Source organism: Stomoxys calcitrans, chromosome 3 (assembly GCF_963082655.1).
Source record: "Stomoxys calcitrans chromosome 3, idStoCalc2.1, whole genome shotgun sequence".
Classification (NCBI taxonomy): Eukaryota; Metazoa; Arthropoda; class Insecta; order Diptera; family Muscidae; genus Stomoxys; species Stomoxys calcitrans.
In genome coordinates this window covers 162,263,837-162,335,925 of record NC_081554.1, presented here as the reverse complement: position 1 = coordinate 162,335,925, position 72,089 = coordinate 162,263,837, and the positions used below count along the sequence as shown (strand labels likewise).

General features: G+C 36.6%; 2 protein-coding genes across 2 annotated transcripts; both read left to right on the top strand.

The window, feature by feature from the left end:
* The first annotated feature begins 30,659 nt into the window (after nucleotides 1-30,659).
* Nucleotides 30,660-66,905, top strand: LOC106083538 (ELAV-like protein 2). Its single transcript, XM_059364948.1, has 10 exons — nucleotides 30,660-31,297; nucleotides 46,042-46,190; nucleotides 46,286-46,446; nucleotides 48,468-48,808; nucleotides 52,422-52,525; nucleotides 52,998-53,151; nucleotides 57,795-57,812; nucleotides 58,108-58,381; nucleotides 58,447-58,624; nucleotides 65,482-66,905. The coding sequence occupies exons 4-10, from the start codon at nucleotides 48,499-48,501 to the stop codon at nucleotides 65,641-65,643; spliced, it is 1,200 nt and encodes a 399-aa protein (XP_059220931.1). The 5' UTR covers nucleotides 30,660-31,297; nucleotides 46,042-46,190; nucleotides 46,286-46,446; nucleotides 48,468-48,498; the 3' UTR covers nucleotides 65,644-66,905.
* LOC106083523 (uncharacterized protein DDB_G0271670) lies at nucleotides 65,842-66,693 on the top strand. The gene is made up of 2 exons (XM_059365663.1): nucleotides 65,842-66,127; nucleotides 66,254-66,693. Exons 1-2 carry the CDS (start codon nucleotides 65,842-65,844, stop codon nucleotides 66,691-66,693), a joined length of 726 nt encoding a protein of 241 aa, XP_059221646.1.
* Nucleotides 66,906-72,089: the final 5,184 nt, after the last annotated feature.

Here is a 72,089-nt window from a genome sequence, read left to right as displayed (position 1 = left end):
TTTTATTTCTTCCCAGGGAGTAGGTGGTTTACTTAACAACTTAGTTGACAATTGACAATGTACCATAATTTTTCATTGGGGAAAATTGTAAAATCCTACTGGCGAAAAAACAGTCTTTACTCCTTTGTTTATGTTGTATTTTAACGCACGAAATACGAGTACTTTACAACTCCTTCGTGTATATACGGGCTGGAGTTTTCGTTTTCATGTTGTTTATTCTGTTGTTGTTTTTGCTGTTTTTTTTTTGTTTTATGCTATTCCTTGCAGAGCCACGAGCTCTCAGAGTTCAATGGTCTTTTGACACAAATGAAGATGTCAAGTTAAGCATACCAAGTACCAGCACTACCAACAGCAGTAGCAGCAGCAGCACCACCACCACTAGTAAAATCATCATCATCACCATCATTGCAAGGAACTCCATATCAATGCATATATACAACATTGTTATAATATCGACTAGAGTTGCCACAGAAAACATTTTCTGCCAACTTCCTTAAAAATTTTTTTATTCAATTTTGTTTGAATTATGACCAGCTTAGAACAGCTTTTTTAAGATATGTTTTTTTTTATTTTATTTTCAATGGCATACAGTGGAAGAATGAAATTAGCGACATAAATTGGACAAATGAACTTAATCCAATAAAAATTTCTTTTCATATAAAGTCTTGTTTTGGGATAAAATTGGCTTGCCGGAAGTTGGCAATTTCATATCATATAAAATCGCGATGGGCGTAACGAATCAAAAATAGCCGCAAATTACAAGTTTCGTAAAAGTTGAGGTCTGATTAAAAAATAATCGTTATTTTCATATTTCGCGAGTTACGAATGTTCGATTTTCGCATTTTTTTATACCCTCCGCCATAGGATGGGGTTATACTAATTTCGTCATTCCATTTGTAACAACTCGAAATATGCGTTTAAGATCCCATAAAGCACATATTTTCTTGATCGTCATGACATTTTCAGTCGATCTAGCCATGTCCGTCCGTCTGTCGAAAGCACGCTAACTTTCGAAGAAGTAAAGCTAGGCGCTTAAAATTTTGCACAAATATTCGTTATTAGTAAAGGTCGGTTGGGATTGTAGATGGCCCAAATCGGACCATGTTTTGATATAGCTGCCATATAAATCGATCTTGCTTCTAGAGTTTTTGAGCATCTAGAGCGTGCAATTCTTATCCAACTGTGCCAAGATGGTCTAAATCGGTTGATAACCTTATATAGCTGCCATATGAACCTACTTGGGGCTTCTAAAGGGCTCAATTCTTAACCGATTTGGCCCCGAGCTGCCCTTAAAATGATTTGCTGTAGAAAAAAAATATTACAATTATTCAAAACACAAAATTTTGTAAAACTTTTTAAAATGATAAAATTTTATATTTATAATATTTTACAGAGAGAAAATTTTTTTCAGACCTGGACCACCTCAAAATTAATTTTCTTAAATTCAAAATTTTTATGAAATTTTTTTACCAAAACTAATTTTAATGACAAAACTTCATCACAGTTTTTCCAAAAGACAAAATTGTAATAATTCAGCATAACATTCTTATCAGCCCAGGCCCCAAAATTTCATTTAAATTTTTCCTAAAGACAAAATTTTTCTAAAAATTACATTTTAATGTTTTTTTTAAGACTATATTTCAGTGATATATTTTCTAAAGACAAACTTTTGCCCCGCCAACCTCGAAATTTTTTTATAAAGCCCAAATTGCAATAAAATGTATTGCGTCTGGTCAATGCATTTTGAGACACTACATTTAATTTTTTTTTATTATACTTTTCTGTCCCAAATAGAAATAACAGGTAAATGCGTGCTGAGTTCGGCCGGGCCGAATCTTATATACCCTCCACCATGGCATCTCTTCTTAGCCCCAAAAAGATATAAGAAAAAATTTACTCTGCTATTAGAGCGAAATCAAGATATGGTCCGGTTTAGACCACAATAAAATTATATGTTGGAGACCTGTGTAAAATGTCAGCAATAAGAATTGCGCCCGTTGGGGCCTCAAGAAGTAAAATAGAGAGATCGATTTATATGGGAGTTGTATAAGGCTATAGACCGATTCACACCATAATAAACACGTATGTTGATAGTCATGAGAGGATCCGTCGTACAAAATTTTAGGCAAATCGGATAATAATTGCGACCTCTAGAAGCTCAAGAAGTCAAGATCCCAGATCGGTTTATATGGCAGCTATATCATGTTATGAACCGATTTGAACCATATTTGACACAGTTGTTGGATATCATAACAAAATACGTCGTGCAAAATTTCATTCCAATCGGATAAGAATTGCGCACTTTAGAGGCTCAAGTAGTAAAGACCCAAGATCGGTTTATATGGCAGCTATATCAAAACATGGACCGATTTAATCCATACTAAGCCCACTTGTTGGAAGTGATACCGAAACACGTGCAAAAATTCAGTCAAATCGGACCAGAATTGCGCCCTCTAGAGACTCAAGAAGTCAAGATCCAAGATCGGTTTATATGGCAGTTATATCAAAACATGGATCGATATGGCCCATTTACAATCCCAACCGATCTACACTAATAACAAGTATTTGTGCAAAATTTCAAGCGGCTAGCTTTACTCCTTCGAAAGTTAGCGTGCTTTCGACAGACAGTTGGACGGACAGACGGACGGACATGGTTAGATCGACATAAAATGTCGCGACGATCAAGAATATATATACTTTATGGGGTCTCAGACGAATATTTCGAGTAATTACAAACAGAATGACGAAATTAGTATACCCCCATTCTATGGTGGAGGGTATAAAAACAAAATGAAAAATCACAAAATAAAATTTTTTCTATGTAAAGATTAAACTTGAAAGATTTTTTTTTCTAAATGCAAAATTTCAATGAAGTATGTCTAAAGGCAAAATGTTGCTTAGGCCCGGGCATTCTCGAAATTATTTTTTCTAAAAGAAAAATTTTGATAAATTTCATTAACAACTTTTCAAACAAAAACATTTTTCTAAAATTGTTTCTATAGACAATTTTTAATAAAAATGTTTAGAGACAAAATTTTAACCATTGCGCTTGACCCACAACTACCTTGTCCAAATTGTATGAAATTTCATATATTCATAATCTAGAGCGTTTATGTTGAAGTAGTTATTTTTTATAATTTCTTTAACGACAATTTTTTTTATGAATATTTGTAAACATTTTTGGAAAAATAAAAAATCTTCTTTTTATTTTTTGATATTCTATAACCATTTACGAAAAAAGGTGGATTTAATTATATTGACATAAAACAGCGCCTGCTGACTTATCGCCGTAAATTTATTTTTTTAATACAGAAACCATCAAATGCAACAAGACACTAAAATGGATTCCAGAAATCTCACTCCGAAAAGTTTTGAAATTTTTTTTGGATATATTTGAATGTACAAAATTGCCAAATTTCAACAAGCCAATTTCCGCCCAAAAAATTACCTTACCTCATAAAGTTCAGAGGACAACAAAGTGGTCTAATGAAGGTGGTCTCACGCGAACAGCTGAAAACAGCTGGCCAGTTTGACGGTATTAAAATGTCGAGTTGGCATGTCCCGCAATGACGCTGAACGACTGGGTTTGAATCCAGGCGAGAGCATCAAAAAAAATTTTCAGCCGTGCAAAACAATTGGGTCATTGTTTTGCACGTTCTTTTTGTTTGAGTTTCTCTCGCTGCCATTTAAACGGCACACGTACACAAACGAGGGCAAGTTTCTTTGGTTATGTTGAGAACAATGCCAATTTTGAAATGACATCTTGATTACGAGATGGCGGATTGCTCCATATGATATGTGGTTGTTAAACAAATGGGACCACCTTTATTTGTTTCGCCATCGGAGAAGAAATAAGCGGCATCATTTAAGCAGAACGTAGATGGCTCGTCGTAAAAATTGGTCAAAATTTATTTTTTTAAATATTTAACATTTATTGCTCCTGAATTTTTTTAATTCTTGGCGTAAAATGTTATGGAAATAAAAGTCATTTGAAACCATTTGACCGACACAAACAATAACCTGTTGAAATCATAAAACTAGTGTGAGAGGAAATTGAAAGAGCGCTGGTTCGCCAAAACTATCATTATAAACCTATGATATTCGCAAAGACAAGAACATTTTGAAGGCTTTGAAAGATTAGGATCGGCCTGGAAATAGTGTGTTGGCAAGCCGTACAAAATTCAGCTCTGACTTTAACCACATGTCACCGCCGATGGGCAAATGCAATAGCGACCACAATTAAAAAAAAGGTTTGAGGTATCTTTACCAATTTCACAGTAACAGAAAAATTTTTGTGGGGTGGTCCCCTCCAAAATAAAATCCTGGCTACGTCCCTGGTGAGTTGTATTTAGCATCCCGATATCCGAACAGAATATGGCTTTGAACGGGCACTATTTAGATATATTTAGCTGCCATATAGACCAATCTGCCATAAACGGCACCTTTGTTACCCGATTTGGCTTATATTAGATTTCTCGGCATGTAAGCCAAATATCCAAATCGCTTCATATTTGGATATGGATATAGTCGAGTTTTACTACTAAATTTTACCATGAACATTCCATTAAGGAACAGGAAATACTTCATACTCATATCAATGAGTGCAGTCCGATGAATGTTTTAGCTCAATATTAAGGGGCCTCCTTTTTTATGCCGAGTTCGAACGGCGTGCCCCATAGTGACACCATTTGGTAGAGAAGTTTTAACATGACAGGATACATACAAATGAAGCCACCATTAGTAAGGGGATAACCACCGCTAAAAATTTTTCTAAAATTAGCTCCGGGATTTTAATCCAGGCCCTCGGCGTCATAGGCAGACATGCTAATCCCTGCGCCACGGTGAGTGACTTCCTAATAGGGTTATAACAAAACAGAAAAATGTGGATATGCAAAGTTTGTGAAGGCCGAGCTTAAAAGGTTTTTACTTGTTTTTATTTAATTTTTTATTTATTTATTTTTTAATTTATTTATTTTTTTATTTATTTATTTTTTTATTTATTTATTTTTTTATTTATTTATTTTTTTTATTTATTTAATTTTTTATTTATTTATTTTTTTATTTTTTATTTTCTTTTAATATTTTTTTATCTTTTTTAATATTTTTTTTTTTTAATATTTTTTTTTAATATTTTTTTTTAATATTTTTTTAATATTTTTTTAATATTTTTTTTTTTTTTTTTTAATATTTTTTTTAATATTTTTTTTTTAATTTTTTTTTTTAATTTTTTTTTTATTTTTTTTTTAATTTTTTTTTTTAATTTTTTTTTTATTTTTTTTTTAATTTTTTAATATTTTTTTATTTTTTTTTAATATTTTTTAATATATATTTTTATTTTTGTTTTAATATTTTTTTATGTTTTTAATATTTTTTTATTTTTTTAATATTTTTTGAATATTTTTTATTTTTTTTAATATTTTTTTAAATTTTTTTTTAATATTTTTTTAAATTTTTTTTAATATTTTTTTAAATTTTTTTTTTAATATTTTTTTAAATTTTTTTTTATTTATTTTTAATATATTTTTTTTAATATATATTATATATATATTTATATATATATTTTTTTTAATATTTTTTTTTATATATTTTTATATTTTTTAATATTTTTTTATTTTTTTTTAATATTTTTTTATTTTTTTTAATATTTTTTGAATATTTTTTATGTTTTTTAATATTTTTTTTTTAAATTTTTTTTTAATATATTTTTATTTATATATATTTTTTTTAATATTTTTTTTAATATTTTTTTTTTTAATATTTTTTTATTTTTTTTTTAATATATTTTTATTTTTTTTTTTAATATATTTTTATTTTTTTTTTTAATATATTTTTATTTTTTTTTTTTAATATATTTTTATTTTTTTTTAATATATTTTTATTTTTTTTAATATTTTTTTATTTTTTTTTTAATATATTTTTATTTTTTTTAATATATTTTTATTTTTTTTTAACATTTTTTTTAATTTTTTTTAATATTTTTTATTTTTTAAAAATTTTTAATTTTTTTTAATATTTTTTAATATTTTTTATTTTTTTTTTTTAATATATTTTTATTTTTTTTTTAATATATTTTTATTTTTTTTTTAATATATTTTTATTTTTTTTAATATATTTTTATTTTTTTTAATATTTTTTTATTTTTTTTTTAATATATTTTTATTTTTTTTAATATATTTTTATTTTTTTTTTACATTTTTTTTAATTTTTTTTAATATTTTTTATTTTTTAAAAATTTTTAATTTTTTTTAATATTTTTTAATATTTTTTATTTTTTTTTTAATATTTTTTTTTTATTCTTTATATGTTTTTATTTTTTTTATTCTTTATATGTTTTTTTTTATTCTGTTTCAGTTTTTATAGATTTTTATTTATTATATTTGTTATACCCTCCACCATAGGATGGGGGTATACTAATTTCGTCATTCTGTTTGTAACTACTCGAAATATTCGTCTGAGACCCCATAAAGTATATATATTCTTGATCGTCGTGACATTTTATGTCGATCTAGCCATGTCCGTCCATCCGTTCGTCTGTCTGTTGAAAGCACGCTAACTTCCGAAGGAGTAAAGCTAGCCGCTTGAAATTTTGCACAAATACTTCTTATTAGTGTAGGTCGGTTGGTATTGTAAACGGGCCATATCGGTCCATGTTTTGATATAGCTGCCATATAAACCGATCTTGGGTCTTGACTTCTTGAGCCTGTAGAGTGCGCAATTCTTATTCGATTGGAATGCAATTTTGCACGACGTGTTTTGTTATGATATCCTACAACTGTGCCAAGTATGGTTCAAATCGGTTCATAACCTGATATAGCTGCCATATAAACCGATCTTGGGTCTTGAATTTTTGAGCCTCTAGAGGTCGCAATTCTTATCCGATTGGAATGAAATTTTGCACGACCTGTTTTGTTATGATGTCCAACAACTGTGCCAAGTATGGTTCAAATCGGTCCATCACCTGATATAGCTGCCATATAAACCTTTCTTGGGTCTTGACTTCTTGAGCCTCTAGAGTGCGCAATTCTTATCCGATTGGAATTAAATTTTGCACGACGTGTTTTGTTATGATATCCAACAACTGTGCCAAGTATGGTTCAAATCGGTCCATAACCTGATATAGCTGCCATATAAACCGATCTTGGGTCTTGACTTCTTGAGCTTCTAGTTTTTTATTTAACTTTTTTTTTGTTTTTATTTATTTTTTCTTTTCTTACACCTTTTTTATTTTTCTTTTAATTTTTTATTATTTTTATTATTATTTATATTATTTACTATTATTTAGTATTATTTTTTTTTTGGAACAGTACGGCAACCCTAATTCACACAAATATCTTTTATACTCATACACACCCATGAAATCTTTGAAATCCTTTGGCTTGTGCTACCATAAGCTGTTGATGGTTGTTAAATAAGAAAATGCTTTTGTTTGCATGGATGGCATGGAGCCTCCGCAGAAGAAATTATTAAAAATAAATTGTGTTAGGTTAGTAAATGTTTGTTTTGATTCTCATGAGCTTAGGGTTATCTCTCTTGTTTTCTTGCTCTTGATTTAACGTCAAATAACAGCAAGAGAATATATTTTGCTGCACAATTGGTTTGGCAATGGGAGAGGAGAGCGGCTTGTGATGTCTTTGTGGGAGAGCAAACAAAACGCCGCTAACCTACCACAATGTAATTTTTGTTCTACATTGAAACTGCATTTCCCTTGCTTATAGGATTTTTCTATGATAGGTATATACTGAGAAGTCGGCATTTAATTTTGTTTGTTAAAAGTTTAATTGAATTTGGAGTGATTGAGTTCTATATGCAATATTTCGGTACCATAATTTTCTCAGGTATTGTCCCTCCCTTATTACAGGTAACTTAATGTAGACCTCTGTCCAGAGCTTCCATCCAATTCAGACCTCTACGTGTAAGCAGAAGGTACAGGTAGTGGCGGGGTACTGCTAGCCCATATCTCCCTTTTCGAGAAAAAGGTCTTCTAGCTCGGTCTGAAATCTATTGTTTTTGTTGTTGTAGCCATATTTTCATGTGTAGATGGCGATTCTCGTCAATCTCCTGCTGGTGAGCAAGCTCGTTCCGCTCCGAGGAACTGATCGCCGCGGGATTGAAAGGCGTCAATAACTCGCCTTGTTATATCGAGCATCATAGGCACTCAGTATTTGGGTAAGAGCCGGTGCCGCCTGGCCTCTGACGGAGACTCTCCGCTCGATACCGCTGAATGTCCGCGACTGCCGCTATTACTTGCAGCCCGGTATCTCGCAGCTAAGCTTTTTATGACAGCAATCAACACCGCACATATTGGAGCTCAATGTTCCAGCCTGTGTGGTGCTCACAGCTATTCAGTTCCAGGCTTGAAATCTATCCTAGCCCAGAGCTGCGTTTTCGAGAAAACGGTGTCTAGCTCGGTGTGCCGATCCCTTGAACCCAAACGGATTCAAATGAAAGCTATGCTATTTTCGAGTATAGTAAGAATAGGCCATCATCATGTACCTATGGCCACCTAACCCTTTAATAACACCCAATCGAATATTAAAACCGATCATGGCAATATGGGACTGAAATTCAAGGTGTTTTAGAGAAGAGTACGAGTCTACCATCCATATTTGTGGCAATAGTTGGGAAATTCATTAAAAACTTTGTTACAAAATGTGAGATTCAAATAAAAAATATTTGGGAGCTAAGTACGAATTTGTCTTTCAAATTTTGGGTAAAGCTTCAGCCAGCCGACTTACGCCCAAAATGGACATAATGGACCGATTATAGTAATAAGGGTCTGAAAGATAAGGTATTTGCCCAAGATTAAAAGTCTGTCTTCAGTTGGGGGAGTCTTTGAGGAGCTTCCCTCCATTGGAAACCCCTTCCAAGCAGGCGTGTAAACTTATCATGGGTAGCAATGCAGAGCCACCTTTGGGGTAGAGGATGAAAATTGGGTCCAAGTGTCAGGGAAACATTCATATACTAAAATTACCTACGGGTTCGAATGAAAGCCATTTAACTCTTGAGCCCTAAAAACCTAGCTTAATTTCTGGTTTAGGTTAGGTTGGGTTAGGTTAAGTAGCAGACAGCCTTCAGACTCACTTAGACGTTTTCGTCCATTGTGATACCACAGGAACAGAACAAGAAAGAAGAAGAAGATCGCTTTAAAAAGCCCAATAACTTTCGAATGTTCACATCCGCTAAATCAGACAGGTTCTCAATGAGAAAATGAGAAATGAGCATTTCCGATTTAACTTTTTTCAAAATATTTCACACATAAAATAAATTAATTTTAATCTCAGATCTATTTTTCAAAATATTACACCTTGTGGTTAAGTTGGTTGTTTGAGCCTAAAACTATACCACATTATATGTACCTTTCATAGATTGATATGGGCTCACTTCCTCTCATTGCATTGATTGTACTCGCAATTTGTCCTTTCCATATAATATTTTAATTGGGAAAAATTGCACTTCCCCCCAACACACAAACTCCCATTCACCCGTTACATTAAAGCCGCCACAACAGCCTTACAATACAAAATATAATTCTCTTTACGTGTTCGTTTGTTTTATAGTGTTGGGCATAGCCTTACAAACAACAAAATCTCTAATAAAGACCTAAAACATCAGGACTGTAGAGCCAGCAAGCCATACATAGACATAGTACTCTACCCACCCAGAATGGTGTATTCGTTTGTTTCCTGATATCCTGCAAATCCTCTTACTGCATGTGCAGTAAACAGCGTTATGTGTGTGTGTGTCTGAGCTAGGGAGAGCCGGCGGTATGAGACAAGAGGAATTTGAATGTATGGGTTCATAGCTTCTGTAGTGGAATATATTGCAGCTTTGCTAGAAACGCAATCATTTAGTTCTTGCACTCTCCGGCAGCAAGTTGTGTTTTTTCAATTCTCTACGTATTTTATCAAAAAAATCAAATCACTTAGATTTCAGATACACCAAATAGAACAGAAAAGAACCACATATATATATATATATAGTTAGTTCATCATTAATACATATATCTTCTGAAAATCTGTGTTTGTTTGTTCAACAAGAAGAGAAAAAAGGAATCAAATAAAAGATAAAGATCAATTTATTTGAGTGAGATTTGTGCAAAAAGGAAGGAAGAAAATTAAAAAGCCAACATAGTGAAACGTAGTTTAAAAGTGTCATTGCATTTGTCAAACAATCAATTAATTTGGTTATAAATTTAACTAAAGTGTACGCGTGTGTGAGTTGGAAGAAAGGTGAATAATGTAAAAACGAAAATTACTGCATACTTTAAGGATGCTCAATAAAAAATACTTTAGCTAATTAAAAAAGTTGAAGTGGGAGATAATAAATTTTAAAGCCTACTTTAAGGATGCTGGTTATGTTTTAATAAATGTAAAAAAAATACGTACAATACATATATAAATTATATTAAAAAAGTATAGCATACTTCCAACATTTTATATATATTTTAAAGGGAAACATACTTTAAGGTGCTATACTACGTATTTTTTAACTTATATCTAAAATATTTGCAATTTTTTTTCTATTTCTAAACGATCTTTTTTTTGAAAAAACATGTAAATTTACATTTGCTTCTTTGGCCCACACCCATATTTTGTTTTAAGACTTTTATAGTGACTGCATTCTGTTTGCCAAAAACAAAAATTATATATAGTAACAAAGTTTTTTTTTCTTCTCTCATTTTCACTGTATTTGGTTTCGAATTGAATTTGATTGTATGCATATATCATTTATTAGTTTTACAAGAAGTAGTCATATGCAATCTCTTACCTCCCATACGTACATATATCTACATACGTATCTCTATACTATGATACAATGGGCATCCATGTATTTCCTATTTTTGGGGAGCTATCGCTGTTATGTCTTTTCTATTATTTTACATATACGTGGATGGTTGAATGGTCAGTGTTGCCATTGCACAAAGAAATCTTCTAACAAAGATATATTTAAAAAAACAGTTATTTTCATATTTTTTTTGCTATGTTTTCTGTCAAGAAATATCATAAAATTTTTATTAATTTCAGAAATTTCCTTAAATATATTTAGATCAAATTACATCTAATTAGATATAATTTGCAACTTTCTACTAGCGAGATGGCTTTAAAACTAATTTTAAAAAAGGCTGAATTTGATTTAATTGAAAAATTCTCCCTCTAACCGCTAAATAGTACATATCTTCTTGATCGTCATGACATTTTAATTCGATCTAGTCATGTCCGTCCGTCCGTCTGTCGAAAGCACGTTTACTTTAGAAGGAGTAAAGCTAGACGCTTGAAATTGTGCACAAATATATCTTATTAGTGTAGGTCGGTTGGGATTGTAAATTGCCAAATCGGTCGATGTTTTCATATAGCTGCCATATAAACCGATTGAATTGAATGAACTGAAATATTACACAATGACTTCTACAATGTTCAGCATTCAATTCATTAATGGTCCGAATTTTTTTTTTATTTTTTTTTTCCTTTTGTTTTTATTCTTTTTTATTATTGTTTTTTTTATTATTGTTTTTTTTTATTATTGTTTTTTTTTATTATTGTTTTTTTTATTATTGTTTTTTTTTTTTATTATTATTTTTTTTATTGTTGTTTTTTTTTATTATTGTTTTTTTTTATTATTGTTTTTTTTTTATTATTGTTTTTTTTTTATTATTGTTTTTTTTTTATTATTGTTTTTTTTTATTATTGTTTTTTTTTTATTTTTTTTATTTTTTTTTTTATTTTTTTTATTTTTTTTATTATTTTTTTTTATTATTTTTTTTTATTATTTTTTTATTATTATTTTTTATTATTTTTTTTTTTATTATTTTTTTTATTATTTTTTTTTTATTATTTTTTTTATTATTTTTTTTTTATTTTTTTTTTTATTTTTTTTTATTATTTTTTTTTATTATTTTTTTTTATTATTTTTTTTATTATTTTTTTTTATTATTTATTTTTTTTATTATTTTTATTTTTTTTTATTATTTTTATTTTTTTTATTATTTTTATTTTTTTTTTTTAGTTTTATTTTATTTTTTCATATTTTTTATATTTTTTTTTTATTAAAGTATGTAGTAGCGACCATTTAAGTCCTATCGAAAAAAATTTTACAATATTCAGTTTTTCAATAGGTATGCGAAATTAAAGGCTGACTAAATTTCAAAATAGGTTTCATATATGTACATTTGTTAGGAGGCCACCGTATCGCAGAGGTTAGTATGTCCGCCTATGACGCTGAACGCCTGGGTTCGAATCCTGGCGAGACCAGAAATAATTTTCAACGGTGGTTTTCCCCTCCTAATGCTGGCAACATTTGTGAGGTGCCATGGCATGTAAAACTTCTCTCCAAAGAGGTGTCGCACTGCGCCACGCCGTTCGGACTCGGTTATAAAAAGGAGGCCCCTTAACATTGAGCTTAAAAACTTGAATCGGACTGCACTCATTGATATGTGAGAAGTTTGCCGCTGTTCCTTAGTGAAATGTTCATGGCAAAATTTGCAATTTGCATTTGCAATTGTTAGCAACACTAAGAAGGAGAAGAGCTAGACCCATTGATAAGTACACCGATCAACATCACTTTTTGATTCGATTTAGCCATGTCCGTTTTTCCGTCCGTCCGTCTGTGAGTCCATGTATTCTTGAAATCAAGGTACATTTAGTATTTGTTGTCCAATCATCACGAAACTTTGCACATGTCACTTTTTTGGCTCAATGACGCTATTGATTTTAGTAAAAATCGGTTCAGATTTAGATATACCTCTCATATATATGTATCGCCCGATTTGCTCTTTAATGGCTGCTGTAAGTATCTGCACAAAATTTGGCAAGGATTGGTTTGTTGTTGATCCAAACATATCTGCAAGATTTCATCAAATTCTGTTCAGATTAAGATTTAGCTCCCATATATATATCGCTCGATTTGCACTTAAATGGCCGTAGTAACTACAATTTTCAACCGATCTGCACAAAATTTGGCACGGATTGTTTTGTTACTGATTTTATCATATCTGCAAGATTTAATCAAAATCGGTTCAGATTTGGATAAAGGTCCCATATATATTTATGGCGGGATTTGCACTTATATGGCCGTAGTAACATTCGGTTCAGATTTAGATATAGCTCTAATATACATATATGTTGCTCAAATTTATAATTGTAAAGTAGGTGTAGGGTATTGTATAGTCGGCACCGCCCGACTTTTGCCTTTCCTTACTGGTTTAAATTTATGTTTATGACTTTTTCGAAACGAGCTCAATAGTCGGAAATTTTCTTTGCAAATGGAAAAGGAAAGCCAGAGATCTCAATACACACCAACTACTATGGGACGCGGTTCGTAATTTGGTTACAATTACTCATCAGCCATATAAGGTGTGAAAGTTTTCATGGGCCATACGTCGTACTTGTATCGAATCTATTGCGAAAACGTCTTTAACGTCTGTGCTTTTACCAATGCATTTTTTTTATGTAATGGCAGATTTTTGTTTTATATTTTTTTTCTTTGTTTTTTTTATTTGCCCTGACAGGCAAAAGAACTTGAAAATGAAAAAATTCGGCAGAGCCTGGCCAGGATTCGAGCCTGGGCACACGGAGCAACAGCGATTCAAAGCTATCAATACAATTATTTATTTCTTTCAGTAAATGGCAACTCTGTTTATGGCGTATGGTTTTCATTGTGCATCAACACCATTCAATGACGATAATTATACAAAAAAATGAAGTTCTGCATCTCCTTTGCATCTATGTGTGTGTGTGTGTGTTCGTTATGGTTTGGCTGGCTCTTCTGCCTATTCTAGAAGAAGCAGTAGCAGCAGCATCCTTTGAACACCCCCAACGAATGCCCCCACATAAACACATAAACGCAACAACAAACCATACTAGCATTACGTTTATTTGTTGTTCCATTTGCATTGCTGCAAGCATCCAGAGCTTTTTACTCTTCTCCTCTATTCCTGCGCTACTCCTCCAGCACGATATATAAGATGGGGGAAAATCTATATCAGCATTGGGGTTTTTTTGTTGTACTATTTTTCATTCGTTAGAATTGCAGTATTTTCATTCTTGAATTTGTAAACGATGCCGATGATGATGCGGCCGCTGACGACGACGTCAACGACAACGAATAGTATAAACAAACAAATCCCATGATGTTGTTACACAAAAGCCGCTCCAATTTTGCCTTCGTGTGTTGTCACAGTATAAATAGAGAATGAGAAGGAAAAACAAAATAAATAATAAAAACCGCCTTTGCTCTGTTGTTGGCTCTTAAAAAGCGGTCATGGATTCTGTTTTATATGTCCACTTCGACACATACTAGGCGCATATTACAGCTGAGTAGATAAGTTCTCTTAACAGTTTTATGCACTCTTCGGTAGAATATTTCTCTTTTTGTGGGAATGTTTTTTTTTTGTTTGTTTTTGGAGTGTAAAACTATTCAAAAATTTTCTATGAAGGTATGAATTAATGATTTTTGAACAATATTTTGAAATGAATTTTTCTATATAAAAACCGTTCTTGCAAATTTTCTATAAAAATCAAACATACCAAAATTTTCCAATGAAAACTTGAAAATATTGAGTTTTAAACAAATTTTAGATATATTTTTTTTTGAAAATTTTTTTTGAAAAACAGATTTTGACAAAATTTGAAAATTTTGTCGGATTTTAAAAATGATCGAAAGCGTTCTTGAAAAACTTATTTTTGAAAAACAAAATTTTCAATTTTGGCAAAATTATGAGTAGCTAGACTTTTCGAAAAACTGACGGACAAAACAATGTTAAATTGATAGGACGAAAAATAATGATATGAGTGCAAATCAGGCGATGCAAATATATATATATCCAAATCTGAACCGATTTTGATGAAATCTTGCTATATGTAAATCTGAACCAATTTTTATAAAAATTTTGCAGATATGTTAAGATCAGTAACAAAACAATCCATGCCAAATTTTGTGTAGATCGGTTTAAAATTGTAGCTACTACGGCCATTTAAGTGAAAATTGCAGTAACCACGGTGATTTAAGTGCAAATCGGGCGATACATATATATGGGAGCTATATCTTAATCTGAACCGATTTTTACTAAAATTAACAGCGACCGTCCAAAAAGTGATATGTGCAAAATTTCGTAATGATTGGACAACAAATACGACCTGCACTTTGATTGCTAGAATACTCACAGACGGACTTGGCTAAATTGAATCAGGAAGTGATTCTGAGTCGATCGGTATACTTATCAATGGGTCTAGCTCTTCTCCTTCTTAGCGTTGCCAACAAATGCACAAACTTATAATACCCTGTACCACAGTGGCGGTGTAGGGTATAACAAGTAAAAAGTTCGGCCGGACCTAACTTTGGATACCCACCACCTCGGCTATATATGTAAACCTTCTTGCGGCATAATCCGGTGAAAAATACTTTATTTATGCACCCACAGCTGTTATATCGATATATGGTCCGATTTGGACCGAATTCGGCACAGGCATTGAGTGGTCTAATAAATACAAGTCACTATGAAATTCTTAGTTCAATATTAGTCTTGGCGGCTATACCCAGATAAAAAACGATCTGAACCATATAGGACACGGATGTCGAAAAGCCTAGCATAAGACATTGTGTCAAATTTCAGCGAAATCGGATAATAAATGCGCTTTTTATGGGGCCAATACCTTAAATCGAAAGATCGCTCTATGTGGCAGATATATCCAAATCCGGACCGAGCTGGGCCGTCTTCAAGAAGGATGTCGAGGGGCCTAACTAAACTCACTGTCCCAATTTTCGGCAAAATCGGACAATGCGCCTTGTATGGGCCCAAGATCTTAAATCGAGAGATCAGTCTATATGGCAGCTATATCCAAATCTGGACCGAGCTGGGCCGTCTTCAAGAACGATGTCGGAGGGTCAACACGACTCACTCTCCCAAATTTCAGCGAATTCGGACAATAAATGCGCCTTTTATAGGCCTAAGACCTTAAACCGAGATGTCGAACTATATGACAGCTATACCCAAGTCGACCGATCTGAGCCAAATTGAAACAAAGATGTTGAAGGGCCTAACACAATTCACTCTCCCAAATTTTGGCGAAATCAGACAATAAATGCGCTTTTTATGGATCGAGAGATCGAATTTATATGGCAGCTATATCCAAATTTGGACCCATCTGAGCCAAATTGAAGAAGGATGTCGAAGGGCCTAACACAACTCACTGTTCCAAATTTCAGCAAAATCGGATAATAAATGTGGCTTATATTGCACCCTTAGGGGCCCAAGAAGTAAAATCGGGAGTTCGGTTTATATGGGAGCTAAATATATCAGGTTATAAATCGATTTAGACCGTACTTGGCATAGTTGTCGGAAGCTATATCAGATTGTCAACCGATTTGAACATACTTGATGAAGTTATTGGAAGTTTTTTTTGTTTGTTTCTCTTTCGAAATGAGCTCAATGATCGGAGATGCCAATGGAAAACAAAAGCCAAAGATAGCAACACACACCAACCACGATGGGACGCGTTTCATCTTTGGTTAGAAGACTTTTCAACCATATTAGGTGTGATGGCTTCAAGTGCCGTGCGCTGGTATGTTGTATTTGAATCGCATAATGGCGAAAACACATCTATGATACAATTACCACATTAACCACGCTCGACAACCCTGTCTATTAGCTGTACTTTTCCCATTGCATGTATTTTTGTGTAATGATAGGCATTCTTTCTGTGGCAAATTACACTTCTTCCGCACTGCACATGATTTTGTGCATCTGTTGGAAGTTGTATTGATGGCTTCGAACGCTAGACAACAAGTCATAACAAAACACTTGATGCAAAATTTCAGAGAAATTGGATAAGAATTGCGCCCTCTAGAGGCTTAATAAGTCAAGATCCAGGATCGCTTTATATGGCAGCTATATCAAAATATGCAGTGATATGGTCCATTTACGATCCTAACCGACCTTCACTTATAGGAAGTATTTGTGCAAAATTTCAAGCGCCTAGCTTTATTCCTTCGAAAATAAGCGTGTTTTCGGCAAATGGACGGACATGGCTAAATCGACTTTGAATGTCAAGACGATCAAGAATTTATGTACTACATTGGGTCTCAGATCAATATGTCGATGAGTTACAAACGGAATAATGAAATTAGTATGGTAGAGGCTATACACATTTTCTTAATTGTTTTCTGTGTATGTAGCCAAGAAGGTTTATTTGTTAGCACCCCAAAAAAGAAACCTAATCTGAACTGCTGATCACATCCAATTGTTGACATACTTCCACTGTCCATGTAGTGAACAATGGGGCTGAAGCTGTGGTGGCGGATATCTTCAAAATCCTTGCAGCGAAATAACCGACAAGATCGGCGAGTTAGGCAATTGTGGGCGATCTCTCTGCCATCTTTAGGGAGTAGAATAGAGGATAGATAGGTTAAACAGTGCTGGGGGTATCATCCACCAACCTTGGGGAACTCCTCGTTTCACTCTACGGGACTACGATTTCTAAATTCCACACACGACTAGTGCAAATGCAAAATTTTAAAATTTTGCCCATGAACATTCCACTAAGAACCGGGGCAAACTTCTCACATATCCTCCTTTTTATAGCCGACTCCGAACGGCGTGCCGCAGTGAGACACCTCTTGGAGAGAAGTTTTACATGGCATAGTACCTCACAAATGTTGCCAGCATTAGGAGGGGAAAACCACCTCTCAAAATGTTTTTCTGACGGTCTCGCCAGGATTCGAACCCAGGCATTCAGCGTAATAGGCGGACATGCTAACCTCTGCGCTACGGTGGCCACACCACTGGTGACCGCACAAATAATTCGCTATCCAACGCTTCAGGCCTGGTTGTCGATGTTTTTAAAAAGCTGACCGAATTGAAAGCCTTTGATAGGCCCAAAGCAACCATGACTGTCCTACACCAGGGATTGACCTATATGAGAACATAGGTAATGTATCCAGTGATGGATTGAAAAGCAGTCGTCGTGCTACGCAATTTACGATATCCATGTTGAAGAGCAGCAAGGAAATTCTTCATCGTTTGTTATGATTCTCCCTTCTCGAATACTTTTCAGGTTTCAGTAGCAGGATCACTGTCAATTTTTCAGATATAGAGAACTATGAGAGTTCTCAGAAACAGGTTGAGGATCTCCGCCAGCTCCTTGAACTATTTGAACCCAGGCGTTCGGTCTATCTATCACTCTCTCTCTCTCTTTGACACTACCAATAGTAACCACTTTTCGCCATAATAAGTAATAAATTAATCATTTATGAAGGCATAGCAGCTACATAGAAATATGGTCCCCTTCGGACAAAACTCGGTACGGACATCGAGGGAAAGACGATGCTTTTATGGGCCCAATAACTTAAATCGAGAAATCGGTGTATATGGCTGCTATATACAAATCTGTACCTATCTAGGCCATATTGAACAGGAATGTCGAGTGGCCGCACTTTCTCGAATTTGAGCTAAATAGAATAACAAATGTGGCCTTAAATTGGCAGGTTGGTCTATATGGGAGCTATATAGTCATTAAAATAGAAATTTGCCAAACAGTTTCGGGGTGATTCGGTTTATTGTAGAGATTCCGTTGGGGCGCCTGGCGCCTTGGATGACAAAAGATGTACACTACGGCGGCAGCTCCTGGATAAAATCTCACCGTATCGACCTTTTACATACACTCAACGAAAATTGTAATTCAAAAGAGAAAAACTGCTAAAACAACAGTATTTGTCTGCTGAAATAGGAAAGCACACAGAAGTGCTGTTTCAGTAAACAAAGGGCTGCTGTTTTAGCAAACATTTTGGCCTGCTATTTCAACTAACAAAATCAGTTGATATAAATACAAAAATCTGCTAAAATATTGCGGATGTATTACTGCTGAACTGACAAACAAATTTAAGATTTTTATTATACCTTGCACCATAGGATGGGGGCATACTAATATCGTCATTCCGTTTGCTACACATCGATATATTGATCTTAGACCCCATAAAGCATATATATTCTTAATCCCCTTGTCATTTTAAGCCGATCTAAATGTGTCTGTCCGTCAGTGGAAAGCATGCTAACTACTTCCTATTAGTGTAGGTCGGTTGGAATTGTAAATGGGCCATATCAGTCCATATTTAGATATAGCTCCCCTATAAACCGATCTCCCGATTATACTTCTTCAGCCTCTAGAGAGCTCTATTCTTATCCGATATGGTTATCGTTTTGTTCTATCACAATTAACAGACAAGTATGCCTTGAATCGGTTTAAAATCTGACATAGCTCCCAGATAAACAGATCTCCCAACTATACTTCCTGAGGGCGCAGTTCTTGTTTAATTTGGATGAATTTTTGCACAACGACTTCTCCTATGACCCAAAATTTTCGTATCTAATATGGTCTGAATCGGTTCATAACCTGATATTGCTTCCATATAAACCGGACGCAATTCGTATCTGATTTAGTAGAAATTTTGCACAATGGCATCTATTATGGTTTTCAACATCCAAGCCAAGTACGGTTCGGATAGGTCCATAATCTGATATAGATCCAATTGCATAGCAATTCCTATCCATTATTTTTTTTGCCTATAGAGAGATACCGCACAAAGAACTTGACAAATGCGATCCTTGGTGGAGGTTATAAAAGATTCGTCCCGGTTGAACTTAGCACACTTTTAATAGTTTTATTTTATTTTAATATATTTTATTTAATTTTTGTTTTTGTTGGATTTGTACTTCCAGCTTAGACCAAGTGTGTTTTCGTTCACGTTTCTTTTTTTCAAATAGAACAACAAAACTCCTTTAAGAGTCTCCACAATATGGTGTGCTTTTAAATGTATAAGGTAGGCCACAACTATCGCGATTTCGGCCCCGCCAGGGGCTCATCAAGTTGTGACGCCACTAAACGATTACAAAATAACGAGGCCCTGGACAGGCCGAAATCACGATCGAAATAACCACAGCTGAGAATGTTTCTGATGTTCACGCCGTGATTTGAACCTAGACGTTTGGTGTCACAGGGATGGTGAAGAGATGGTACTATCAATAGTTAAATGTTTGCGTCAATATCGATATTTTTTAACACTATCGATACCATCGATAAAATTTAACTTTTTGTTATATTGTACGCTTTTTTGATAAAAATTATTGGGTTTACCAACAATTCCATAATTCAAAAACCAAACATAAGTTTTTTAACGTACGACATCCGTCGATATTTCCAATTTTGTAGAAAAGAAAAAAGGTCTCGATAGATCGATAACTGTTAAAAATTAAACAATTTTGTATGTTCGACTTCTTGCGCACCTAGAGTCCACAATTGCTGCCCACAGAAATGTGATATCCCAATATATAAATAAAAAATAAAAAAATAAAAAAAAAACAAAATTTGTCGATACTATCGATAGTTAAGAATAATAATATCAAATGGATAGAGATGGGTTTACACCGGGTAAATACCCAATAAATACCTTTTCTGTGCATTTATAATTTTGCAGATATCTGGGGTATAAATACATTTTCCAAACAATTTTTGATGGTTTCGTATTCTTTGTATATAAACCTTATCTTCTGATCTCATAAAATCGAATTTAAGTTATATATAGCCGGCCCATCTCCAGACTTAAAGTCTTGATTAATTTTTCATCCGATTTCGATGAAATTTGGCACTGAGTTCTGGTAGACCCCTACTCATTTCTGTAAAGTCTGGTTCAGATCGGACTATATTTGGATATAGCTGACCTATAGATCGACCGCCCGAACTCCCGATATAGGGTATTGAGACCATAAAAGATCCATTTATTACCCGAATTCGACAAAATTTGCACAGTATACCCCTACCCATTCCAGTCAAATGTGGTCCAAATCGGACCAAATTTAGATATAGCTGCCGATCTCCCGATATAATGTAATGAGTCTATAAAAGGAGCATTTCCCATCCTATTTCGATGAAATTTGGCACAGCGACTTCTCGTACCCTCCAAACATTTTTGTTGAATATCGTCCAGATCGGACCATATCTGGATATAGTTGCATATACAGACCGATTTCCCGATATAGAGTATTGAGCCCATAAAAAGAGCATTTTTCATCCGATTTTGATTAACAATGAAACAATAAGTTTCACACAGTGTTGTTTCAAAGCTAGCCGCTTGAAATTTTGCACAGATATTTTTTTGGTGTAGGTTGTGGTTGCAGCTACATTTGCATGTGGGGGTATCGATTCTCGAGATCCCATAGGTGAGCAAGCTCGTTCTGATACGCCGCGGCAACATGATGATCATTTGTAATTTAAAGGCGCCAATAACTCGCCTTGTCATATCGAGCATCATAGGCACTCAGTATTTAAGCAAAAGCCGGTGCCACCCGACCTCTTACGAGTTTAAGTTAGACGTTTGTTACCGCTGATTGTCTGCGACTGCAATTACAGTTACCCCGTATGGAACATTCCACTATCCACAATAAGCCACACACAGATCGAAGATCAAAGTTTCGGACGGTATGTTGCACATAGTTATCCCGTGCCGGGAAGTAGATCGTTGGGGGTTTGCAAATGGGCCACATTGCTTCAGATTTGGATATAGCTCCCATAGAAACCGATATACTTGAGCCCCTAGATGCGGCAATTGTTATCGGTTTGGGCTGAAATTTTGCACGTAGTATTCCGTTATGACTTTCATCAATCGCCAAGTGCCAAGTATGGTATAAATAGATCTATAAGCTGTTATAGCTCTCATACGGCCCCTAGTAGCTTAAATTTTTGCCTTATTTGACAGAAATTTGGTACGTAGAAATTTTTAGCAGAATGGTGGTGGGTTCCCACCTTTCGACCCGGCCGAATACTTGTTCTTACACCCACCACCATGATGGGGGTATACTAATCTAGTCATTCCCTTTGTAACACCTCGAAATATTGATCTAAGACCCCAAAAGTATATATATATATTTTCCGTCCGTCTGTCGAAATCAAGATAGCGTAAAGCTAGCCGCTTGAAATTTTTCACAAATACTTACTATTGATGTAGGTCGTTGGGGATTGCAAATGGGTTTTCGATTTGAATTCTTGAGCTCTTGGATGCCACAATTTTTGTCCGATTTGTCTTATTTTTTGCAGATGTTCTGTTCTGTTATGTGTGTGTGTATGTGTTCTGTTATGACTCCCAACAACTGTGCGGTCCAAATCGGTCTATAACCTGTTATAGCTCCCATATAAACCGATCTCCCGATTTGACATCTTGAGCCCCCTGGAAGCGGCAATTTCTGTTGGAATTGGCTAAAATTTTGCAGATATTATTCTGTTATGACTTAAATTTTGCATGTGGTGTTCCATTACGACTTCCAACAACTGTGCCAGCCAGGTACGGTCCAAATCAGTCTACAACCTGATATAGCTCCCATATAAACCGGTCTCTCGATTATATTGGGTTGCCCAAAATGTAATTGCGGATTTTTTAAAAGAAAGTAAATGCATTTTTAATAAAACTTAGAATGAACTTTAATCAATATACCTTTTTTATACTTTTTTTCTAAAGCAAGCTAAAAGTAACAGCTAATAACTGACAGAAGAAAGAATGCAATTACAGAGTCACAAGCTGTGAAAAAATTTGTCAACGCCGACTATATGAAAAATCAGCTGATAACTGACAGAAGAAAGAATGCAATTACAGAGTCACAAGCTGTGAAAAAATTTGTCAACGCCGACTATATGAAAAATCCGCAATTACTTTTTGGGCAACCCAATATTTGTTCGGTTCCTAGAAGCTTTGATTTTTGTGGTTTGACAGAAGTTTGGTATGTAGAATAAAATTATGCCCTTCAACTAAATTTAGTTTGTATAAATTTTAAGCAGAATCCACGGTGGTGGGATCTCAAGATTCAGTCCGGCCGAACTTAGCACGCTTTTACTTTTTTTTTTTGTTTTTTTTTTCTTTTTATTTTAATTTTTGAAGTTTCTTAAATTTTATTCTTTTATAACTCCTCGACATAAACATTTGCTCTTTCCAATTTGCTTCATAATTGCCATAATGCTCTTCTCTGTTTTCATATAACACTTCTCTCTTAATCTCTTTATGTTTGTGTATATCTCTGACTCCGCTGCAAGGGAGTTTCGCATCAGTTCTATACTCTCTCAATATTTTAATTCTCTCCCATTGTTATCTGTTTACACACAAATACAGGCGAATAGTATATTGCGGCTTTTTTCGTTTTTGCTCAATGGTTTTTCTGAGTTGCAGTTGTCGGTGCTGCTTCTTCCTGCTGCAACGTAATGGTGGCTGTTGCAATTTTGTTGTTCCTATTTTAGCCGCACCCTAAAAATATGCTATAATAATCGTTTTTGCTGTTATTTTTTTTTTTTCATAACTATTTCCTGTGTTTTGCAATGTGTACAATTTTTACATTCTCGCTCTCACAAATAAGTGTGTGCAAATGCGCCACACTGCCTTCTGTCGGTGTAATGTGATTTCAATTTCTGCAAGGTGTGTCGTCGGTCGTCCCTCGGTGCGGCCATAAACGGAAAAGATAGTTTTTCTCGTTGTGTTTTTGTCGATTTTATGAATGAAAATCTCACTTCTGCATGCAGATTTTGTGTATGATTGACCGGATTTTTCCATGTTTTAGTATTTATTATGGTATTTATCCACAATAGTATGATTGCTTTTAGAATGGAGTTCTGGCGGAGGTGTTGCTGCTGTTGTTGTTATATGTGACTTAGATTCATTGCGTTACTATAGGTTAAGGACCTTTTGGAGTTTTTTTTCGGTCTACTGCAGGTGCAATTAGAAAGGCATTTAATCAATTAAGTTGAAGAAACATTTTTCGTTAGCAATAGATTGTATGGACTTCGGCGAACCGTTGATTGTGAGGAAATATTTGATAACTATTTAATATGGCTTATTTACCCATATATAGGCAATCAGGATTTAAAGAAAATTTTAATTTAATTTTAATGCTCTGGTGTTTTCATAAAAAATCTCTTAGAAAAGGTCATGGGATTGGCATGTAATTTTGTCAGACCGAGGGCTCTCAACGTTAAACCTGAGAAGACAGAGGTCTAAATGCTCACAATGGAAGATGGCCCACTCTTCATAGATAAAATGATCTCAATAGACAGACAGAGATAAATGCCTGGGCGATATCTTGGAAACTGTCCCGGTTCCAAAATTCATTGAAATCGGGTAAAAAATTTAATTTCTATGAGCTTAAGACCTTATTCGCGGATCTGTCAATTTGGCCGCTATATGGTGGAATATGGGACGTATTTGGTTGGGACATCGGGTGGTCTAGTACAACTCACTGTTCGTTCCGAATTTGAGCGAAATCGGAAAATAAATTCGCTTTTTATGGGCTGGAGACCCTATATGGCATTGGTCTATATGACAGCTATCCCCGAATGTATTCCGATTTAACCCGTTCTAGAACATAATCTGCGTGTGGAAAAAATATGGCTCTGTGCCAAAATTTCAGCTCAATGTCGGAACTTTGAAAGACTGTAGCGTGATAACAACAGACGGACGGCTAGACGAACAGACACACTAATACTAAATGAACATTTCATTTAGGAACAAGGGATACTTCTCTCCTATCAATGAGTGCAGTCCGATTAAAATTTAAGTTCAATGATAAGGGCCTCCTTTTTTTCCAAGTTCGAACGGCGTGCCGCATAGGGACACCATTTGGTAGAGAAGTTTCAACATGGCAGGATACTTTACATCATAGGCGGACATGTTAACCTTTGCGCCACGGTGGCCTCCGCGAACAGACACATTGCAAATGCAAATTTCAAATTTTGCCCATTAGCATTCCACTTAGGAACAGGGACTAACTTTTCACATATCAATGAGTGCGTCCGATTCAAGTTTTAAGCTCAATAATAAGGACCTCCTTTTTATAGCCGAGTTCGAACGGCGTGCCGCAGAGCGACACCTCTTTAGAGAGAAGTTTTACATGGCATTGTACCACACAAATGTTGCCAGAATTAGAAGGGGAAAACCACTGCTGAATTTTTTTTTATGGTTTCGCCAGGATTTGAATCCAGGCGTTCAGCGTCATAGCGAACAGACATATAGACATCGTTAAATCGGCTTAGAATTTAAAGACGAGCTTTGCTGTGTGAATTCGGAAATGGATATTAAGATGTGTTGCAAACGGGAATGACAAAATGAATATACCCCCTATCCTATGGTGGTGGGTATAAAACCGAGGCGGAAACTAAGGGAATGAACATACGATCTACAAGGGTCACATAGGATTACAGGCGTGCCTACTCAAGCTAGGTCCGGCTTTCGGGACTGTATGTAGGGCATATGTGTATAGGACGACTAAACATTTGAGCATTTTCTGTGCCAAATGCAAGCCTTCACAAGGGAGTAGTCTCATCGTTTAGAATCAAATGTTATACCGAACTTGAATCAAATCAGGGACATAAAGGGTGATTTTTTGAGGTTAGGATTTTCATGCATTAGTATTTGACAGATCACGTGGAATTTCAGACATGGTGTCAAAGAGAAAGATGCTCAGTATGCTTTGACATTTCATCATGAATAGACTTACTAACGAGCAACGCTTGCAAATCATTTTCAGTGAATGGGCCCTAGAAAAGTTGGCAGAAAATCCGCTTTTTTATCGACAAATTTTGTTCAGCGATGAGGCTCATTTCTGGTTGAATGGCTACGTAAATAAGCAAAATTGCCGCATTTGGAGTGATGAGCAAACAGAAGCCGTTCAAGAACTGCCCATGCATCCCGAAAAATGCACTGTTTGGTGTGGTTTGTACGCTGGTGGAATCATTGGACCATATTTTTTCAAAGATGCTGTTGGACGCAACGTTACGGTGAATGAACACATTTCGAACCGAACACTGATTTTGGTAATAAAATTCAATGATTTGCAAACGTTGCTCGTTAGTAAGTCTATTCATGATGAAATGTCAAAGCATACTGAGCATCTTTCTCTTTGACACCATGTCTGAAATCCCACGTGACCTGTCAAATACTAATGCATGAAAATCCTAACCTCAAAAAAATCACCCTTTAGAATGGAAGAGGATAAAGAAAGCTGTAAATTGATTTTTTTTATAACCCCACCATAGTATGGGGGTATACTTATCCAGTCATTCCGTTTGTAACACCTCGAAATATTGGTCTGCGACACCATAAAGTATTAATTTGATCGTCTTGACATTCTAAGTCGATCTAGCCATGACCGTATGGTCCGTATCGGTCTATAACCATGATATAGCTCCCATATAAAACAAACCCCCAATTTGACATCTTGAGATCATAAAAGATGCAATTGTTATCCTATAGGGCTGAAATTTTGCACTTAATGTTCCGTTATGTCTTCCAACAATCGCGCCAAGTATGTCCAAATCAGTATATAACCTGGTATAGCTCCCATTTAAACCGATCTTTCAAATTGACTTCTTGAGATCCTAAAAGCCTTAATTTTTATCCGATTGAGCTTAAATTTTGCCGGTGGTGTTCTGTTACGACTTCCAACAATCACGCCAAGTATGGTCCAAATTGGTCTATAATCTGGTATAACTCCCATGTAAACTGCAATCTTAAGTGCATGGAATTGTTATCCGATTGGGCTGAAATTTTGAATTTAGTGTTTTGTGACGACTTTCAACAATTCTACCAAGTATGGTATCGGGTTATAACCTGGTATAGCTCCCATAGAAACCGATCTCACGATTTGACATCTCCAACCGCTGGAAGCTGCAATTGTCATCCGATTGGGCAGAAATTTTGCACGACCAAATCGGTCGATAACCTGGTACAGCTCCCATATAAACCGATCTTCCGATTTGACATTTTGAGCCCCTAGAAGTCGCAATTTTTATCCGATTGGGCTGAATGTTTGCACCTGGTGATCTGTTACTACTTCCATCGGTCGTGCCAAATATGGTCCAAATCGGTGTATAACCTTATATACCTCACATATAAACCGATCTCTCGATTTGACATCTTGAGACCCTAAAAGATGGATTCTTTTCCGAATAAACTGAAATTTGCACGTAGTGTTTTGTTATGTATTTCAACAACTGTGCCAAGTACCGTCCAAATCTGTCTATAACCTGATATAGCCTCCGTATGGACCGATCTCCCGATTTGATATCTGGAGCCGCTGGGAACCCCAATTTTTATCGGATTTGGCTGAAATTTTGCTACGACTTTCAATAACTGTGTCAAGTACGGTCCAAATCGATCTCCCGATTGGTCTTCTACTTACCCCAGAAACTTTAGTTTGTGCCTGATTTTCAGAAATTTCCACAAATTCACATTTATGGAAATTTGTTGCAGAATCCATGGTGGTGGGTTCCCAAGATACGCCCGGCCAATCTTAGTACGCCTTTAAGTGTTACTTGTATATTTTGCGATTAGTAAACAAAAACCCTCCATAGTTACTTTTTATTGACATAGGATTCTGATAGCTTAAGTTGTAGTGTCAGTTCTAAATCAGACTCACTTAGACATTTTTGTCCATTGTGATACTACAATACATTGATAACAACCCAAAGCCTTTGGTGGAAATCTCATCCATACTAATAATCAGAGGTCAGCTACGGGGCCGCTATCCTGATTTGATATCTGGAGCTCCTGCACTCCGTAATTTTTGTTTGGCTAAAGTTTTTCACTTGGTGTTCTGTTACCACATCCAAAAACGGTGCCAAGTACGGTCCAAATCGTCTTTAACCTGATGTAGTTCCCATATAAACCGATCTCTCGATTATCCTTGTTCGGTTCCTAGAAGCTTAAATTTTTGCCTGGTTTGGCAGAAATTTGTTACCACATCGAAATATCCATTTTAGACCCTATATTATTGATCGTCGTAAAATTCTACGACGATTTAACGATGTCCGTATGTCTGTCCGTCCGCCTGGCCGTATGTCTGCTGTAATCATGCTACAGCCTTCAGAATTTAAGAAATTGAGCTGAATCTTTGCACATATCCGTATTTCTTTAATACGCAGATTAAGTTCTTGAATGGTAAAAATCGCCCCATATTTAGATATAGCTGGCTTAGCATATGGAGACTCAAGCCTTTAAAAGGTACATTTATTACTCGATTTCGATGAATTTTGAAACAGCACGGCCGAACTTAATACCTTTTTACTTATTAATTTTAAACCTAGGATGGGCGAATATTTTGTTCTACGTTGTTGAGCGGACGCGGTCTGGCCGACCAAAATGCAAATTTTGCCCATGAACATTCCACTAAGGAACAGGGGCAAACTTCTCTCATATGAATGAGTGCAGTCGGATTCAAATTTAAGATCAATGATAAGGGGCCTCCTTTTTATAGCCAAGTCCGAATGGCGTGCCGCAGTGCGACATCTCTTTGGAGAGAAGTTTTACATGGCACAGTACCTCACAAATGTTGCCAGCACTAGGAGGGGAAAACCACCGCTGAAAAATTCTTTTTGATGGTTTCGCCGATATAGCCCCCAAATAAACTGATCTGCTGATTTTAGGTCTTAGGCCATAAAAGCCATATTTATTATCTGATTTTGCTGAAATTTAGGACATTCAGTTGTGTTAGAACACTCGTCATTCTTCTTCAATTTGGTCCAGATCGGTCCAGATTTGGATAAAGCTGCCAAATAGACCAATCTCTCGATTTTGCCGAAATTTGGGACAGTGAGTTGTGTTAGGCCCTTCGATATCCTTCTTCAATGTGGCCCAGATTTGGATATACCTGCGCTATATACCGATCTGCCGATTAAGGGTATTGGGCCCATAAATGGTGCATTTATTGTCCGATTGTGTCGAAATTTGGGACAGTGAGTTGTGTTAATTAAGTTTGTTCCGCATCGGTCCAGATTTGGATATAGCTGCAATATACACCGATCTATGGATTTAAAGTCTTGGCCCCATAAAAGGCGCGTTTATTATCCGATTTCGCTGAAATATGACACAGTGACTTATGTTAGGCTTTTCGACATCCGTGTCCTATATGGTTTGGATCGGCCTATATTTGGATTTAGCTGCCAAAAGACCAATTTTTTGTTTTAAAAAATTCGTGCCGAATTTGTTTCAAATCGGACCATATTTTGATACACTTGCTATGGGTGCTTAAATAATGCATTTCTCACTGGATTATGACGATAGGTGGTTTACATACACTCAACGAAATTTGTCAAAATAGCTATCGTCTGCTGCAAATGGGAAAGCAGACATGACTGCTGTTTCAGCAAATTCTAAAACGATTTAACGATATCCGTGTGTCTGTCCGCCGTCTGTTGTAATCACTCTACAGCCTTCAAAAATTGAGATATTGAGCTGAAATTTGTCACAGATACGTCTTTTTGATGCACGCTGGTTAAGTTCTTGAACGGGCCAAATCAGACCATTTTGGATACAGCTCCCATATATACCGATCTCCCGATAAAGGGTCTGAAGCCCATAAAAGGTTTATTTTTTAAACGATTTCGCTGAAATTTGAAAGGGTGGGTTGTTTTAAGCCTCCCGACATCTGACAAATATGGATTAAATGGGACCATATTTAGATATAGCTGTCATATAGACAGATTCCCAAATAAAGGGTCTGAAGCCCATAAAAGCATTGTTTTTGAACCGATTTCGCTGAATTTGAAAACATTGAGTAGTTTCCTAACATAGGAACCAAATATTGTTCAGATCGGACTATATTTAAATATAGCTACTATATAGACCGATCTGCCGATAGGCGGTCTGAAGCCCATAAAAGCTTTATTTTTTATCCGATTTCGCTGAAATTTGAAACAGTGGGTTATTTTAGGTCTCCCGACATCCGTCGTTCTGATCGGACTATATATAGATATACAGACCGATCTTCTGACAAAGACTATGAAGCCCATAAAAGCTTTCGATTTCGCAGAAATTTGAAACAGTAAGTAGTTTTAGGTCACCCACCTTCTGACTCAAATATGGTAAGGATCGTACTGTATTTCGATATAGCTGTCATATATGTCGACATGCCTATTAAGGATCTGAAGCTCATAAAACCTTTATTTATTGCCCGATTTTGTTGAAATTTGAAATACAAATTTCAACAGTGACTTATGTTTATTAGACCACTCAATGGCCGTGCCGAATTTGCTTGCATAAGTTATCCAATTTTCACGGGATTGTGACGAAAGGGGGTTTACATATATACACGAGGTGGTGGGTATCCAAAGTTCGGCCTTTTTATTTGTTTTTTTATTCATTTTATTTTATTTTGTTTTATTTTGTTTTATTTTTTTTTGTTTTGTTTTATTCTGTTTTGTTTTATTTTATTTTGTTTTATTTATTTTATTTTATTTTATTCATTTTGACTTTTTTTGGCTTTTCTATCAAATTTTGCTGCTACTGCCAGCACACAGTGTCCGCTGTTGTCAGCAGCCTTTTTCTATGAGTGTAGCCTCGACATAAACCGATTTCCACATTTGACTTCTTAAGCCGCAAAATATTTCATTGTTAGTATAATTCAATAAAGTGGGTATCCAACTTTCGTCTCGGCCAAACTTATTTGTGTTTCTCTCTCTCTCTCTTCCAATGAGACAACATTTTTGAGGTGAATATTTGAAAAGTTGTCGTAAGGTGATTAGTATGCTACCGAGGTGAAATTTTCTTTGCAAGGTGATTTTGTGTTTTTTATTTTCTTTTTGTGTTGAATATATGGTATGGGTCAATATGCACTTTTCGGAAATTTTCCAATTCAGTTTATTTCGGTTCTGTTGAGTTGAAGACACACACATATCGTTTGCGTTTTTTTGAGTTTTTCGGCTTTACGTTTGGTTTCCTTTATTTTTCGTTTCGTTCATTTCTCGTTTCGTTTCGTTTTTCCATTCTGAGTTTGATTTGGTTTTCGAGAGGGGAAAAAAATAAACGCAGCAACAACAACAGCCAAAGCAACGCTATACATAAAACCAAATAAAAAGAAGAAAACGAACGTTATAACTTTCAGTTACTTTTCAAAATACAAAAAAAAAACCCAAAAAAACCAATTTTGTTGTAGTTAAATTTGAATTTCGGTACGTTTTTGTTTGTAACACTTTGGCTGCCTAACTTAATTACCAGTTGAGTTTATGATTTTGCAAAATACGCCGCATACCAAAAGAAAAATTAAAAAGAAGAAAAATTTGCAAATTTTTTTCTGCAAGTGTTTCGTAATCAAAAGACCCAAAAGAAATTAAAAAATATATATATATATATATATTTGTGATAAAAGCAATTTTTTTGCCTTAATTTAATTATTGCAAAAACAAAAGCAGCCATTATAAAGACCACGAAATACTACCACCATTAAAGAGGATTTTTTCTTTTTACAATTTTTGTTAACATTAACATTTTCAAATGAAAAAAGGTAATGCAATATTTTTTTTATTTCCTTTTCTTTTTGAAATTTTTGGTATGTGTAATTATTATTTTTAAAAATATTTTCTAACAAAATTAATTGTTTTCCTCCTTTTTGCCATGGTGTTGTGAACAAATGCCATTGATTTTCTTGGGAATTGTATATGGGTATGTGTGTGTGTGTGTGTATTTGAACGTGTTGTGTCTATTTTCTCAACCATATGTTAGAGCTAAAAATATCAAAAACAAAACACACAACAAAAAAAAAACTATGGCCTAAAATAGCAATTTTATCTTATCCCCCCATTTTTACCAATTGACGATGGTGTATAATGTTGTCTAGATAGGTGGTATCCACTTCATAGCACCATAACACTGCACAATGGGATCAATTGAAAAAAAAAAACAAGTAAAAGCGTGCTAAGTTCGGCCGGGCCGAATCTTATATACCCTCCACCATGGATCGCAGTTGTCGAACTCTAGCCACGGCATCTCTTTTTAGGCAAACAAAGGAAAAAAGAAATGTATTGCTATGTTATTGGAACAATATCAAGTTATGGTTCATATCAAGTTGTGGTTCATTCAACTGAATATTGGAGACCATAGTAGAAGTCATTGTGTAAAATTTCAGCCAAATCTAGTAAGAATTGTGCACTTTAGAAGCTGAAGAATTAAAATAGGGAGATCGGTTTATAGGGAAGCTGCATTAGGCTATAAACCGATTCATGCCATTTTCGACACGTATGTTAAAGGTCATGAGAGAAGCCGTTCTACAAAATTTCAGCTAAATCGGATAATAACTGCACCCTCTAGTGGCTCAAGAAGTCAAGACCCCAGATCGGTTTATATGGCAGCTATTTCAGGTTATGGACCGATTTGAACCAATCTTACTACAGTTGTTGAAAGTCATAACAAAACACGTCATGCAATATTTCAGCCAAATCAGATAAGAATTGCTCCCTGTAGAGGCTCAAGAAGTCAAGACCCCAGATCGGTTTATATGGCAGCTATATTAGGTAATGGACCGATTTGAACCAATCTTACTACAGTTGTTGAAAGTCATAACAAAACACGTCATGCAATATTTCAGCCAAATCAGATAAGAATTGCTCCCTGTAGAGCCTCAAGAAGTCAAGACCCCAGATCGGCTTATATGGCAGTTATATCAGGTTATGGACCGATTTGAACTATCCTTAGCACAGTTATTGGAAGCCATAATAAAACACCTCATGCAAAATTTCAGCCAAATCGGATTATAATTGCACCCTCTAGTGGCTCAAGAAGTCAAGACCCCAGATCAGTTTATATGGCAGCTATATCAGGTTGTGGACCGATTTAAACCATATTCAGCACAGTTATTGGAAGTCACAATAAAACACCTCATGCAAAATTTCAGCCAAATCGGATAAGAATTGTGCCCCCTAACGGCTCAAGAAGTCAAGATCCCTGATCGGTTTATATGGCAGCTATATCAAAACGTGGACGGATATAGCCCATTTACAATCCCAACCGACCTACACTAATAAAAAGTATTTGTGCAAAATTTCAAGCGGCTAGCTTAACTCCTTCGAAAGTTGGCGTGCTTTCGATAGACAGACGGACGGACGGACAGACGGACGGACATGGCTAGTTCGACTTAAAATGTCGGGACGATCAAGAATATATATACTTAATGGGGTCTCAGACGAATATTTCGAGGAGTCACAAACAGAATGACGAAATTAGTATACCCCCATCCTATGGTGGAGGGTATAAAAACAAGTAAACGCGTGCTAAGTTCGGCCGGGCTGAATCTTGGGACCCTCCACCATAGATTCTGCCAAAAATTTATTCAAAATAAATTTAGTTGAAGGGCATAATTTTGTTCTACATATCAAACTTCTGTCAAACCGAACAAGGATGATGGAGAGTCCGGTTTACATGGGAGCTATATCAGTATAAAGACTGATTTGGGCTGTATTTGGTACACTTGTTGGTAGTCATAACATAACACCACTTGCAAAATTTGAGCCAAATCGGACAAAAAATGCGGCTTGTAAGGACTTAAGAAGTCAAATCGGGAGATCGGTTTATATGGGAGCAATAAAAGGTTATAGGTCGATTCGAACCGTACTTGCCGCAGTTGTCGAACCGTACTTGGCACAGTTGTTAGAAGTCAGAAAAGAACACTACATACAAAATTTCAACCTAATCAGACATGTAAGGGCTCAGGAAGTCAAATCGGTAGATCGGTTTATATGGGAGCTATATCAAGTTATACCTGGATTCGGACAGTACTTGGTGCAGTTGTTGGAAGTCATTACGGAACACCGCATGCTCAATTTCAGCCAAATCGGACAAAAATGGCGGCTTGTAAGGGCTCAAGAAGTCAAATCGGGAGATCGGTTTATATGGGAGCTATATCAGGTTATAGACCGATTCGGATCATACGTGACACAGATGCTGGAAGTCACACCAGAAGACTACATGCAAAATTGCAGCCAAATCGAAAAAAAATTGCGGCTTGTAATGGCTCAAGAAATCCCAAATGAAAAATTTCAGCCAAATTGGATCAAAATTAAGGCTTCCAGGGGCTCAAGAAGTGAAATCGGGAGATCGGTTTATATGGGAGCTATATCAGGTTATAGACCAATTTGGACCGTATTCGGCACAGTTTTTCGAAGTCATAACAGAAGTTTACATTCAAAATTGCAGCCAAATCGGACAAAAATTGCGGCTTGTAAGGGCTCAAGAAATCAAATCGGGAGATCGATTTATATGGGAGCTATATCAGGTTATAGACCGATTCGGACCGTACTTGGCACAGATGTTGGAAGTCTTAACAGAACACTATGTGCAAAATTGTAGCCAAATCGGACAAAAATTGCGGCTTGTAAGGGCTCAAGAAGTCAAATCGGGAGATCGGTTTATATGGGAGCTATATCTAAATCTCAACCGATATGGCCCATTTGTAATCCCCAACGACCTACATCGATGTTAAGTTCCTGCGCAAAATTTCAAGCGGCTAGCTTCACGCGTTCGACCTCTATCGTGATTTCGACAGACGGACATGTCTTGATCGATTCAGAACGACAAGACGATCAAGAATATATATACATCATGGGATCTTAGACAAATATTTCGAGGTGTTACAATCGGAATGACTAGATTATCTTATGGTGGTGGGTATAAACATTTTAACCAATGCCTTCTCGATTGAAGATCTTGAGCCCATAAAAGGTGCGTTTATTGTCCGATTTCGTCGAAATTTGGTACGGTGAGTTGTGTAAGGCCTTTCGACATATTTTTTCAATTTGGCCCAGTTCGGTCCAGAATGGATATTTGGATTTCGGGCCCATAAAAGGCGCATTTATTGTCCGATTTCGCCGAAATTCGGGACAGTGCGTTGTGTTAAGCCCTTCGACATTCTTTTTTAATTTAGCCCAGATCGATCCAGACTTGGATATAGCTGCCATATAAACCGATCTCTCGATTCTATATGTGTCCTATATGATTCAGATCGGTCTTTATTTGGATATAGCTTCCAAAAAGACCAATATGTGTTCTACAAAATTGAACAGTGACTTGTATTTATAAGGTCCAAATCGAAACATAATTCCATATATCTGCTATCGGTCCAAAAATTTTTAAGGTCTTAGGCCCATAAAAGCCACATTCATTAACTGATTTTGCTGAAATTTGGGACAGTGAGTTGTGTAAGGCCCTTCGACATCCCCCTTAAATTTGGATATGGACCAGATCGGTTCAGATTTGGATATGGCTGCCTTATAGACCGCTCTCGATTTAAGGCCTTGGGCCCATAAAAGGCGTATTTATTGTCTGATTTTGTCAAAATTTGGGACAGTGAGTTGTGTTAGGCTCTTCGACATCCTACTTCAATTTGGCTCAGATCGGTTTAGATTTGGGTATAGCTGTCATATAGACCGATCTTTAGATTTAAGGTTTTGGGGCCCATAAAAGGCGCATTTATAATTCGATTTCGTTGAAATTTGATTCATTAACTTATGTTAGGCTTTTCGACATTCGTGTCCTTTATGGTTGATATCGGTCTTTATTTGGATATAGCTGTCAAAAAGAACAATATTTGTTCTACAAAATTGAACACTTGACTTGTATTTATAAGGTCACTCAATGTCCGAGCCGAATTTGGTCAAAATCAGATCATATTTCGATATAGCTGCTATGGAGGCATAAATTATGAATTTTTCATAATTTTTGTGGGTAACCAAAGTTTGGCCCGGCCAAACTTAACGTCTTTTTACTTGTTCGAGGTTACTTTTTAGTTTTTAAAGCGCACACCAAGCCGATGTCCATAGTAGCATGGGCAGATTAATATCTGCCCTCTCTTTTCAACCTAGTCGAACCTACTAAGAAAAGTGTATCAGCTGGCGTCATCCTGCAAAGTCGTATAAGTTTTGCAGAGATATCAAACTCAGTCATGATTTGGAATACCTTTGCACCAAGGCTGTTTTGTAGTGGACGAAAAGATGGCAGGCGTCTTTTAGTTTTCTTCAGGATTTTACGCAGTGTGAATATCTGGTCAATATTGGATTTACCAAGTCTATAGCCGCATTAATAGGGCACATTCCATCTTGTCTGCTTTCTTGTGTACGAATCACAGAATGTGGAGACTCTTATCATCGGGTATGCATTCTTCTGGCCCGATCGTGTAGATGATTTGATGCATACGCGTTATCAGCATGTCGCCCCCCGGTTTTGAATAATTCAGCTGGCAACCCATCGGCTCCTGCTGCCTTGTTGTTTTTCAGCGGGGTTACTGCTACTTGGACCTCATTCTTCTCTAATTACCTCATCGCCGCAATCGTTGGGCAATAGCAGGTGGGAAAAATGTTCCTTCTATATTCCAAACACACTATCTGTATCAGCTACTCGACTCGCGTAAATGAGTTGATGCATATGCGTTATCAGCATGTCGCCCCCGAGTTTGAATGATTCAGCTGGCAACTCATCGGCTCCTGCTGCGTTGATGTTTTTCAGCGGGGTTACTGCTACTTGGACCTCATTCTTCTCTAATTACCTCATCGCCGCAATCGTTGGGCAATAGCAGGTGGGAAAAATGTTCCTTCTATATTCCAAACACACTATCTGTATCAGCTACTCGACTCGCGTAAATGAGTTGATGCATATGCGTTATCAGCATGTCGCCCCCGAGTTTGAATGATTCAGCTGGCAACCCATCGGCTCCTGCTGCCTTGTTGTTTTACAGCCGGGTTACTGCTACTTGGACCTCATTCTTCTCTAAAATCCTCATCACCGTAATCGTCGGGCAATAGCAGATGGGAAAAATGTTCCTTCTATATTCCAAACACACTATCTGTATCAGCTACTCGACTCGCGTAAATGAGTTGATGCATATGCGTTATCAGCATGTCGCCCCCGAGTTTGAATGATTCAGCTGGCAACCCATCGGCTCCTGCTGCCTTGTTGTTTTACAGCCGGGTTACTGCTACTTGGACCTCATTCTTCTCTAAAATCCTTATCACCGTAATCGTCGGACATTAGCAGCTGGGAAAAATGTTCCTTCCATATTCCAAGCACACTATCTGTATCAGCTACTCGACTCGCGTAAATGAGTTGATGCATATGCGTTATCAGCATGTCGCCCCCGAGTTTGAATGATTCAGCTGGCAACCCATCGGCTCCTGCTGGCTTGTTGTTTTACAGCCGGATTACTGCTACTTGGACCACATTCTTTTCCGATATCCTCATCGCCGCAATCGTCGGACATTAGCAACTGGGAAAAATGTTCCTTCTATATTCCAAGCACACTATCTGTATCAGTTACCCGACTCGCGTAAATGGGTTGATGCATATGCGTTATCAGCATGTCGCCCCCGAGTTTGAATGATTCAGCTGGCAACCCATCGGCTCCTGCTGCCTTGTTGTTTTTCAGCCGGATTACTGCTACTTGGACCACATTCTTTTCCGATATCCTCATCGCCGCAATCGTCGGACAATAGCAACTGGGAAAAATGTTCCTTCCATATTCCAAGCACAATATCTGTATCAGTTACCAGATTTCCTTCTTTGTCTCTGCAGTAGTATGTGCCTGCACCAAAGCCATTGGCTTGATGTTTGATACTTTGGTCTAACTTCATTCTGACTACTGTACAACTCAATTCGCTCACACACACGTTTTTCCATTTTTTTCTGCAGAATAGATGTTTCTCCTCTCTCATTTTCTCCCGATACCTCTTCTTCAGTTGCAACTGATTGCAGGGTTGCTGTGTATTCCTCATTTTTGGCTTCAGTAGCATTTCGATACTCTGGGTCGTACTATGGGTACTGGCTTCTGTTACCCAAAGTACGGTTTTCGCGATATTTTTCATGCAGTGGGCAATGGATTGCCACAGCGCTGTTATTTCATGGGGACTAGGAGTGCTTTCATCAAGCAGTTGGGTCATTCGAGTGCCGCTGTGAATATCTGGTCTATGTTTGTCTGTTTACCAAGTTTAAAGCCGCATTCATATGGCCCAATTATCTCATTGACTTTAGTGACTTCAGTGAGCCCGAGGTCTTGTATGCGATAGGGAGGAGACTTATTCCTCTATCTCTTGTGTACGGATTATAGTATGGTGAGGTTCCAATCATCGGGTATGCGTTCTTCTAGCGAGATTGTTTCAGCTGGCAACTCATCGGCTCCTGCTGCCTTGTTGGTTTTGAGTCGGGTTACTGCTACGTGGACCTTATTCTTCTGTGATATTATCATCGCCGCCATCGTCGCCGCGTTCCATATTCCTAGCACACTATCTGTATCAGTTACCAGATTTCCTTCTTTTCTCTCTTTTTGCCGTTTGACCCACTGCCTATCGAGATATCTAAAAATTTTGATCGAAGTCGGTCGAGATTTAGATATAGCTCCTATATATACGATTGTCACGAAAATTGGGACATGTAATTCCCTTATATCTGTTGACGTTTTTGTTAAATTTTATCAAAATCGCTTCAGCTTCCATATGCATAGATACTTCGCCCTATTCGCACATATAGAGCCTTAGTTATAAGAATTTGAAACACATGTGCTCGAAATTTTATACGGATTGTTACATAACCCATGTGAAAACCTCAACTGAAGTCCATCAAATTCGGTTGAGAACTAGATATAGCTCCCTATTTTCATCGCCCGACTTATACCTTTTCTTACTTATTATATTATCGCTCAAATCGCAACAGCGAAACAAATTATGTTAAAGGTAAACCATGTTTTGTACTTTTCAAAATTAACTTAGAAGGTATCTCGTGACACACATAATCCATGGAGGTTATGGAAGTTTACCAATTAAATGATTTTTGTTTTTGAGAATGCCAATAAACAACAACGCTAATTCTTCAAAACAAACAAAGAAAACCCCTCAGTGCTATGTGCGAAAGAGGTATTTTAGTTGTTTTTTGTTTTAATTTTTATTTTTAGAATATTGAAGAAAAAGTACTTAAATGCTGTTTGTTTTTGCCTTTTTTATGGAAAATAAATTCAAAATATGATTTTTTTTGTTATTAGCGGTTTCTTGTGTGAGTTTCTAAATTTGAAGCGCATGCGTTAAATATTTTTCGTCTTAAAAAAAAGAAAGCAATCAAAAGAAATCATTTCACTGTGCCGTTGTCGTTATTTTTGTCCGATGCACATTTTTCGGTTTTCTTTTTAGGTGAAATGTTATTACAAATAGCCAAAAACTGATTTATGAATATTTCTAAAGAATGCAGATTTTTTGTGAGACAAAAAAAAAGATTAATACCAAATTGTTGCAATGTAGAATGTGATGTAGGTGATATTTAAATAAGAGTATGTGATATGTGTTAATAGAGAAGAAAAGGGGCACAGTGTCTGCACAGTGGGGTGGAGACATAGAGAATAATTTTTCTTTTAAAAATTGAACAAGTAAAAGCGGGTTCAAAACCGATTCCTTTGGTGCAGGCACATCCTCCTGCAGACACAAAGAAGGAAATCTGGTAACTGACACAGATAACATGCTGAGGATATGGAAAGAACATTTTACCCAACTGCTAGTGTCCGACGTTGGCGGCGAAGAGGATACCGCAGAACCAATGTCTGATGATGGTATAGAATGTTTACCTCCTAGTCAGAATGAGGTCCAAGTAGCAGTGACCTAACTAAAGAATAACAAGGCAGCAGGAGCCGACGGGTTATCCGCTCACGAATTTAAGACCGAAGGCGACATGCTGCTCAGCTTATCTGCGCAATCTGGCTAGAAGAATGCATACCCGATGGTTGGAACCTCAGCATACTATGTCCCGTACACAAGAAAGGAGACAAGACGGAATGTGCCAACTACAGAGGAATAAGTCTCCTCCCCATTGCATACAAAATACTTTCACGCGTACTGTCTGAAAGATTAAAACCTAAAGTCAATGAGATAATTGGGCCTTATCAATGCGGCTTTAGACCTGGTAAATCCACCCTGGACTAGATATTCACACTGCGCCAAATCCTGGAAAAGACCCGAGAAGGACAAATAAACACCCACCATATCTATGTTGACTACAAAGCCGCCTTCGATACTCCTTTACGTTCAAAGGTATTTCAAGCCATGTCTGAGTTTGGTATTCCTGCAAAATTTATAAGACTCTGCAGGATGACACTTAGTAAGAATAGGAAAGAATCTCTCCGAACCATTTAATTCCAAACGAGATTTCAGACAAGGAGACAACCTATCGTGTGATCTCTTTAATATCTTGTTGGAGAAGATTATACGAGATGCAGAGGTGAATAGATATTGCACACTAATCACAAGAGAACACATGCTACTCGCCTATGCCGATGACATCGATACCATAGGCCGGTCACCGGAAGTAGTAACTGCAGCCTTTGGAAAGAATCGAAAAAGAGTCAGTGAAAATGGGTCTGGCAGTAAATGGAGATAAGACGAACTGAGCACATAAATAAAATGGAGAAAGTTGGGAACCACAACTTTGAGATAGTCAGCAACTTAATCTACCTCGGCACCGCCGTAACCGAAACGAATGACACCAGTTTTGGGATTAAGCGAAAAATAATACTGGCAAACAGATGCTACTTTGGACTAAGTAAGCAGTTTAGAAAAATACCACCTCTCGACTTCTGAAAGCAGATGAGGCAGTGCTTGGAGTATTTGAGAGAAAGATTCTTCGCAAAATATATGGACCAGTTTGCGATAATGGAGAATATAGGCTACGTATGAACCACGAGCTGTATGACGACAATAGCATAGTGACACGCATTAAAATACAACGGCTGCGTTGGCTAGGTCATGTTGTCAAAATGGATGAAGAAGCTCCAGCAAAGAAGTCTTTTGAAGGCAAACACGGTGGTACACACAAACCGGGAAGACAAAAATCCCGATGGAAAGATCAAGTAGTGGGAGACACCTCGAAACTTGGTGTCAGAGATTTTAAAATGAGCGCAGAAGATCGAGGCGCTTTGAACCCTATTCTACGTTCGGCTAGTGGAACAAATATAATGTCATAGCCAATTAAAGTAAATCAAGTAAAGCGCGTCGCGTTTGGCTGGATCGAATATAACCTCCTCCTATATAACCTCCACCATGAACCGCGTATGACAAGATCTATGAATGACCTTTTCAAATATAAAATGGCTAGTTCAAGATATAGAACGATATGGACCATCACGAGAAGCGTGACTGCTAGAAGTCATAGAAAATACCATCCACAAAATGTCAGACAAAACGAGTGATAATTGCGCCCTACAGAGGCTCAGGAAGTCAGTTTGGGAGATGGGTTTATATGGCAGACCATACTTGGCACAGTTATTGCCACCTGAAACACCTTGACTCCAGTTCACTCCGGTGGATGAGAGGCTAGTCTCAATCTGCATAAAGATCAAGTTCTTCAACATCCGTCTATTTGTGCCCATGTCCCAACTGAGGACAAGGACGAATAGAACAAGAATATTTTCTACGAGAGCCTAAAGAGAGAGAATACCACCTCTGCCCCGCCAATGATACTACTAAAATCGTTCTGGGAGATTTTCATGCGAAAATAGGGAAGGACAATGTCTTTGCTTCAAGAGTCGGAAAATTTTGCCTCCGCGAGATCACAAAGCCACTTGGTTGTCCCCAGAAGTAAGAAACCAAATTGATCACGTTGTGGTAGATTGAAGGCATTTATCCAGCGTGTTTGATGTATGTTCGTTCCGTGGAGCGAACAAAGGTTCCGATCAAAGGTTCGCACAATATGACACTGCACGACAATTGGACATTGAAAAGTTGCAAACACAACAGATGGCAACGGCACTTGACTGACCCAACTGCTTGATGAAAGCACTCCTAGTCCCCATGATATAAAGGCGCAGTGGCAATCCATTACCCATTCCGTACATTGGGTACGAGAAGCCTCCCCCAAGAAACTCATAGTACGACCAAGCGTGTCGAAATGCTACTGAAGCAAAGAAAGCGGAAAAGGAAATGGGAAGATGTGAATGTGAGATATACAGAAATCAGAATGAAGTTTGGAAGTTTAACCAAAGAATTAAACATCAAGCCGATGGCTTTGGTGCATGCACAAACTCCTGCAGATATAAAGAAGGAAATCTAGTAACTGATACAGATAGTGCGCTTGGAATATGGATGGAACATTTTTCCCAGCTGCTAATGTTCGACGATGGCGACTATGCAGTAACCCGACTCATAAGCAACAAGGCAGCAGGAGCCGATGAGTTGGCAGCTGAAACAATCAGGATAGAAGAACACATACCCTATGATTGGAACCTCAGCATACTATGATCGGTACACAAGTAAGCAGATAAGATGGAATGTGCCAACTTTTTACGCGTTGATCTTAGCGTTTCTAAATGTTCTAGACATTTGTAGAGGAGGACATAAGCTTTCAGGAATCCATTTGCATGATTTTGTACTCTAGAGAAAGAGCTTGACGAGATCTAAAAACGCATAATGTACCATGCCATCGTGTGCCGTTAACGAGTTGTTTAATTTTAAAATATCAAAATTTTGACTTGTTTTTTTTCATTGTTTATTTAATAACTCCGTCAGTCTTTAAGCTATAAACTTTTTACACAATTGTGCCGGTATGCACAAAATAAAACAAGAAATCATGTCGATCTAGCCATGTCCGTCTGTCGAAATCACGATAGCGGTCGAACGCATAGAGCTAGCCGATTTAAATTTTGCACAGATACTTTATATTGATGTAGGTCGTTGGTGATTGTAAATGGGACATATCGGTTCCGTTTTAGATATAGCTCTCATATAAACCGACCTCCCTATTTGACTTCTTGAGCCCATGGAAGCCACAATTTTGGTCCGATTTGGCTGAAATTTTGCACATAGTGTTCTGTTATGACTGTGCTATGTACGGCCCAAATCGGTCAAGACCCTGATATAGTTCCCATATAAACCGATCTCCCGATTTAACTTCTTGAGGCCCTGGTAGCCTCAATTTTCATCCGATTTGGCTGAAATTTTGTACATGGTGTTCTGTTATGACTCTCAACAACTGCGACAAGTAGAAACTTTGAAATTTAGTAAAAAATGTTGCCGTATTGGTCTTAAGATAACGGGGTAGTTTGAAATCGAAATGAGTCAAATTAGCACTAAAAATGTTTCCTAACACCTCCACTTTGTGAAATGGAACGAAATGATAATGCTTTTATGGCCAAAGTTAGCAAAAACTGGAGGGAAGGGAAAGGAGTGTCTTTTTTTTAAATTTCGCAAATTTTTGACAAAAAAAAAAAATATTTTTCATATTGAAAACGTTGCCGTTTTCAAAGATTGATATGATTCCTTTTTTATATTGTGCATACATGTCGCTTAAAAATTGACGAAGTTATTAAAAAAAAAAACACTTAAAAAAAACCAAGTCAAAATGTTTATGGTAGACGATGGCATGATACATTATGCATATTTTAATAACTTCCACCATAGAATGGGGGGTATACTAATCTCGTCATTCCGTTTGTAACACCTCGAAATATGCATCTAAGAACCCTTAAAGTTTATATATTCTTTCTCGTCATGACATTTTAAGTCGATTCAGCCATGTCCGTCCTTCCGTCTGTGGAAAGCACGCTAACTTTCAAAAGAGTAAAGCCAGGCGCTTGAAATTTGCATAAATACTTCTTATTAGTGTAGGTCGGTTGGTTTTGTAAATGGGCCATATCGGTCCATATTTTGATATAGTAGCCAAATAATCCGACCTTGGATCTTGACTTCTTGAAATTGACTTTGGACTTTTGGCTGAAATTTGGGACGTAGTGTTTTGGTATCACGTCCAACAACTGTGGTCTAAATCGGTTGATAACCTGATATAGCTGCCATATATACCGACCTTGGGTCTTAGCTTCTAGAGCTTCTATAGGGCGCAATTCCTATCCGATGTTCCGTGAAGTGTTCTAGTATGACTCCCAACAACTGCGCCAAGTATAGTCTAAATCAGTCCGTAACCTGTTATAGCCTCCATAGAAACAGATCTTCCGATTTGACTTCTTGAGCCTCTAGAGGGCATAATTCCTATCGGAGTTGGCTGACATTTTGCATGACGTATTTCGTTATGACTTCCAACAACTGTGCTAAGTATGGTTGAAATCAGTCCATATCCTGATATAGCCGCCATATAAACCGATCTCCCGATTAGACTTCTTGGACTTCTAGAGGGCGCAATTCTTATCCAATACGGTTGAAATTTTGCATATGTCGTTTAAATCGGTTTATAACCTTATATAGCTCCGAAATAAAACGACTTCCCGGTTTGACTTTTTGACAGATCTTCCGATTTGACTTCTTGAGCCTCTAGAGGGCATAATTCCTATCGGAGTTGGCTGACATTTTGCATGACGTATTTCGTTATGACTTCCAACAACTGTGCTAAGTATGGTTGAAATCAGTCCATATCCTGATATAGCCGCCATATAAACCGATCTCCCGATTAGACTTCTTGGACTTCTAGAGGGCGCAATTCTTATCCAATACGGTTGAAATTTTGCATATGTCGTCTAAATCGGTTTATAACCTTATATAGCTCCCAAATAAAACGACTTCCCGGTTTGACTTTTTGAGCCTCTGGAGAAAGCTATTATTATTCGATTTGCCTGAAATTTTGGTGGTGATTCAATTTGAAAAAGTCATTCAAAGAACTGGACAAATGCGATCCGTGGTGGATGGTATAGAGGATTTCGCCCGGCCGAACTGAGCACTTTTTTTACTTGTTTTTAGATCACGTCAAGCTTTTTCTCTAGAGTACTAAATCATGAAAATCGATTCAGTAGATCAAAGGTTATGGCCCCCAGAAAGTTGACGAAAGATACTTTCCTGAAATCTTATGTCCTCCTCTACAATTGTCTAGAACATTTTAAAACGCTAAGATCAACAGATAAAAAATTGTAGTCTTATTTGCAATTTTTTTGCCGTTTGGCCCTCTGTGTGTCCCTTAGCACTGAAGATTCAGAAGTAGCCAGCCTTGAAATATATAGGTTTCATTACTGGCTGGCTTCTCTATATATGGCACACGATTCGGAGATGCTGCCTTCAAATCTTAAGTTGCTGGTTGAAGCCGCTTCTGCAGGGAAGAAGAGCCTCATTGTAGGAAGTGATGCTAATGCACATCACCAGATATGGGGAAGTTCGGATGTCAACGAAAGGGGTGAGCTGATTATTGAATATATTATAAGTTGCAAACTGGCGATTTCTAATAAAGGGGGTAAATCGACCTTTATTACCAAGAACAGGAAGGAGGAACTAGATATTACCTTTTTATCGGAAGATATAAGCGCAAGAATATGCGACTGGGAAGTGTTGGATGACCACAGCTTCTCTGATCATCGTTATATTAGTTTCATCCTTGGAGAAAATACGCCAGAAGAAAAGCGGATTGGGATAAGGTTGCCAGCAACGACTTTTGTGAGGACATTGAAGAAGAAGAGACCATGGAACACCTTGTGTGTGTGTGTCCCGCAGTAGCAGAAGGAGTTCCACTTTAGGTTCTCATATCTTTGAAAGCCTGACTGATTTATCGGATGTGAACATTCGCAAGTTGTTGGGATTTTTAAAGCGATCTGGATCTGGGTTCAACGAAAGGGACTAGAAGGTAAATTTTTTCTTCTTTTCCTGTGGTATCACAATGGACGAAAACGTGTAAGTGAGTCTGATGGCAGATTGCCTCTTAAACCTAACCTAACCAGTGTCTCTACGACCTGTATTGAAATGGGTATTTCAATGTTTTGATAGTTCTTACAGTAATTGAATCAAAGATGTCTGTGCATGAGACATGTTATATGAGGACAAACGTTTTATACTTGGGATTAACGATTTATATTTGGGACAAACCGTTTATATTTGGGACAAACCGTTTATATTTGGGTTAAACGGTTTATATTTGGGACAAACGGTTTATATTTGGGAAAAAAAGTTGTATATTTGGGACAAAAGGTGTATATTTGGGACAAACGGTTTATATTTGGGACAAACGGTTTTTATTTGGAACAAACGGTGAATATTTGGGACAAACGGTGTATATTTGGGACAAACGGTTTATATTTGGGACAAACAGTGTATATTTGGGACAAACGGTGTATATTTGGGACATACGGTTTATAGTTGGGACAAACGGTTTATATGACATTAAGTGCTTCTAAAACTATGCAACATTTTTTTTCTTTTATTCAAACAAAAAACTGCTTGTATGCTTAATTATTATTAAATATATAATTAAATCCCAAATACAAAAAGGTTTAATATTTATTTTCCCTCCCTCTTTCTTTCATTACAGTTGATTTATTTTTCTTTGACGTAAACAAATTGTGATCGTTTGTATAAAACAAAAAGGCGAAGTAAAAATAAAAACATTAAATACCAATTTAAACTGAAACTAATTAAACTGAAAGGACTTGAGTTTTAGAAAAATAAAGGGGAAAACAGGTAAGAACATCTTCTCCTAAATGATAAAGAAAGTTTTTTATTAATAGCTTTGTCTTTATATTTTCCTTTTGTTTCTTTTGTTTTTTTAATTACAGCTCATTTTATTTAAATAAATTCATTTAGTAAAATTTTTATATTGTACATAAACATCTTTCTACTACACGAAAAAACCAAACTCATTGAGATACGTTGACAAGCGTATAAAACAGACAGTATTATATTCTTCAATTTATCAAATCAACTACAACATCATCAAGTAAACTTAATTTTACTTTTTTCCCCTTGTTATTTTTTCCCCTTGTTATTTTTTCCTCTTGCTTCCTCGCTTGATTTAAAAGACAAACTTTATTATTTTTTTTTGTTTGCTGGCGAATTACTTCAAAAATTGCTTTTTCTTTGCTTCAGTTTTTTTCAAATCTAATTTGGTGTGCATGTGTGTATAAGACTGGCCCTTAGTTTTGTTTAAAAAAATATTATATTCCTTAATCGTCACCAGTAAGTTTTTTTTTATACCCATCACCGATGGATGGGGGTATATTCATTTTATCATTCCGTTTGTAACACCTCGAAGTATTCGTCTAAGACTTGATTGTAGTAAAAATCTAAGACGAACAAGCCATGTCCGTCCGTCTGTCGGTTGAAATCACGCTACAGTCTTTAGAAATAGAGATATTGAGCTGAAACTTTTCACAGATTCTTTTTTTGTCCATAAGCAGGTTACGTTTGGAGATATAGATATAGCCCCCATAAATACCGATCCGCCGATTTAATTTGTTCTACAAAATTGAACAATGACTTGTATTTATTAGACCACTCAATATCCGTTCCGAATTTGGCCCAAAATTGGACCATATTTCGATATCGCTGCTTGGGTAGCATAAATTATGGGAAAACCACCGCTGAAAATTTTTCTGGTGGGTTCGCCAGGATTCGAACCCAGGCGTTCAGCGTCATAAACGGACATGTTAACCTCTGCGCTACGGTGGGCTCCTACATATTATAGTTACGGATTATTTGATTGCTTTCATCTACTTTTTGAGCTTTTAGAGGGCGCAAATCTTATCCGATTTGACTGTAATTTCGCACGTGGTTTGGTATCACTTCCAACAACTGTGCTAAGTGTGGTTCAAATCGGTTCACTACTATGTAAACCGATCTGGGATATTGACTTCTTGAGCCTCTAGACGGCGCAATTCTCATCCGATTTGGTTGAAATTTTGCATGAGGTATTTTCTTATGACTTTCAACAACTGTGCTTAGTATGGTTAAAATCGGTTCTTTACCTGATATAACTGCCATTTATAGACCGATCTGGGATCTTGACTTCTTGAGCCTCTAGAGGTCGCAATTCTCCTCCGATTTGACTGAAATTTTGCACGTTGTGTTTTGTATCACTTCCAACAACTGTGTTAAGTATGATTTAAATCGGTTCATAACCTGATATAGGTGCTACATAAACCGATCTGGGATCTTGACTTCTTGAGCCTCTGGAGAGCGCAATTCTCTTCCGTTTTAGCAGAATTTTTGTACAACGGCTTCTCCCATGACCTGTAACATGCGTGACCAATATGGTCTGAATCGATCTATAGCTCAATACAGCTTCCATATAAACCGATCTCCCTATTTTGCTTCTTGAGCCCCTACGTGCGCAATTGTTATCCGAATGGACTGAAATATTACACAATGACTTCTTCAATGTTCAGCATTCAATTCATTAATGGTCCGAATCGGACTATAACTTGTTATAGCTCCAATAGCATAACAGTTCTTATTCATTCTTCTTTGTTTGCCTAAAAAGGGACACCGCGCAAAGAACTCGACAAATGCGATCCGAACTTAGCACGCTCTTACTTGTTTTTTTTTTTTATAAAATTTCTTTGTGCTAGTATTTTTAAAATACATTTTTTTGTACATCTTATTGCTTTGTTGTTTTTTTTTTAATTTTGCCAACAAAATTTTACCAATTTTTTCTAAAATGTGTGGAAATTCGTATTGTTCTTATATGTGTAGTTAATTAATTTTTAGTTATTTTTTTTGTTAAAATTTCTTTGTGGTTTCTTTCTCGTTTTTTTACGATTTTGTTGTTGCTAATTTTCTAACATATATATAAGGGCCTGGTCTTATATACATCTTATTGCTTTGTTGTTTTTTTTTATTTCTTCTTTCTTAACATCCCACAACGATGCAATTTGTTAAATTTCCTTTTTTTATTTCGTTTACACTTACCGCCTAAATTGAATATTAATCCATGAATCTTTAAATGATGACCTTTAACAGTTTATCTGCGGGTAACAACAACAATAACATCATGGTTGAGGGTCAACAACAGCAGCAGCAGCAGCAAAATGGTGGTGGCAGCGCAGGAGCTGCCTTAGCTTCGACTACACCAAATGCGAATAATAATAACAACAATAATCCCAATGCGACCAACAACAATAATAACAATAACACCGCCGCTAACAACAACAACAATAATAACAGCAATAGCGAAAATGATCCGAAGACCAATTTGATAGTCAACTATTTGCCACAAACTATGTCACAGGAGGATATTCGTGCATTGTTTGTTAGTTTCGGCGAAGTGGAGTCGTGTAAATTGATCAGAGATAAAGTAACAGGTGAGTAGTATATGAGTATGTATGAGTGAGTATTCAGAGGGGTATTTGTTAGAAATGTTAAAGAGTGTGTGATATATTGTATTCCTAGTATTGCAAAGAGGTGATAGTATACCGACTTTTTCAAAGCGGTGAAGTGACCAATATTTCAACCAGTCAAATGACCTTCTTTTTAAACCGGTGAAATGACCAATATTTCAAACCGGTAAAGGGACCATTCCAAAATTATTGACTACTCCCGACGACATGTCCATGTTAAAATCGCCGGTCATATGATTAGCCGAGGACCAGTCATTGGTCACAAAAAACCGGTAAATTCACCAGTTTAGGACCGGCCCTATGTCCTGCAGCGTATATTCTCGCATATATCTATATATATATATAAATTAATTTGTGTTTGTGTGTTCCATATAGACTCAATAACGGCTGAACCGATTTCTTTCAAATTTTCATATATCGTGGAGAGTGGTTCGGAAGGAGCAAAAGGCTATATAATCTTTTGATATAGCAAGGGGGCGGTCCCTTCCTCATACCCCAAAAGTACCACCCAAAAATAAAGTTGACCAACCGGGACAATATGGGACTTAAATGAAAGGCATTCAAGAGTAGAGTACGAATTTTATATTAAAAATTGGGTCCAAGTAATTGTGGGGACTGCCCCGACCCCGAAACCCCTAAAATAGGTTTATTGGACGATAATGTCAATATGGGGCTCGAATGAAAGGTATTCGGGAGTAGATTACGAATATAGTCAGGAAGGTGGTATAGGCTATATAATTTGTTGATATTGGAAGAGGGCGAACCCTCCCCCGTTACCCCACAAAAGCCATCATTTTTAGCTCATCGATAGACAAGACCAAACGTCGTGCTTTTGGGCAACACTTTTTTGTTCAAAAGTTTTACATGGTTTAATAGTAAGAACTATCGCCACCGCACCAAATATATAGACTGGCAAATTAGATATTTATCACAGAAAATTGTTTTATATGGCAATTTGATTTGATTAAAAAAAAAGACTAAATTATGACTTTTTAATGGGTAGTTATATAGTCACTATAGACAACTACCACATGATGATCAATGTTATAGGCGTTAAGCAACTCCAAGCGAGTAGTACTTCACTTAAGAAAGCGCCATCTATTGGCTGTTTTTAATTGGGTCAACTGAATGGAGACGCCATGGCATGATAAAAATAGATATAAATACAAAAAATATCTATAGAAAATAGACTTTTGGAGTGAAATCTGTTTAAATAAAATATTGTCAAAATTTAAGAGTAAGAATAAGAAACATATTTTTCTCGTGGTGTATATGAAGGCGCAACGAAGCAGGCCGGGCTCAGCTAGTCTTATATATAAAAATGAATCTGTGTTTGTTTGTTTGTCGGTATGCTTGTTTGTTTCGTATAGACTGAAAACGGCTGACCCGATTACCTTGAAATTTTCACAGATTGTGTAGATTGGTCTAGAAGGAAATTTAGGCTTTGTAATTCTTTGATATTGGAAGGGGCGGATCCTCCCCCTTAAGTACTACCCAAAATTAAAAGTGTACCGATTAAGACAATATGGGACTCAAATAAAAGGTACTCTGGAGTTGCGCATGAAGTTCATATTAAAAATTGAGTCCAAGAAACTTGGGAGCCACCCCGACCCCAAAACATCCTAAAATAGGTTTATTGGACGAGCGTGACAATATGGGACTCAAATGAAAGGTATTCGGGAGCAAATTACGAATATAGTCAGGAAGAAGGAGTAGGCTTTATAATTTGTTCATATCGGAAGGGGCGGACCCTCCCCTGTTACACCAAAAACGCCACCCAAAATCAAAAACAATATAGATATAAAATGAAAGGTATTGAAGAGTACAATACGATTATGGCAATAAAAATTGGGTCCAAGTACCCATAAAGTCGCCCGAAACCCAAAACTTCTAAAAGCAGACAAATTGAACGTCCATATCAATATGGAGCTCAAATGAAAGCTATTTTGGAGTAGATTACGAATCTGGCGTACAAAATCAGATCGAAATGTAGGGAGTCACTTCACCCCCCATGACTGTATGAGACTCGGTTTGTTGGTTTGTTCCGTAGAATTAAAAAAACGGCTGAACCGATTTTCTTAAAATGTTCAAAGATTGTGTAGGTTTTCTTGGAAGGAAACATAGGCTATATTAATTTTAAATATCGGATGGTGGCGGATCCTCCCCCTTACCCCAAAACCCCACCCAAAACCAAAAGTGGACTGATAGGCACAATATGGGTACCAAATGAAAGGTATTGGAGACTAGAAAACGAATATCGTATTAAATTAGTACCCAGCGCGCTTTCCCAACCCCAAAACTCCTCTAAACAGATATATTCGACGTTCCTATTAATATGGAACTCAAATGAAAAGTATTCGGCAGTTGATTACAAATATGGCATAAAAAATTAGGCCCAAAGAAATAGAAGGTCGCACCACCTTCAAATATCCCCAAATGGGCATATCAGCCGACTATATGGATTTCAAATATATGGGAGTAGATTACGAATATGATATTAAAATTTACGTTCAAGTCTAGATGGCGCTTTTCCTCCTAAAAAATGCGTCGAATAGGTTAATTGACCCATTATAGCTATATGGAAATCAAATGAAATGTATTTGAGAGTAGAAAACGAATTTGGTATCCAATGTTGGAGCCAAGTGTTTGGGGGTGGGGAACGTACCCCAAACACTTGGCTAAAAGGAGTTCAAATTAACGGTATTTGGGAGTAAAGAACGAATTTGGTATTTATTTTCTGGGCATAGTGCCGGTGGCCGCCCCAGCCCCGAAACACCCTCCAAACGATTCATATTTATTGACTATGGCAATGTGGGGCTCAAATTAAATGGATATGCGAGTGGAGTACGAATTTGAAAGCCATATTTGAGTTGAAATGTCTCACCTAAAAAGCACTTCTCATTACCCCAATTTTCAAAAACCACCAGTTTTCGGAGATTGGTAATGTGATTCGTCCGAAATTTGTTTGCACTCTTACGGTCGCCAAAAATAAAACATGGTTTCTACTGTTGGGGTCGGATGCCTAGGGGCCGCCCAAAACCCGCTAAATGGAAATATAGACCAATCGCGACAATATAGGGCAATGTGTTTGGGGAGATATATAAAAGCTATTTGGAATGGAAATTGATTGATTTTCGGGAAATTGATATTAATTTTCGGGACAAGGACCCTGGGGTTGATGAGGCTTTGCAAAATCAACATTTTGCATTTTGTTTTTTTTTGTCTCACAATTTCAGAAATACGACGGATCGTAAGTCCAATAACTCTTAAACCGTTGGAGACAAAAACGTCTAAGTCTGATGGCAGACTGTCACTTAACCTAACTCTACCACTCTTTTGTTTTTTATCCCACACCGGGTGGCGTATGAGTGGTAGAAAGTTAAAGTGTCCACATAGACATCATTCATACGCCACCTGGTATGTGTTATCTGTGGCGTATAATTTATATGATTTTATTTGCTTGCAAATTCGACAATCTAAAGTAAATTTTCGCAAAAAAAAGATCAGAAATTTTATACGATCAATAATTATAATAGTTTTACAACATTGTCTAAGAAAATGTTTTTCTTTCTTTCAGGTCAAAGCTTGGGTTATGGTTTTGTCAATTATGTTAAGCAAGAGGATGCTGAAAAGGCCATATCATCATTAAATGGTTTACGTTTACAAAATAAAACTATTAAAGTAAGTATTTAACTTTTAAGAAATATTTGATAAGAGAAAACGAAAACATAGAAAAATGGACTTATATTCTCGCGGAACCTTGCTTACCCACCATTCATGGATTCTATGAAGAGTTTGGTTAAGTAAGCTCAGGTATTGAAAAAGCTGAAAATCAACCCAAGGTTCTTAGGGGAGGACAAATAAATGGTTTTTAAAGAAAATAACATTGTAGTGAAGCTAATTTATAAAAAAAACTTTAAGGAGTTCTTTGCTGGGCTATTCTTTAAATAGAAAGCTTTAAACAAAATTGTCTATAGCCGGACAATATCCTGCAAAAGAATCTCAATAAAAAATAAGGTTTGCATGTCCTCGTTTTAGACTAAATAAGGTTCGGCCGAAATATATGTCATTTTTACTTGTTTGAATTTTTGTATTACTACATTGTTATTATCATTATTATTTGTATTTAAAAAAATGATTTTTTTTCTTTTAGGTGTCTATTGCCCGTCCTAGTTCTGAATCTATAAAAGGTGCTAACTTATATGTCTCTGGTCTTCCCAAAAACATGACACAACCAGATTTGGAACAATTATTTAGTCCATATGGAAAAATAATTACCTCAAGAATACTATGTGACAATATAACCGGTAAGTAAACATTATCAACATTATCATTATCAAGAACAATTAGCTTTTTAAAACTAAATTAATGAGAAAAATTAAATTAAAAAAAATAATTCTTTATTTTTTAAAACTGTTATATACCAATACTTGGGGAGGTGTGTTATAAACAAGCATGCATATGTATACGATACGGGAAATGAGAACTTTATGGCGTTCGGAGTCATAAATACAACTTCCAACAGATGCACAGAATTATGTGTATACCCTGGGAGTAGAGTAATTGTTGTAGACAAAAAATCTGCCATTACACAAAAATACATGCATTGGGAAAAGTACAGCTAATAGACAGCTTTGTCGAGCGTGGTTAATGTGGTATTTATGTCATAGAGCAGTTTCCGCAATAAATTCAGTATAAGTACAACATACGGTCCTTGAAGCCTTCACACCTAATATGGCTGATGTGTAATTCTAAACCAAATTACGAAACGCGCGACCCATAGTGGTTGGTGTGTGTTGCGATCTCTGGCTTTCTTTTTCCATTTGCAAAGAAAATCTCTCATCATTGAGCTCGTCCCGAAAGAGAAACAAACAAAAGACATCTAATAAATTTGAGGGTTTAAAACTACATATAATATACAACAATATATTAAAATAATACTACAAAGTAGCCTGTAAGAGATCTGGCGTTAAGTGTCACCAAGTCACCACTTTTGTCTACTATGTATGTGACATTGTCACCTAATTGTCTACAATCTTGTCTACTTACTTACTTTACTTTAATTTGCTATGACAGAACATTTGTTCCACTAGCCGAACGTAGAATAGCGTTCCAAGCGCCTTGATCTTCCGCGCTCCTTCTAAAATATCTGACACCAAGTTTGGAGGTGTCTCCCACCACTTGATCTTTCCATCGGGCTTTTGGCCTTCCCTGAAGCTTCTTCATCCATGCTGACAACATGACATAGCCAACGCAGCCGTTGTATTTTGATATGTGTAACTATGCTATCGTCTTCATACAGTTAATTTCTCCATTAACGTAAACTGGCTCATATATTTTACGAAGAATCTTTCTCTCAAATACTCCAAGCACTGCCTCATCGGCTTTCACAAGTACCCATGCCTCAGAACCATATAACAATACGGGTAGTATCAGTGTTTTGTATAGTGTAATCTTCGTTGGTCGAGAGGTGGTCTTGTTTCCAAACTGCTTCCTTAATCCAAAGTAGCATCTGTTTGCCAGTATTATACTTCGATTTATCTCAAAAGTCGTGTCATTAGTTAAGGTTACGGCGGTGCCCAGGTCAATAAAGTTACTGACTATCTCAAAGTTGTGGTTTCCAACTTTCTCCATTTTCTTTATCTGCTCGGTTGTACAAGGCATTTTGGGAGTTGAAACCATCCATTTCGTCTTATCTCCATTTACTGACAGACCCATTCTCACTGACTCTCTTTTGATTCTTTCAAAAGCAGCAGTTACTACTTCCGGTGACCGACCTATGATATCGATGTCGTCGTCATACACGAGTAGCATGTGTTCTCTTGTGATTACTGTGCCATATCTATTCACATCTGCATTTCGTATAATCTTCTCCAGCAGGATATTAAAGAGATCACATGATTGTCTGAAACCTCTATCCGAGAGATTCATTCCTATTCTTATTGAGGAACGCGTATCAGCAAGTGTCATCCTGCAGCAAGTATCATCCGCGTATCAGCAAGTGTCATCCTGCGGATACCAAACTCAGACATGGCTTGAAATACCTTTGAACGTAAAGGGGTATCGAAAGCGGCTTTGTAGTCAACAAAGAGATGGTAGGTGTTGATTTGTGCTTCGTGGGTCTTTCCCAGGATTTGGCGCAGTGTGAATATCTGACCCAGGTGGATTTACCAGGTCTAAAGCTCCATTGATAGGACTCAGTTATCTCAATGACTTTAGCTTTTAATCTTCCACACAGTACGCTCGAGAGTATCTTGTATGCGATGGGGAGGAGACTTTTCCTCTGTAGATGACACATTACGTCTTAACACCTTTCTTGTGTACGGGACATAGCATACTAAGTTCCAATCATCGGGTATGCGTTCTTCTAGGTAGATTGCGCAGATAAGCTGATGCATACGTCTTATCAGCGTGTCGCCTACGATCTTAAACAGTTCAGCGGATAAGCCGTCGGCTCCTGCTGCCTTGTTGTTCTTCTGCCCGGTCACTGCCACTTGGACCTCATTCTGACTAGGATGTAAACATTCTATACCATCATCATTGATTGGTTCTGCGGACACTCTTGGTCGTACTATACATTTCGTGGAGGAGACTTCTGGAATCCATGTACGGATTTTGCGGCATTTTCAATGGAGTGAGCAATGGATTGCCACTGCGCCATTGTATCATCGGGACAAGGAGTGCTTTCATCAAGCATCTTTAAAATCCCCCAGAACGATTTTAATATCATGGGCGGGGCAGCGGTCACATTCTTTCTCTAGGCGTTCGTAGAAATTATCTTTAGTCTGCTCGTCCTTGTCTTCGGTCGGGGCATGGACACAAATAAGGCTGATGTTGAAGAATTTGGTCTTTATGCGGCTTGTGGCTAGCCTCTCATCCACCGGAAAAGAGCTGTAGACAAGGTGTTTTAGTCTCTGACTAACCACAAACCCACAGCCAAATTCATCGTTGCCGTTTGGTGTTGTAGTGAAGCCATTCCAAGTCCACTGTACATCCGCCAGCGCGTATACTGTGCCTTCTCTATAGAGAGTTCAGACATTCCAAGTGCAGATCCGCAAATCATGGTTCTTTTTTCGTTTACGTGGGTCATCAACGTTGGGGGTCCGTTTTTACTATTCCTAGCCCAGGTAACTTTCCCAGCGCCCCAACCGCATGGGTTTTGTGGGATTGCACATGTATCCCTGGTTGTGGCGAACCGCTGGCCGCCCCTAACCTGGGAACAGACGCTGATGTTGGCCATTGTTTATTTGAAGGCGCCAATAACTCGCCTTGTCATCTCAAGTATCATTGGCACTCAGTATTTAATTAAGAGCCAGTGCCACCTGACTCCTCACTGAGCCTCTCCTCTCGAAAATCGCTGACTGTCCGCGGCCGCATTTGCAGCTACTCCGCATATAAACAGAGCTTTCCACCATTCGCAACCTGTGGAAGCGGCCGGTAGCTTTCAGCTAAGCTTCTTGTGGTAACGATGGACACCACATAAGTTGGAGCTCAAAGTTCCAACCTGTGTTGTGCTCATAGTTATCCCCTGTCGGCCGGGGGAGGCCCCTTAGCATTGGACTTAAAATTTGAATCGGACAGCACTCATTGATATGTGTTGAAGTTTGCCCATGTTACTTAATGCAATGTTCATGGGCTTCCTTCTTATCCTCAATAATTCTTAGTACGACCAATTTCTTTATATGTAGCCGTTTCTTTAGTACTCCATTCCTAGTCAGTTCGTCTATAACTTAATTTTCCTTCAACCCTGTCAGAGCCTTTATCCCCGCCAACATAGAACGTGACCACCAATTCTACCACGAAATCACCCTAGAGACTAGCAAAATGACTAAAACTTTGACCGTAAAACACTACAACCGTTAAGTAGCCCAACTTAGATACGTCTTTATTACATTTTATGGAGCATTATAAATCACACCAGAGTTCGTTACAGCCGTACCCCTTGGTGTTAGTTTACAACGTACCCCTTGGTGTTAGTTTTCCAATTCAATCATTGAGCAAGAATACGCCTATGTATGTAAACTTCTAAATTGCCTGTCTGATTCTTTCTGGTAAAAATGTAAATTGCAAATTTGTCCATTTAACTTTTTAAGCTGAATGATAAGTGACCGACCTCCTTTTTATATTCGAGCGCAGTGCGACACCTATTTTGGGAGAAGTTTTTAAATGACATAGTACCTCACAAATGTTGCCAGCATTAGAAGCAGGGCTGCGGGTTCGAGGTTTTTAGGCCGGAGTCGGACTATTGAGCCGGAGTCGGAGTTCGGTTCGGAGTTGGGCCTACTTGCCCCAACCGAACCGACACGGAGTCGTGGTCAATCTCCGCAACCCTGAATAGAAAGGGAAAACCACCGCTGAAAATTGTTTCTGACTGCTGCTCTAGTCAGGATTCGAACCCACTAGCAGTAACTCTGTCGTTCGGGACTTTTGCCAAACCTATTGGCCGTCGCTGATAATTTGCTTAGCAAAAGTAGAGAAATCTGCCCACACCATGATGATGATAAAATCATCTGCATTATAAGCAACAAGGCAGACGATCGAACTAAAATTGTTTATCTACAAATTTTTCGCTCGATACTTTAGCACATAGATGGGTGGCCTACACAGCCGCACATTCAAAAGCGAACAGAATCGTACGGAAAGTATAAAAAATTTCGTGTCGCTCCGTTCGACTCACTCTATTTCACAGCTATTTCATTTATTGTAGTTGATGTGTGAGTATGTATACCCACGCAAACAACACAGTTTGACCTTTTCAACAGTGTTAGTGTGCCCATCACTGGCTTAGCATATAGTTTCTTGATCTTATATTTTGTTAATTTTTAATTATATTTCTTATTTATAATTTATAATAATTTTTAAAATAAATTTTATTTTATTTTTTTATATGTTTACACACACTAAACAAACAAACGAACGTAAACGTTGTCGTTGTCGTCCTGTATATTAGGCGGCCCTATTGACCAGGGTATGTTCTTGTTATTTTCATTAAATTGTGTTCATCATTTTTGTTTTGTTTTTTAAAGAAAAATTAATTTAGAAAATCATTTCCCAACGTTTAACCATTTCATTAGAAGAAAATTCAAATCTATCTCAAAAAAAATTAAAAATTCAGGAAAATCTATTTAAAGATCTTTGACTACCACCACATCACATTTATCAGTTTTTTCATACACTCCTGTTTTATTTTCATCATTAATTTGTTTATGTCCTTTAAACCGTTCGATACTAATGTGAGCGTCTTTATTGTTTTTTGTTTACAGGTCTTTCGAAGGGTGTGGGCTTTATACGTTTCGATCAGCGTCATGAGGCCGATCAGGCCATTAAGGCCCTAAATGGCACCATACCGAAAAATGCCACTGAACCGATTGTGGTGAAATTTGCCAATAATCCGAGCAACAATAAAGCTTTTCAACCATTGACTGCATATTTAACGCCACAGAATCCCAGAACTCGTGGTTTTCCCACCGCTGCTGCTGGAGCTGCTGCCGCAGCTGCAGCGGCTGCCATACATCCCACAGCTGCGGGGCGTTACAGGTAAGAAGACAGTGAAATTATAAATTTAAGAATTTATTTTTAAAAATGTTTTTTATTTCTTCTAGCTCTGTAATATCCCGTTATTCTCCTTTGACCGGTGATCTCTTGGCCAACTCCATGTTGCCCGGTAATCCCATTAATGGTTCGGGTTGGTGCATTTTTGTTTACAATCTGGCTCAAGAAGCCGAAGAGAATGTGTTGTGGCAACTATTTGGACCATTTGGTGCTGTACAGTCGGTCAAGGTAAGTAAAACTGCTTCCGGGCAATAAACTCATTATGGGCCCCTGTTAAGCAGTGCAAGCAGGCATACTGCATACATACTGCCCACGGTCATCTCATTAAGAGACAGTGCAGAGATTTTTCTCATATAAAGGAGCGCTGTCCGGTTTAAGCTTTAATTTAAAGATAACCGAGTTGGAAAGCCGTGTTACTGAGCGACACCTCTTCGTTGGAAGGTTTTACATGTGACTACAACAACTTATAAATGTCGATAACAGTAGTAAGAGTATGACCATCGCTGAAAAATGTTTCCGACCTTCTTCCCAAGGTTTGAAATCAGTTGTTCGGTGCCTCACAGGTTGAGGTTTTGAGGATAAGCAGGATACGCGTAGGACACTGGCTTCAATTCCAGATAAATAGGAACTGAAGTATGTCCGCGTCATTTGTAACCCAAAAACTCTTCTGAGGCTATGAAAGGCTGAACTGTTTTCAATCGATCTTGCCTGATACTCTGATTCATTTAGGGCTTCTGTTTTGTAAAAAGGTCAACTGACGTCTTTGGGTGGTGGTGTGTCAGTCCACCAGGTGATAACAGTGTATGGTATGATCAGTGATATTTTCCCGGCACGGGATAGCTGTGAGCACCACATAGGCTGCAGCTTGCTCACCTACCGCAAGAGGAACGCCACCTCCATATGGAAATGTGGCAACAAGAACAATAATATATTGGGTTGCCCAAAAAGTAATTGCGGATTTTTTAAAAGAAAGTAAATGCATTTTTAATAAAACTTAGAATAAACTTTAATCAAATATACTTTTTTTACACTTTTTTTCTAAAGCAAGTTAAAAGTAACAGCTGATAACTGACAGAAGAAAGAATGCAATTACAGAGTCACAAGCTGTGAAAAAATTTGTCAACGGCGACTATATGAAAAATCCGCAATTACTTTTTGGGCAACCCAATAGTTATACATGACATGACTATGGGTGACCACCATAAATGACCTATTACGGATGCTGACTGAGAAGGGATTTAAAACCGTCTGCTACGCAGACGATGTTATAATACTTCTAAGGGGTAAGGATCCCAACGAGTTATGCAGAAGGGCCGAAAGGGTCTTGCATATGGCATATGACTGGGCTAGACCCAGGGTCTTAATTTTAACCCAGAGAAGACTGAAATATGCCTGTTCACGAGGAAGACGAAGGTGGGTCAATTTAACGCACCACCTATAGACGATTTCGATATCTGGCAAGGTCAAATACTTAGGTGTGATTTTGGACAGGAAACTGAAATGGAAGTGTCGGATTCAGGAGCGTACTGAGAAGGCTCACAGATGTTGGACATTATGTAGACGGGCAGAAGTTAGTATCTCCGGCTATGACGCTGAGCATCTGGGTTCGAATCCTGACTGGAGCCTCGGTCAGAAACTATTTTCACAGCGTACCTTGGACTTGCATATACTCCGAACGAAGCAAGGGTGGTATTTATACCCAGGCCCGGCAAGGCAAGTTATGCGATACCAAAGGCCTACAGACCTATAAGTCTTACGTACTTTCTACTCAAAAGCATGGAACGTATTGTAGACACCATGATAAAGAGTAGGACACCTAACGAACTGCTTATATTAGAGTTATTTTGGCATTCAAAGAAAAATTCCAATTTTTTGAATTTTATGATTATAATAAAGAGGAAGGTATGGCCACTGCGACCACTCTTTGAGTACCTTACAGAGCGGTTCCAAATAACACCTTTCGTTGAAAACCCCTTTATGTGTGGTGGGTATTCAAAGCAGTCGTATTTCCATTCAGGTCGTGAAGTTTATATCAATCTGGTGTATAGAATGGGTGCTAAGGCGGGCAAAGGGTGCTAATCTCATCGAGAATTTCTTCTAGTTCGCCACTTGGGACCAGGACTGCGGTCCCAACCTTCGACTCCGACCCCGGGTCATAGTCTAAGTCGGAGTCGAAGTTTAAAGCCGAAGAGCGGTTAGGAGTCGGGGCATGCGTGCTTAACTCCGAAACTAAGTCCAACTCCGGCTCAAAAGTCCGTCCGCGGACACTCAGCGGTATCGAGCGGAGAGTCTCAGTGAGAGGCCGGGCGGCACCGGCTCTTGCACCAATACTGAGTGCCTATGATGCTCGATATGACAAGGCGAGTTATTGGCGCCTTTAAATACCCAATGGCCACGTTGTTCCCGCTGCGATCGGTTCTTTCTACCGAAACGAGCTTGCTCACACAGGAGCATAACAAGGATCGCCACCTTCATCCCCTTAAAACATGTGAACTTGGACAAACTGCAACCCATGGCCTCAGCCGATGCCCTCTATGGTAAAGTCGTCTTGGAATACATGCATCCCCCGGCACAGGATAGCTGTGAGCCGCACACAGGCAAGAACATTGAGGTCCGATCTGTGGGCTACCTTGCGCGTCCACAGGTTGCGGATAGTGGAATGCTCCATACGAAGTATCTGGAAGGGCAGCCGCGGACACTCAGCGGTATCGAGCCGAAAGTCTCAGAGGTCGGGCGGCACCGGCCTTGCACAAATACTGTGTGCCTATGATGCTCGATATGACAAGGCGAGTTATTGGCGCGGCGATCGACCGGACCGGAACTTGTTTGCTCACATACCGCAGCTTGAGTATCGCCACCTCCACATGAAAATGTGGCTACAACAAAACATATTAAACCACTATACTAGCACATGAGTTTGCTTACTATTCCTGTGCCATTGACCCACACCTGGATAGCTCGATGAAAACCACAACCCTTCATCCCCTGAAGACCTGGGATCTTGGCCAAACTGAACCCTTGACCTCAGCCAATGCCCCCTATGGCATAGTCGTGTTGGAATACATGCATCCCTCTGGCACCGTTGTCTTGCAATAGATGCAGCCCCCGCCACGGGATAGCTGTGAGCACCACACAGACTAGATCTGTGTGGTGTTCATTGCTGTCACGAAAAGCTGAGCTACGAGCTACCGGGCGCGTCCACAAGTTGCGGATAGTGGAATGTTCCATGCGGAGCAGCTGCAATGGCAGTCGCGGACAAACAGCGGTATCGAGCGGAGATTCTCAGTAAGAGGCATGGCGACGCCGGCTCTTGCACAAATACTGAGTGTCTATGATGCTTGATATTGGTGCCTTTAAATAACCAATGGCCAACTTGTTCCCGCGGCGATCGATCCTTTGGACCGGGTGGAGCTTGCTCTCCTACCGGAGCTTGACTAGGGTCGCCACCTCCACATGAATATGTTGCTACAACAACAGCGACAACATATTAAACCACTACTAGCACAGGAGTTTGCTTAATATTCCTGTGCCATTGACCCACACCTGGATAGCTCGATGAAAACCACAACCCTTCATCCTCTGAAGACCTGGGATCTTGACCATTGGCCTCAGCCAATGCCCCTTTGGCATAGTCGTCTTGGAATACATGCATCCATCCAAAATACTCGCACGAGGATAAGCTTGCTTATTACATAACGTGGACCATGTCCATTAGTCCTAAAGGGACTTTTGTCATTGCCTCTAGGTTGAGACTACAGCTCGCTAAGACCTCCATTAGAGAAATGTTATCGTAAAGGAGACCATATGACCCCTTTATTTCTAAGAACTCAATTAAAAACCGAGGGTCCAATGAAGGACGGATGCCACCATATACAATTTTCATCTCCGGGAAGGTAATTTCCACCAAAGTGTGCCCGAAAGCTGAGGAGCACCAGGTTTCCATTCCCTCAGGACAATTTGATGCGCACACCTTGGTGCACTACTTCTCACTCCTCCAGACCAGCTGGGGTGCCCTACATCCGGATCTTCATTAGGCCAGAATAAGTCTGGTTTTCCTCGGTAGTTCCTTCTAATCAACTATTGCTGGTGAGGTACCCTGCATCCGGATCTAAATGAGGAGGTTGCGAGTGGATCCGTAATGTGTTGTCGGATTTCGTCCCTAAACACCCAGATACTGCTCCCAACAAGTCCCGGAGGGGGTTGAAAATTCAGATGATCTTACTGGTGGCAGCTCAGGAGATACTGTTTGGAGAGCAGCTCACTATGATTTTTACCTTTAAGGATCTTGGTCTCCTTGTGTAGATGATCAATGTTTGTCATCTGTAGGCAGCCCGGGAAGGTCCTTAGGGTAGCGTTCTGTAGGTTTCTCCATTGTCATCTGCAGGCAGCCCGTGATGGTCCTTAGGGCTGCGTTCTGACGGGTCTGTAGGTTTTCCATAGCTCACTCCTGCTGCCCATGTCCCAAGTGCTGTCTGCCAAGGATTTGAAGATTATGCTTATGTTTCTTGCCTTTCGCATACTGTAATAGCGTTGGCTGGCGACGTAAAGAGGACAATCCCATGGCAGCCGGTTGTACGAACCGGATTGACCCGATAGAGTCCTTCATTGGCGAGGGCTGCCGCAACCACGGTGTATAACACACTGCTACAACAACAACAAAAATAACAAAAAAGAAAAAACAATAACACCGAAAAGAGGAACCTGCGTCGCCTACCTTCAATGCTTGTTCTGGGCCTCATTTCTACTCGAGTGAGGTTCGCAGTGGTTTCAGGGTTATCAAATGTTTGGCCGAATTTTGAAAGGATTGGCTTGCGAAGACATCGGCCTTAGGCGGAATCCCGTCCAGGAAATCCCGATGAGACATCGTATCAGAGCTTGGTTACCTAAGATGGAGTGCCATGTCCTTCAACCGCTGAATAATCCGATGGTGTGTTGTACACCGAGGCTGCAGCAGCCCTCGCTGATGAAGGATTCCATCGGGTCAATCTGGTTCGTATCGTATATTTTCTTTCTTGGTTCTGTGGAATATCCAGATCCAGGAACTCTGGGACTAAAGTGGGGTGACTGAGTCGAGTGGGTCTGCCGCGGCAGTAAGTCCGGTAATGATGAACAAGATTGTTCCTATGTTCGGATCAGGGCCACCGAACAACAACAGCATGAGTTTAGTTTACCAGTGTACTGCCTGGCGTATTCCTTCCAGCTCCTACAGGTGGCGACAGGATTAAAAAATTTGCAAATTTGCCCATGAAAATTCCATTAGGGAACAGCGAGGATATTTCTCTTATGTTGATGTTATAGCCACATTTCCGTATGTGGAGGTAGCGATCCTCGTCAAGCTCCAAGGTGAACAAGCACGTTCCGTTCCATGGGACCGATCACTGCGGGACCATCATGTCCATTGGTTATTTAAAGGCGCCAATAACTCGCCTTGTCATATAGAGTACTCAGTATTTAGGCAAGAGCCGGTGGCGCCCGGCTTTTCAGTGAGACTCTCCACTCGATATCGGTGATTGGCTGCGATTGCCGGTACAGCTACTCCGTATGGAGCATTCCACTATCCGTAACCTGTGGAATCGTCCCGTAGCTCCCAGTTGAGCTTCCCTTTGTGACAAAGAACACCACACAAATCGGAGTTCAAAGTTCCAAACGGTGTGGTGCTTATAGCCATCCCTTGCCATGGCGGTCCGATACAATTTTAAGCTAAATGATAAGGCACTGCACGGAGGCCACCGTAGCGCAGAGGTTAGCATGTCCGCCTATGACGTTGAACACCTGGTTTCGAATCCCGGCGAGACCATCAGAAAAAATTTTCAGCTGTGGTTTTCTCCTCCTAATGCTGGCAACATTTGTGAGGTACTATGCCATGTAAAACTTCTCTCCAAAGAGGTGTCGCACTGCGGCACGCCGTTCGGACTCGGCTATAAAAAAGGAGGCCCCTTATCATTAAGCCTAAACATGAATCAAACTGCACTCTTGATATGTGAGAAGTTTGCCTCTGTTCCTTAATGGAAGGTTCATGGGCAAAATTTGCATTTGCATAAGGAACTGGATTTTTATTCCCGAGTCCGAACGGCTTGCCCCAGATCAAAGCCACTTAATACAGATGTTTTAGGAAAGGAGTATAGCGTATTAAATCGCTTTTTAAAATCGACGTTCCTTATCCTTGACGTTTTTTACCGTCTAATTTCGGTTCAAGAACCACACAAAAGGTGGTTCTTAAGAGCATCAGCTCCACTCCTTAATTCGAAGCATACATTTTTCTGCTCTGATTAATACCAACACCTCACCCTTTATGGTGTTTGTACTAAACCCATTGCCTAATAGCTAATTGGAAAGTTTCTTCAGTGTACCCTGAACGAGGTCCGTAAGAGTAAAACGAAATATGTCACCACCATGATAATAATGTCATCGACGTAGACAACTTTCACTCTCTTCTCCTCAAAGGAACTGAGGAAAAAGAGGGAATAAAACCTCCCTTCTTCAATATCGATCCATTGGCCACAATCGAACGTCCATTAAAGTCTGTTGCTGTTTTTGTTGTAGGTGAGCAAACTCGTTCCGGTCGCCGCGGGAACATGGTGGTCATTGGTTATTTAAAGGCGCCAATATCCCGCCTTGTCATATCGAGCATCATAGGCACCCTGTATTTGTGCAAGAGACGGTGTCACCCGTTGCAGCTACTTAGTATGGAACATTTTACTACCCGCAACCTGTGGACTCGCCTGGTAGCTCGCAGCTAAGCTACTCGTGACAGCTATGAGCAGCAAATAGATCAGACCTGGATCTGTTGGAACTTTACAGCCTTTGTGGCCCCATTGCTATCCCTTACCGGGAGGAAAGTCTGTCATAGCTACAAATTTAACAGTTTCTCAATTGGACTCTGTTCCAGTTCATTCCAGCGTCCTCAGATCTTCGGAACGCAGTTTGTGAAATCTAGAGGGCTCGCGTTCACCCTCTCTATCAATTCTTAAAAGTTGACCCATTAAGTTCTCTTGGCCGATAAGCTGCAGGTCTCATTTTTGATCAGATTTTCAGATTTCCACTTCAATAAAACAACAGAAATAATAAATCTTGTCCATTTTCAGGTTATACGTGACTTACAGACAAATAAATGTAAAGGCTTTGGTTTTGTCACCATGACCAATTACGAGGAAGCTGTATTGGCCATACAATCATTGAATGGCTATACGTTGGGCAATCGGGTCTTACAGGTCAGCTTTAAGACAAATAAAACCAAACAAACGTAATTATTAACAAAATTGACTGCTGTTGTTAATCACCACCATCACCATCTACATCATCATCATCCTGGTGGCCACTTGGCAACACCACTAACAGCAACGACAACCAATACCCCATCCAATAATATCCCGGCATCGGTAAATAAGACATGGATCAATAAGAACATTTCGGCCAATTTAACCAGCGTAAAAAGTCTAAACGATATGAAATTGACGACAACGACATCCTTGTCCATAGGATCTTCATCAAGCGTGACCAAGTCGTCAACGTCGACAACAATGACAGCAATCAGTAATGCCGCAAATACCAATAGCAACACCACCACAACAACTACCACATTGAGCTCGACGACACAAGCTACTACGACAACAACCACCACCACCACCATGAATAATCTGGCGAAATTGTCTTTAGGCCACAATAACCCAAATCCCAATCAGGACTTTAGTTCCAATTCCAGCAGCAGCAACAACAACAACAGCAATCAATGTTTAAATAAGAAAGCAAAACAACAACAAGATTCAGAACAACAGCAGCAGCAACAACAATCATTGCTACAACAATCCCGTTCAAATCTTTTAACCTCGTCCTCGAACAATACGTCCACTACAACAGCTTCCTCAGCATTATCCACGTCGTCTACCAACTCCACCACCGCCGCCACCAGCAGCATCACTACTGCTATTACACATCATTCTACACAATCCTCATCGTCCTCTTGCGCATCCTCATCATCGTCATCGATGATTAAGACCTCTAGCAAATTTGTCTACAATAAACCTCAAAATCATTATGAACTATTGCAACAGCGTCTGCATATGCAGCAAGAATTCGCTCAATTGCTAACCAGTTTGGCTCAACAACATCAGCAACCCTTCGGCTCGTCAGCCTCTTCCAATCAGGCAGCGGCAGCAGCAGCCGCCTTCAATAATCCCTCTTTGGGAGCGGCAGCAGCTGCAGCCTCCACATCGGCTGCAGCAGCAGCTGCCGCTTCTTCAAATGCTGCCAAAAACTCGCTGTCCTCATTTTTGCCATTTTCGAATTGGTTTTTCTAAAAAGCTTAATTTTTCTAATGCGGGCTTAGATTTTGTTTAAAAAATGATTTATCCTAAAACAAGAGCTTGGTGTGGTCGTTATGGGAGTGGAATTATGTAAATTTTTAAGTAGGGTATACATTTTTTTAAGCAAAAAATAGAGAACACTAATTCTTTTCGATTTTAAAAATCAGCAGCAGTTTAATTAAAAATGGAAGTCGAAAAAGCTCGCCTTGGTGTTCACAATCTTTTAATTTGTTTTTATTAATTTTTTTATTTTTATTTATTTTTTATTTTATTTATTTTTTTTTTCATGTATTTTTATTTTTTTATTTTTTTTTAGTTATTTTATTTTTTTTATTTTTTGTTTTCGTAGAAAAAGCTTGTCTATAATGATTTTATAGACAAGTTCTTTTTCGAAAACTTGGCCCTATCTATACCTATAGTAGCGTCGAGCATTTGTGCCAATACCTATGATTGCTGGTATACGCTACAAATTCTTCTCAAGCAGACGCTGGCAAAGTACAGTACATTTTCTCATGTAAATATGCTTGCTATCAAAATTTTTGCTTGAGAAAAATTGAAAAAAAAATTTTAAAGAAAAAGTTTTTATTATGGGCTTTGAAGAATCTTTACATACCAGATCTGAATCTGTTGAAAATTCTTATTCGTATTTTTTAATGGAAAAATCATTTTTAAGAGAATTAACTAAGTACGCTGCTTTCATTTCATACTTTTTTCGCTTGAAAATGACACTTCTTCATTATATTCCATAAAAACTTTTTCAAAAATAAATCATAAAATAAAATAAATATAAATGTAATATTGAAAAATATTTTGAATATTTAAAAAATATTTTGAATATCTAAAAAATATTTTGAATATCTAAAAAATATTTTGAATATCTAAAAAATATTTTGAATATCTAAAAAATATTTTGAATATCTAAAAAATATTTTGAATCTCAAAAAAAAAAAAAAATTTAATACAATATAAAAGTTTTTTTTTTAAATATTTTTTATAAAAAAATATTTTTTTTTAAACTTAAAATATTCGATAAGTGTTCAAATCAAAGTCAAAATTTTGTATTATTGCTTTTCAAAAATAAAATAAAATGTTTTTAAAACCTTAACAATTTTTTTTCAATATTTTTTTATATTTTAAAATATTTTTTTCAAAATTTTGAAGATATTTTTGAAAAAATATTGAAACAATTGTTAAAAAGTTTTAAATATATCAAGAAATATATTATCAAATATTATTTTTTTTAGATATTTAAAAATACTTTTTAAAATTTTTAAAACCTATTTTTTACAAATATTAAATATTAAAAAATATTGTTAAAAATATTACAAAATATTTTTTAAAAATATAACAAATATTTTTTAATAACATTATAAAAATATTTTTTAAGTTTAGAAGTTTTTTTTTAATTATTTTTTAATATTTTTAAAAAATATTAAAGAATATTTTTTAAAAATATTGAAAAATAATTTTTAAAAATATTAAAATATATTTTTTAAAAAATATTAAAAAATATTTTTTAAAAATATTAAAAAATATTTTTTAAAAATATTAAAAAATATTTTTTAAAAATATTAAAAAATATTTTTTAAAACATTAGAAAATATTTTTTAGAAATGGTAAAAAATATTTTTTAAGTATATTAAAAATATTTGTCAAAGATATTAAAAAATATTTTCTAAAAATATTTGTTAAAAATATCAAAATTTTTTTTAATATATAAAAATATATTTTTTTTTATATTAAAATATATTTTTTAGGAATATTAAAAAAAAAATATTTTTTAAAATGTATTTTTTAAAAATATTAAAAAATATTTTTTAAAATATATAAAAATATTTTTTAAAATATATAAAAATATTTTTCAAAAATATTAAAAAATATTTTTTGAAAACTATAAAACAATATTTTTTAGAAATATTAACAAATACCAATGTTGTTTTTACTTTTCGGCTTGCGTAGGTAGATTTTATTGTACTAACTAAAATTCAAGCTCGAGCCCTTAAATTTGGCGATTGTATTTAGTTTATAGCTAAATATAAACTATATTTTTTGTTTTTTGGATTAAAAATATTTTTTTATTAAAAATATTTTTTATATTGAAAATATTTTTTGTATTAAAAATAGTTTTTGAAAAAAAAATATTTTTTGTATTAAAAATATTTTTTTTATTTAAAAGCATTTTTTTTAATAAAAATATTTTTTGTTTTTAAACAATTTCTAGTATTAAAAATATTTTTTGTATTAAAAATGTTTTTTATTAAAAATATTTTCGTATTAAAAATATTTTGTTATTAAAATACTTTTTGTATTAAAAACATTTTTTTTATTAAAATATTTTTTGTATTAAAAATTCTTTTTGTATTAAAAATATTTTTTGTATTAAAAATACTTTTTGTATTAAAAATATTTTTTGTATTAAAAATATTTTTTTGTATTAAAAATATTTTTTGTATTAAAAATATTTTTTTGTATTAAACATATATTTTGTACAAAAAAAATTTTTAAAAAAAATAAAAATTTTTTTCAATTAATTTTTTTTCAATATTTCAAAAATATTTTCAAAGCCACTCCTTTAATACAACACCAAGCTTTTCTAGTAGGATAATTAAATTAAACCAATTTAACTTTTAACAATTAATTTCAAAACAAATACACCCCCTCTTTCCGTCATTCATATATCATACTTTTTACATATAAAGTTTAGACTTCAATTTTATTCATACCAGTTTATCCCTTCTTCATTCATTATCTCATATATAGATCTTAACAAAAAATAACATGTATTTCATAAGCTATATATTTACTATTTATTCGTCACTCTATACACATACATATGTAGGTATATTAAAGTCTTTTTAACTTTTATAATTTTGAATTTAACATTTAATTTGTTTCAAACTTACACAAATTCCTGTTTTGTTTTTTTCCTTTTTTTAAATTAATATGCAATTATAAAAAAAACAATGTATTTTATAGAAAAATTGCTATTAGAGTATATAGAGATAAGAGAAAACAAAAACAAGCAAACAAACAAATATTGTGTGACAACTAAAACAGCAAAATATATACACATACCTATACATATATATTTATTAAAATTATAACAAAACAAAATATACAAACAACAAAAAAAAAATTTTTTTTTAAAGAAAACTATTGATGACCAAGAAGAAAAATTAAATATTGTGTTGAACAAGAAAAGATAAAGAAGAAAACGTCGAAATCTTTACTTTATTCATTGTGTGTATATTAAGTGTATTTTAAAGCATATTTTTAGGCTCGATTTGCAGGAGCCTTTGTTCCCACATGGTGTTAATGAAAAAACCTATAGCAAAATCATAGATATCCTTATTTTGTGTTTTGTATGTATATTAAGTGTATTTTTAAAGCATATTTTTAGGCCTCATTTGAAGGAGTCTTTGTTTCCTGAAAAAACTTTTAGCAAAATCATAGAAATCCTTATTTTGTGTTTTGTATGTATATTACGTGTGTTTTTAAAGCATATTTTTAGGCTTTCTTCAATGGAGCCTTTACTTTCAAATTGAGAAAAAAGTATATAGTTTTTTGAAGTAAAATTCTTTTTTTTAAGTTTTCTTCTGAGAAAAACATAATATCTAAGATATTTTTTTTAAATATAACCAAATGTGTTGCTTTTTAAGTTTATTTGTTTTTAGAAATACAACTTTTAGTTTCTTTAGAAAACCAAATATCTAAAATTTCAACAATTTGTATTATATCAACATAATATTGTAAAATTCTTGATAATGTTCTCATGCCCATGCTCATAATTTACACATATATAAAATCTCAATTCTTTTTTATTACACGCAACCATACAGATTATGGTTTTTTTTTACATATTCACCAATTCCTTTGCTTATTGTTGTTAACAAAATGTAAGAAAACACAAAAATTCGGCTATTAATATGTTGTTTTCTGTATAACATATTTTTGTAAGCATATATTCTATTAAAGTCCAAAGTCGTCAATAAACAAAAAAAAAAAAAAAAAAAAACATTTAAAAATGTTTAAAAGATTCTCATAAATAAAAAAAAAAAAAATGAAAAATGAGCCCAAAAATAGGGCAAACCTAAATCACAATTTTTTTAAATAATTCATATTTTCACTACTACTTTTTGAAAAAAAAATTATTTAATTTTTTGTTTATGAATTTCTATATATAATTTAATAGTTTATTTTTCTTTACCAAGTGATGAGATTTTTGCAGAACATATTTTTTTTTTGAAGTAAAAATTTTTTATTTAGATCTTTTTTAAAATGAAATTCTTTTCAAACATTTTTTTTTAGAAAATTTAAAAAATCTTAAAAAACCATTTTGAAAATTTTTCAAATTTTCCTTAACAATTTTAATTCATTGTTAAGTTTTTGTGCTCGCTTCATTCATCCGTCCATCCCTCCATACCTGCACTGTGCTTGTTGTGTTAAATTTTCTTTTACCTTAAAAAAATGAAGAATTTTCGTTTAACCACACCTTAGCCTTTAGGTTTAAATTCGACTTTATTGTCTCTCTTTGTTGGATATAACAACAAGTTTGTTAGTTTTAAGTTCTTAACTCTTAAGTTTGATTTTATTCATTTTGTTTGTTTTAATGACGAAGCCTTTCTGTGCTAAAGCCTTAATTTAATTTCGTTTTATAGTCTGTTAATTTATTATATTATCATTGTTCGTTCGTTTGTTTGTTTGTTTTACTTTCTATATATATTGAATTTGTTTGTTTCACTCTTTGTTCTCGTACGATTTATGTACTTTATTTTATAAGAATTTTCTTTTTCTTTTATGAAAAAAATAAAGAAAAATGTTTTTGAAAAACTTTATATGGATGTTTTTTTTGTTTTAAATATTTTCTAGATTTTGATTTGTATATTTTTTTTTTGATTTCGAAAGATGACTTTGTGTGGAGGCGCATTCTGCCATATTTTGATATATCAATGTTAGGGTGATGACAGTATGGATGAGAAAAGAGGGCAAGAAGAACAGATATACATTCTACATGCATGGAATGGGCTTGCCCATACTCGATCACGTGTGAAGGATTTTTTCGTTTTCCCTTGCGAAAGTATGTCGTCCAGTCTATTAATTTGCGGAAATACCTAAGGGTTAAGGTTAGGTTAGATTGTACAGACACCTCTTTGGGGAGAAGTTTTTACATGGCTTGTATCTCACCAATATCGCCAGCTTTAGTAGGGGGTAACCACCGCTGAACCATTTTTTTCTGATGTTCTCATTAGGATACGAACCCAGGCTTTCAGTGTCATAGACGTTCCTTTTAACCTCTGCACCACGGTGGCCCCACTTAAGTGCTGGAGTCTGTTAGTCGTGAAAGCGTAACCCAGCAGAAGTTGCAGCTGACCATGTTGAGCCAAACTACG

Bases quoted from the DNA above. Each gene is read 5' to 3' on its own strand.
- LOC106083538 (XM_059364948.1), top strand. From the start codon at position 48,499: ATGGTTGAGGGTCAACAACAGCAGCAGCAGCAGCAAAATGGTGGTGGC. The intron at 48,809-52,421 runs GTGAGTAGTATA...TCTTTCTTTCAG, and splicing joins GATCAGAGATAAAGTAACAG to GTCAAAGCTTGGGTTATGGT. The intron at 58,625-65,481 runs GTAAGTAAAACT...GTCCATTTTCAG, and splicing joins GTGCTGTACAGTCGGTCAAG to GTTATACGTGACTTACAGAC.
- LOC106083523 (XM_059365663.1), top strand. From the start codon at position 65,842: ATGAAATTGACGACAACGACATCCTTGTCCATAGGATCTTCATCAAGC. The intron at 66,128-66,253 runs GTTTAAATAAGA...CCACTACAACAG, and splicing joins CAACAACAACAGCAATCAAT to CTTCCTCAGCATTATCCACG.